General features: G+C 46.4%; 1 protein-coding gene and 1 pseudogene across 1 annotated transcript; one reads left to right on the forward strand and one right to left on the reverse strand.

Moving 5' to 3' along the window:
- Nucleotides 1-15,694: 15,694 nt before the first annotated feature.
- LOC116437390 lies at nt 15,695-21,904 on the reverse strand (annotated as a pseudogene).
- On the forward strand, nt 21,825-43,843 carry LOC116437414 (transcription factor BTF3-like). Its single transcript, XM_032095073.1, has 6 exons — nt 21,825-21,987; nt 22,301-22,369; nt 34,667-34,780; nt 34,989-35,190; nt 41,991-42,050; nt 43,476-43,843. Exons 2-6 carry the CDS (start codon nt 22,301-22,303, stop codon nt 43,520-43,522), a joined length of 492 nt encoding a protein of 163 aa, XP_031950964.1. The 5' UTR covers nt 21,825-21,987; the 3' UTR covers nt 43,523-43,843.
- The last annotated feature ends 27,502 nt before the right edge of the window (nt 43,844-71,345 follow it).

Genomic DNA, 71,345 nt, shown 5'->3' on the forward strand with positions numbered 1-71,345 from the left:
AGTTATTGCTTTTGTTGCTTATGATTATGTCTGGATAAGGGGGTTGATTTTGTGCTTGACACCTTTTACAACTAGGGTGTCGATGATGTGAAATGCCAGTTTCCCTCCAGATTAATTACTTATATTTGACCTGGCTGGCATGCCCCGTATCAGAATGATTCAAACAGGGTATATGATGTGGCACTGATGGAAGTTGTGATTCTCCCCCTTCTCAATACAAATCGCAGGCGAGAATCAGAACATGAGAGTTCCCTGTTTGATACAGTCCCAACCCTTCCTGTTTGAAGTGAGAATATTCTTCTCCATGATGTCCCAGAATTTGTCCAGGGGTCACTGATATAAATTTGGCTTTTACTTCTCAGTTAGGTGTGATTCTTTGCATATCCCTTAGATTATTTAGATTGTTCTAGTTCGTTGCCACCTGGCCTCCGTTTAAGAATCAATTTGGTGTCACCTGGTTTGGATATTACAGTCCACTCTTCAGGTTCTTTTACAGGTCCTTTGATTCTGCTGGCATGGATCCACCCTCGTTCCTTGGTCCGGATTGCGGCCTCAGTCGTCAGCAGTACCTGAAAAGGACCCTCCCATTGTGGAGTCAAAGATTGTTCTTTCCATGTTTTTACCAGTACCCATTCCCCTGGGTGGATATTATGAATTTTGAACTCCAAAGTTGTGGTTTCAGGGATCATTCCTTTCAGCCTCAAATTTTCAAGTGTTCTGGCAATTGTGGTGACATATTTTTTGACACTTGCTTCTCCCACTTCATAAGTGGCTGTTTCATGTTGAGTGGTAAGGAAGGGTAATCCAAACATCATCTCATAAGGAGATACTCTCAGATCTGACCTGGGCTGCGTTCGGACTCTCAACAGAGCCAAAGGTAAGCATTTTACCCATGACATTTGAGTTTCAATCATTAATTTTGTTAAAGTTTTTTTCAAAGTCTGTGTTCCGGTTTGGCCAAATTTAGAAATATATCCTCTGAGAGAAGGCACAACCACCCCTCCCCCCACCAGGTTCAGGAAAAAATAAATTTTCCTCGAAGGAAAGTGAAGAAGATAAAACTATTTATTTAACAAACACACGGGAAAGGAAAATAATGTTAAATGGTAAAATCTTTCACTGTGGAGGAAAAACCTGGGAAAGCGTTAGAGTCCTCCCTTTGGTCTCCTCGGAGCTGGGGCTTGGCCCAGGGCCAGGCCCTCTGTGCTCAGTGGAAAGTCCTCCCGATGTGCTCTGATGTTACAGCAATCAAGCAGTCCAGTAGAAAAGGGAGAAAAAATCCGAAATTCCAGAGAAGGAAAAGTTCAACTCTCAGTCTCTCTCCGGAGAACAAGAAACTGGAAAAAACTGGCCAAAAGCTGACTGGAAAAGCTGCAAGCCGGGTGCTTCCTCGCTCCCCTGCCCCAGCTGGGGAAAAAAAAAAAAACCCTGCTATCTTTTTGTGTCCTTGAACAAGCTGCAAACTGCTTTGAGAAAGTTTTTGCTCAGGTTTTTTTTTTTTCTTCCCCCTCTCAGGCTCAGTTTAGAGGCATAGAAAGGCCCAAAAATTAATTTCTGGGCATAGGCAGCGATATGGGATACACATCATAAGGTCACCCCAAGACCTTCTTTCTACTTGGCCTGAACTTTGTGGGTGCCAGGGGGTATGTAATTCCCATTTTATTCCCAAGGCTTGAGTTATTTGTTGTAAGACTTTGGATGAAAAATGTGTTCCTCTATCTGAGTCTATTTTATTAACCATTCCATATCTGGGAATAATTTGTTCCAGAAGGGTTTTGCATACTACGTTAGCTGTAGCTCTGGTAGCAGGAACTGCTTCTACCCAATGAGTTAGATGGTCTACTATTACCAATAGGAACTTCCATCTCTGTACTTGGGGAAGTTCAGTAAAATCTGCTTGGATACTTTGGAATGGTCGCAGAGCTAACTCGCGGCCTCCTAATGTTGTTTTTCTCATTATTTTCCTATTTACTCTTTGGCAAGTTATACAGTTCCCAGTTATTTGTTTTGCTACCCCAAAGATTCCAATACACCCATAATTTCTCAGAAAATGATCACACAAAGCTTGAGTGCCCCAATGAGTTTTTTGATGCATATCTTCTAATATTCTCTTAGTGAGTGGCTTATTAAGTAACTGTCTCCCATCAGGGAGTTTCCATTTTCCAGATTGATCCTGTTCTCCTCCTATCTTAAATAATTCTTTCTCTTCTTCTTTACTAAATTTGGGGATTTCCAATTCTCCCCTTTCTGGGGTCAGGATTAACATAATTCGTTTAGTCCCATTTTCTGCTGCATCTTTGGCTTCTTGGTCTGCTAGATTATTCCCTCTTATTTCTGGGGTCATCCCTTTTTGGTGTCCTTTGATATGCACTACAGCTATTTCTTCAGGCAATTTTAATGCCTCCAAAACTTCTGAAATCAGGCCTTCATGTATCAGTTCCTTCCCCTTTGAATTTAGTAAACCCCTTTCTTCCCAGATCTTTCCAAAGGTATGTATTACCCCAAAGGCATACTTTGAATCAGTATAGATGGTCCCCTTTTTGTGTGCTAAATGCTCCAGTGCTCTTTTTAGGGCGTATAATTCACAAGATTGCACCGACCAATTTGAAGGTAGTTTTCCTTTTTCGATGGTCTGCATATTTATCCCATCGACTAAGGCATATCCTGACATTCTTTTTCCTTGCAAGCATCTGGATGAACCATCCACATATATTCTTTCCCCTTCTAAGAGGGCTTGTTCTTCTAGATCTTCCCGAACTTTTGTTTGGTATTGAATAATTTCCAAGCAATCATGTGCCAGGTCATCTTTTGGTTCTCCATAGAGGAATTGGGCCAGATTGAGGCTTTTGCTCGTTTCTACAGTTAGATCATTACTGTCAATCAGAATTGCTTCATATTTTAATATCCTGGAGTCTGTTAACCATTTTTCAGCTTTTTGATTTAGCACATTTCGGACCGCATGGGGTGTGTATACAATCAGTTTACTTCCAAAGGTGAGCTTACGGCTCTCCTCCACCAAAATAGCAGTAGCTGCTATGGCTTGAATGCATACTGGCCAGCCACGGCTTACTGGGTCCAATAGTTTAGATAAATAAGCTATTGGTCTTCTCACCCCTCCCCATTCCTGGACTAATACACCATGAGCTACTCCATTTTCTGCATTCACATATAAATGAAAGGGTTTTTCTAGTGAGCGTAAGCTTAGGGCTGGTACCGAGGCTAGTTTCAAGTTCAGTTTTTCTAATTTATTATCATCATCTTTGGTCCATTGTATATTGACTCCCCCTGTTAATTTTTCATATAAAAATTTTACTGCTTGTGTATATCCTTCAATCCATAGTCTGCAATATCCCAGTAGCCCTAGCAGTCTCCTAACCTCTTTCTTTGAAGAGGGAGGAGGGAGGGATAAAATCCCTGTAATTCTTTCAGGACTTAGTTTTTGGCTACCTTTGCTTATCAGGTGGCCAAGATATTTTACTTCTGATTCCACAAACTGTAATTTCCTTTTTACCTGTCATAGGTTAGCAAGCATAGTCCCGGAAGGGACATCCTTGCTAAGGGGTGCTTACAGTTTCCTCTGGGAACTGATAGAGCCTATCAGCTGGCCAGTTTGAATATGGACAATTCTCTAAGCCACTTAAAGTTGTGATCACCTCTGTGATCCACATTTAAGAATAGGCAAACTCCCCCTCCAAGCTCTCTCTCGTTTCCGGCGCTGGGACAGGTGGCTGCGGGCCCCGTGTGGGGGCCAGCGGGCCCGGCCAGGCCCTGCTTGGGCCAGGCCGGGCCGGGCCACGGCCATCCTGGGTCGATGGACCTGTTCCAGCCGTGGAACCCCCCCCCACTGCCTTGCCTTGGGCAGCCGGAGCGGCTCGGCTCTCCCCCCTCTCCACTGCGATAAGAAAAATTCAACATTCCAGCTGAAAAGCTGCAAGGCCGAGGTGAGATTAACCCTTTTATTGCTGTGAAGAGCTGAAAACCTGAGGGAAGAGAGAGAGGAGATGCTTAAAGCTGAAAGTCTGTTGTGAAGCTATGATATATCAGAGTATCCTGTTGTAATTTCATGAAGATATGGGGGGTGGAGTGTTCAACTCGTGAGCAGAAGCACCTGCGCTGAGATAGGCAGATGCTGACACAGCTGTAATTTCATGAGAAGTTTGGACAGGGAGAGATGAACCAGATGAGGACTTTTGCTCCAAATGGGAAAGGAGAAAACCTCAGTCCCTAGAGATGCTCCCAGAGATAGTCCTAAAGATGAAGATGATGAAGACCCTTTGCTCCCAGGGAAGGAGAAGGGCCTCTGTTTTTGTTTCTGAACGGCTCAACCTTAAAATTGTACCCCAAAAAACTTCAAGAGTGGACCCTCGAAAGCAGTTGCGGGAAAAGCTGCAAGTCGGGGGAAAGGACTCACACGCAGGCAGAGAGACTCCTCTTCCTAAATGGACTGAACAATATTTGGAAGTGGGCGGCTGTCTCGTTGTGATAATGTTTTCATAGCATGAGCAAGAAGAGACTTCTCTTTCTAAATGGACTGAACAAGCTTCTTATGGAAGTGGTAAACAGACTGAACATCTTAAGGGTTGTCTTTTCACATTGTCAGTGGGAGAAGGGAGGAAGGTGGGGGGAGGAGGAGAGTTCTGAAGGTGGTATAATTTTTTTTCTTCTTTTAGGTCTGTTAATAAACTTCTTTATATTCTTTCAAGTTTGGTGCCTGTTTTGCATTTCTCCTAATTCTTATCTCACAGCAGATAAACAGTAATGAGTATTTTGGACCAAACCACTACAGATGCCCTTAGTCCCTTTTCCCCAAGAAAATCTAGAAGCTTTATAGTAGCTTCTTTAACTTTAATTTCATCTTCTCCTGATATTAGAAGATCATCTACATATTGGATAATTTGTATTCCTGGGGGAGTGGGGAAGGTTTGTAATATTTCTCCCAAGGCTTGCCCAAATAAATTTGGGGCCTCACAATACCCCTGTGGCAGTTTAGTCCACCTCAATTGGTTCTTTTTCCCTGTGTTTGGATCTTCCCATTCAAAGGCAAAAATATTTCGGCTTTCCTCTGCCAGTGGGCAGGCCCAAAAGGCATCTTTAACATCCACCACACTAAACCACTGATGTTGAGGTGGAATTTTACTTAAAAGAGTGTAGGGATTAGGAACCCTAGGGTAGCAGGCCCGTGTTCTTTTGTTTACTTCTCTTAAATCTTGCACTAATCTATAATTTCCATCAGATTTCTTCACTGGGAGAATAGGGGTATTATGAGGGGATTTACAAGGTTCCAGTGTCCCATCCTTTATTAATTCTTCTATTACTGGTTTTAAGCCTTTTCTCCCTTCTAAAGATATAGGGTACTGACGTACACGAATGGGACATTCTTCTTTTTCAATTGTGACCCTTATGGGGTCAATATCTAGTCCACCCCTATTCCCTTCCCCAGCCCAAACTTCTCTGTTAATTTTTCTTTCATCTTCTTGGCTAAGTTTTAACACTTTGGCCGTCATTCTCCCTTCTTCTGGTATGACTCCAATCCCCAGTTGGATTTGTAAATCCCTTCCTAATAAATTACTGCCAGCCCCAGGAACTAACAAAACATCCCCTATCCCTATTTTTGTTTCCCCTTCAATAACCACATCTTTAATGACAGGGACCTTAAATCCTTCCCCCTTTTCTCCCGTTACTTTTACCATATTATTACTTACATCACACCCTTTTGGAATATTCATCACACAAGTCCTTTCTGCCCCAGTGTCAACTATAAATTCTAATACTTCCTCTTGGGGGCCTACTTTTAAAGTTATCAAAGGCTCCAGATGGTATTTATCCCCCAAAAAATAGAGCCCATGACTTCCTGATTTCTCTTCTGTGTGTGTCTCTTGAAATATTTTCAGATCCCTCCTCAGGTGGGGGCATTCCCTTTTATAATGCCCCTCTTCCTTGCAATAAAAACAGGCATCCCTGGGCTGTTCTTGGGAACTTGACTGTGCTGTAGTTTTATTTTTCTCCTTTCCCCCATTTCTGAATCTTGAACGTTTAGGAGTGTTACCTGAGGGCTTTCGATTTAGATTTTTTTGGAAGGTACTCTCTCGCATAGTGGCTATCATGATCTTTGCTTCCACTTTTGTTGGGGTCCCTTCCCCGCCGTGTAACCCTGGGAGAGGGGCCCTGAGGGGACAGACACGGGGTTTCCCTGCCCCTGCTCAGCCTCGTTCCCATTGGTTAGTTTGTGTTCCCTGCGCGGGCAGAAGGACCCTTGGTCCCGTGACTGGAACAGTTCCTGGGCAGAGCTCCGGCCATGCGGCTGGAGAAATAAACATCTCTGAAACATCTAGCAAGAATCTGTCTGTCCATATATATTTCCTTTCCACGGGACTCCTGGTTTGATATATGCGTGTTGCAGTATCCCCACTGCAACATAATGGTAGAGAATTGTGAGCAGAACGATCCCCGATCCCTAAGCAACTGATTTGTGTGAGTAAACCCTGGAAACTTTGGATTCCTCTTCTTGGTTTTGCTTTGCTATTCCATATCTAAACTATGGAGGAACCGTGGGAAGACTCTTGGCTCTCAGAGCCGCATATGGACATTTATCTTAAACTTAAAACGATTCTTGAACAACGATTTGTAAATTTTAGCTTGATTCAAGCTCAAAAAGAACTGAAAACACTTCCTGGCATGGTTGTTTAAGAACTTTTTCTATGTTTCTTGGGATTTAATTCTTACCAAGGGCTTTTGGAAAACTGTTTGGACATAGTTAATACTGGAGTCAAAATATATGCCGATGGAAGAATATTTTCGTGAATATTATTTAGTTACCGAGACTGTTGAGCAATGTCAGCTGTGTCCTGGCGAAGGGAAGCCTGGCGCAGGGACCGTGCGGCCCAGGCCACGTGCACCGAGCGCTCTGCGAGCAGCAGCGAGGCAGTTCCCGCGTGCGGGCGGAGCCAAGCGAGCCGCAGTGTCGGTGGCGAAGCGAGGCGCGGCGGGAGCAGCGGGACCCGGCGGTGCCCGCCCGGCCACGCGCAGCGCGTGGTGGAGCGAGCCCCGTGAACGCCCGGCCGAGAGGGGCGGCGCGCGGGCGGCGGCTGGCGGCGGTGGCGGTGGAACGGAGCCGCGCCCAGCTGAGACGCGCGCTGGAGCAGGGCGCGGGGGGGTCGTCGCTCGGGGGCCCGGCCGAGACGTGGGTGCAGCGCCCGGCATCGGCAGCGAAGCTGCGACCAGAGGAGGCGACGCACGGAGAACTGAGCGGCGCGGCCCGGCCCGGCCCGCACAGCCCCGAACGCGACCCCGGGAAGAGCGCGCAGGCACCAGCAGCTCCGACAATTCCAACACGGGAGCGACCGAAAGAGAGAGCAAAGACGCAGCGAGACAGAAAACAGCAGCCACTCGGAAAAAGGAAAAGATCATAGAAACTAAGATCTTAGGGATAGTAAAATGGTATAATGTTAAGCAAAATTATGGTTTTATAACAAGGTGTGACAACCAGCAAGACGTATTCGTGCATAGAACTGCTATTAAAAAGAATAACCCTGAAAAATTCATCCCAAGCTTGGGAGATGGAGAGGTGGTGCAATTCAAAATTATACGAGGTAGAAAAGGGTTACAAGCATCGCAGGTCACTGGGCCTGATGGTGTTCCTGTAAAAGGCAGTATATATGCTAAAAATCGTAGTCATGTTAGACAGTATCTCCATTGTAAGCCCCCCCTACAGTCTCCCTTTCCTAATCCCACCTTTCCCTTTTACCCTATGTCCTATTACCCCCAGTGTATTCCCAATCCGTTTTTTCATCCATGGTTTTCCTCACAAAACCATGCTTTTGCCAATTGTTTCCCCTAAAATCCCTTTCCAATGCCGAGTGGGGGATGAAAAGGGGGAGGGAAGAAATTAAACCCTCTCCTGCCTCAGTTTCCCCACAAAGCATGCTCAGAGAGTTCTGTCTCCCTTCTGTCAGCCCTAAGATGTTCCACAGAATCTTTTTGGACATTTAAAGACTCAGGAGGGTGGCTTGTTTTGTCTTGAAACTGTTCTTGTTATGTTTATCCAGTTGTTTTCATTCTCCTTTTATTAAAATAAAACGGGTGAGGTGTTGGGGTCCCTCCCCTGCCGTGTAGCCCTGGGAGAGGGGCCCTGAGGGCACAGACACGGGGCTTCCCTGCCCCTGCTCAGCCTCGTTCCCATTGGTTGGTTTGTGTTCCCTGCGCGGGCAGAAGGACCCTTGGTCCCGTGACTGGAACAGTTCCTGGGCAGAGCTCCGGCCATGCGGCTGGAGAAATAAACATCTCTGAAACATCTAGCAAGAATCTGTCTGTCCATATGTATTTCCTTTCCACGGGACTCCTGGTTTGATGTATGTGTGTTGCAGGATCCCCACTGCAACACACTTTGGCTTTTTCTTCATCCCTCCGGACATATATCTTTTGAGCTTCCCTTACTAGGTCTTGTAATGGCTTCTCATACCAGTCTTCTATTTTTTCCAATTTTTTTCTAATATCTGGCCAGGCATGTGTGACAAAGTTAACTCTTAGCAGAGCTTGCCCTGCTAGGGACTCCGGGTCTATCCCAGAGTATTGTTTCATATTCTTTCGGAGCCTCTCCAGCCACTCAGTCAGGGTTTCTTCCTTCCCTTGCTGCCCCTCAAAGGCCTTTCTGACATTTTGTCCTTGAGGTGCCCCTTCTTTTATTCCCTTGATTATCAAATTACGATAATCATTCATATGTCCCCTCCCAGCTTCATCATTTTGGTTCCAGTTAGGAGGTGTAATGGGCATTTTCTGATCCCCGGGTGGACCTTGTTGGTTTTCTCTTTCCCAAATTTTTATTCCAGCAATTCTAATCATTTCTCTTTCTTCTTGGAAGAATATTATTTTCATTATTGATTGCATTTCTTCCCAAGTGAAAATGTTGGGACCTAGGAACTGGTCCAACTGTTCAGCTGTACCTATGGGGTCTTCTAATAATCCTTTAATTTCCTTTTTGAAATTCCTAACCTCTGTAGAGGTTAGAGGAGCATTCACAAAGCCGGTTCCCCCTCCTCCCATAGGTACTTCTCTTAATGGAAATAAATGAATCTCTCGGCTTCCCTCTGTTTGTTTAGCAATGGAGGGATTGTTGGGCTGCCTCTTAGCCTTAATGGCACCTCTTGTATTCTGGTATGGTGCTCCTTCGTTAAGAAGAGGGTTTATTTGGGAAGAAAGCACCGAACTCCCCTGGGGAGGAGGGGCAGATTCAGAGTCCGGCGCTGAAGCCGAATATGCTGCGGTGCAGAGAGTGGGGGTGGGGTGTGGCAGTGAAGCCAAATACTCCGGAGCACAGGAGGTGGGGACCGGCACTAAAGCCGGGTTTCTCAAGGCAGGAGAGGTGGGGGCTGAAGCCGGGACGTGTGACGTTCCTCTTGATTCAATTGAGGCTGCTGGGATTCCCGAGATTCCCGGGAAGGGTGGGATCCCCGGCATGGGCGGGGGCAGGGCCCCCCCCCCTCGCTCCATTGGGGCGGGAGAGCTGCCGGGGGAGAGGCCCCCGGAGCCGGCGGAGGGGGGGCTGCCGGGGGAAACCCCGGAGCCGGGGGGAGGGGGGCAGCTCCTGATCCTGGCGGCGGGGGAAGCCCCGGAGCCGGGGGGAGGGGGGGGGTGCAACTTCTGGTGCTGGCGGCGGGGGAAGCCCCGGAGCTGGGAGGGGGGGTGCAGCTTCTGGTGCTGGAGGCGGGGGCAATACTTCTAAAGGGTCCCACCCTCTTTTCTCTTCTGTTTGCTTTTCCTCTGGGGTTTCTGATATTTTAAAGACTTTGGTTCCTAGAGGTTTTGTAATTCCTGTCCAGCAAGAAGCATATTCTCTCTCCTCAGGGTGAGATGGCTCTTTTGAATTTACAAATACATTTAGAGCCTGGCAAATCCATGCCTCATCAGACCCATATTTTGGCCAGTACACATGATCAGATCTGATTTCCTTTTTTACCCACTCTTTCATGCAGAATTGAATCATTTTTACTTTATCTTTTCCTTTTGTGGAAGGATCAGTTTCCCAGTTTGCGAGTTTGACCCCAAGGGGACTGTCTTGGGGTATCTCCTCTGGCACCCTTGAACTTATTTTACTAGGTAGTTGTCCCATTTTTCCAGGAGTTCTCTATTCCAACTTACTCAAAATACCAATTTTATCCCTCCCCCTTTGAAATGCTAATTCATTCCTTTAAAACACCAATCTTCACTGCTGTAAAGTACTACCCACCCTTTCACAGTACAAAAAACCAAAAAAAATTTATTACAGCCCACCTCCCCAAAAAAAAGTTAACTTCTAATTACACAGTCTTTCATTCACACATTCACTCCTTTTTAATATTTGTTCACTCACTCATTCTTACTCACAACAGAATAATAAGGTACCTCTTTCAAGTCACTTGTTAGTATCCACCCATGGGTATGAAATAATCCTTAGGATTCTGGGTGCTCTTGGATTTCCCTCAACCCAGTACTGCTAGCATCCAACCCCAACTTCTCTGGGGTACTTTTAGACCCTGGGTGCTCTTGGAGTTTTCCTCAACCCAGCATATGGGGGGGGTAGCTCCCACTTTGCAACCCCTTCCCTGGGACCCCGTCCCAGTCACCCCCGGGAGATTCTTTCACTCCTCTTATCTCTCGCTTCGTCTCCTCGCTGGCCGCTGTTCTCGCGAACAAGACGGAACCGCAGCACTCAGACTGCCACACTCGCTTCGCAGATCTGGGGCAACCAGTCCGCGTCTCATTCACACACACTCATCTCCCATAACCACCCCTTTTTCTTTGGTCAATACTTACCAGTCCTGTTTCTTTTCCAGTGTCTGTGGGATTTTTGTCGAGAGCGCTCTCTTTCATTTGCTTTACTTTTGTGTCTTTCTTGTCCTCCGGGTGTTGCCCTGCTGCCACCAAACCGCGCCAGAGGATGCTAAGCAAGGGTTCTGCCAATTTGGGCAGGAGGCGCCTTACCCTTTGCTTCTTGAATCCTCCCACGCTTTTCAGAGGCGAGGTGTAGATCCCGGGCGAGGCCCCAAGTGTGAAAAACGAGGTTCACTCTCCTGTTAGAATTTAAAGGGTTTAATATAAAGACAATAAGAGACACATAAAATAAAGCAAAGGGATAACGGCCGGGTGCCTTGGCGCTCTGCCAAGAGCACACCTGATGCTCGAGGTGAGTCCTTTTTATACCATTTTTACTGTCTGTTCTCTATTCATATTAAAACTTTTCCAGGAACTGTTCTGCATGGCCACTCCTTGGTTCCGCCTTTTTAGAGCATGCGTAGTCTTCGGCCTTGCGGTTTTATTTCTTTTGATTCTTGGGGTTGGGCCCGCTAGGTAAGAGTCGATGGTGGGGTGGATCTCTTAATTCTCCAGACAGTCAGGGCTGATTGCAGCTTTGGGCCTCTTTGCCCCCCGGGCAGAGCGGTGATAACGGCTCTCGGACCCTCCTGGCCGCCTGTTCTCCGGGCGGAGTAGCCTTTGGGCCCTTTTGTTCTCTGGACAAAGTGTTGATTAGCAGCTTCTCGGGCCTCATCCTCTGCTCGCTTGGAGGTTATCTTACTTGCTCACACTTGCTAACATTCTTGCTAAAACGAGAGAAAACTACATCCACACAGCAAAAAGCATTTCTGTTATAAACATATATTATAGTATTGGCTTCTCGCAAAGTATTAAGGTAGATATTATATAAGCGAGCAGAGGATGAGGCCCTCCTGCATATTTTTCTCTCAGTTCACGAAGTGCTCTTCTCCATCTTGCATCCCATAGCAGGAGTTGTGCATCTGTAAGTATTGTCGAGGCAATACTTCTACAGTCAAAAGGTACCAAATCATAATTGCTAAATGTGCCTCTCAAAAGTTGTTTGAAGTATGGACTTCCCAGTCCATGATCCTTCACTGCATCCATTAAATCTTTGATAACTTGATGATCCATAGGTTGCCATACAGGAGGATTTTGATTTTGTCTGGTATACGTAACCGGCATTACAATACTATCTGTTTCGGCCATATTAAAATCTCTGTCTTTAAGTCCTTTTTTCCTAATACTTGACCAGTCTGTTTTAGCAGACGTATCTCTTGAAACATATCTGTCAGGTGAAACCATGTCCATACCAGCATTTCGTGAACTTGCAGCTTGATTGGACTGCAGGGATGCAGGTTCTTCTTCACCCAAGAATCCATGCATTCTATCTTCTTCTCCCCCTCCTGGATGAGGAATAGGGGAGGGTATTCGCGGTCGTGCACTGTAGGGTAATAAACGAGGAGTGGCTGAACCTGCCATCGCAGGTGGCTTTGATCTGGATACTGAAGGAAAGGGTACAGTGGATCTGGACAGGGTACTGCCACCATGCGGGATGGGTGAGGGCTGGGGACCCAGTGCACCAACCTCTTGAGGTAGATAATCTCTTGCACATTCTCTGAGTCGGAAATAAAGATGACAAACAAAGTCATCCGAAAGCTGAAAGCGATGTTGGAAAAATAAGGGATCGGATGCCTGTTGTTGTGGAATTCGAAGCTTTGAAGAAGGCATACGAGAAGTTGGAGTTGTACTGGTCGTTGTAAAAAAATGAGATGAAGCTTGAGAAGATATAGGAATGCCTTCTGAAGCTGTGATGGTCACCATATCCTCCTCACTGAGGTCCTGAACAGGCACTTGAGGATGAAAAAGTCCCATAAAATCAGCTGAGCGTCCCGGAGAAGTTCCAGGAGAATGTGCATGAAGTGGAATGTCTCGCTCCGAGACTTCACTTTTAATAGGGATAATACGTGCTTGGTCCTGTTGTGATGGAAGAGGTGTCAGTATATATTTGAAAAAGTCCTCTTTCTCTTCTGGAGATAAAATCGATTTTGTCTCGCTGAAACTGTGTGGGAGATGTGGTTTAACATCGTGTGATTGTTGTGATAATTCTCTGAGTGGTGTTGTCAGAGGGATGACAAGGGGTACATGCGATGGTGACACGGTAGTTGCTGAAATGCCTCGGCTGTATGCCCTTGGCCGTGGCTGCGGTGCAGACAGGGGCTGTGTTGACACAGAGCTGGTGGGAGCTGTAGCTGCTGAAGGTGTGTACGATGGAGCTGCAGTAGCCGATGGAATTGCAGTGCTGACTGGAGGTGCAGTGCCTACCGGCCGTGCCGGCGTAGCAGCTGAGGCGTCCGTGTCTGGCAGCCGTGCGGGGCTTGCAGCCGGGATCGGGGGCGGGGCCGGGCTGGTAGTAGAAACGCTGGGGCCGGGGATCGGGGGCGCGGCTTGGCCGGAGCCAGGGGCGTGGCTGATGCCTTGGCCAGGGCTGGGGGCAGGGCTAGGAGTGGCTCGAGTCGCGAGCGGCGTTGCCGGGGTAACCGCGGTATCTGCGGATGGGGGGGTTATGCCGCGCTGCGCAGGCGTGGAAGCGAAGTTTCGCAAACGCGGAAGTAAAGCTGGGTCTGCAGCGGCGGGAGTGATGACGTCAGAAGCAGGCGCCGTCGCCGCCGCGGCGGGCAAGTCAAACGCGGAAGCGGCCGCGAATCCGTGCAGTGTGGGGGTAGTGGGAGGGCGGGATGGAAGCTCCGGGACCGCCCCTGGCCGTGCGCATGGTTCATCTGATGCGAGGACCCCGGGTTCGGGAGGTATGGACCTGCCCCTTACTTGCGCTGTAACGGGTGGTTCGGGCGCGATGGATACCACTCCCTCCGAGGCAGGCTCCGTCCTCAGGGAGATGGTCGGGGACCCCCCCTCTCCCCCCCCGGGCATGCGCGCGTGAAGGGAACTGTAAAATTGCAGTATCATGCTCCTCCGTCGGACCGATCAAAAGTTTTAATTTCGGGTCCGGCAAAAATTCCCGTTCCGCCTCCGGAATGGCCGCACTCCCCCCACCGCCGCCTGCGGTGCATGCAGAAAGGGATAATCTTTTTTACTGAGAACCTCGGGGACTTTCGCACAAACATCGCGTTTTCCGCCCGTCTCTGAGGGTGGGAAGGGTTCGAGCAGGGTTTTAAAATCTCCCGCTGCTTTTACGGGTGTCAGCGAAGTCTCCGCGGGAGTTTTAAACATCTCCTCTTCATCAGAAGCAGGAGGTGCCAGCTCTACAAGCGTTTCATAAGTTACTCTAGCTGGTGGTATTAATTTCTGAGCCGTTTCATCTCTTAGACTCGCATAATGATATAGAATAGAATTAATATTCTCCCAAAAAGATGGTAAATACACATCACCAATTAATGCATCAGGAAACTCTCTTTTTACCCAGGACAGCAAACAACGTATTTCTTTTTTAGATGCTAGTAAGGGATGGTTATAAACTAGGTTTTCAAAACTATATATTTGCCTCCACTTGGGACGGAACTGCACCCATAATTTGTTTCTTGGTCTAGTTTTGGACAGCTTACTGTGTTTTTGATAGATGTTATCGGCTCATGAAATCCCAGTCTGAGTTCCATCCAGCAGTCCACGGCTCCTCCTCCCCCCTGTGCACCGAGGTTAGGAGATCCTGGAGTTTCATGGCCGACCCCGGGGTTTTTTTTCCTTCTGTTTCTGGTCGCCCGCTGCTGTCCAAAACGTTCTGGCTTGCTTTGTTCTGATGAGGCCAAACACGGAGCACCAAATGACAGCGAACCGTGCCATAAATCAAATCCCTCTTAATGGGAGAGAATTTTCTAAAAGTCCTTGCAAGGAGTTTCAAAGATAAACCAAGACTTTTCCTGGAGTTTCAATGCTGCTGGATAGTTGTTTATTAAGTCTTATCAGAGGAACAGAGCCACTAGCATGACCCAGGTACAGCATAGAGCACAGAAAGCAGGAGAGAAGTCTAACTATCAAGATTTACATGGCCTTTTAAAGATAATTTAACCAATAGTTACTAAAAACATATATTATTTTCACTTTCCTACCAATTATTCAGTAACACAGGCAGGAACTGCGGAATTCTCCATCCAATCATTCCAAACTACTTTTACTGCAGAACATGGAGTAGTAGAAGAAGGAGAAGAAGGTTTAGAGAACAACAACAATCCTCCATTTTGATACATTTTATTCTTATCTATTTACTACAAAGAGAAGCCCAAAACCTCTAAATTTTTCACCCTGTGACAATCTTACATAGTAGTCTATCACCTAAGTCACACCACTGTATTTTCTAGTTCTTGTCTGATCGTTGGTAATTTTTTCCAAGGTTGGAGGTTAAAACAGTGTTGTTGAGAGGGGTAAGAACCCTTAAAAACAGGCAGAGAAATATTCTCGGCACTCTGGGTTCCTACATAATACAAAACAAAGGTTAAAATAAGAAATTATAATCTTGACTTTCTTCTGTGTAAACACGTTAAGCTTTTCTTTTATAAAGTACATGAGACAAATGTACTAAAATTAATTGATTTGCTGTGCTCCATCAAGCATTTCATTTTTTTCCTGTACATCACCGTTTTTAAGCACCTAGACCTGAGAATTTCTGAACTTTAATGGTTTAGAGACAGAGGTGTTTTTTGGTTGGTTTTTTTTCTTGCTTGTTTTTTTAAGGAGTAACGAGCAACTTTCCAACACCATGACCGTCTGTCCATGCAGCGTCTTGATCTGGCTTTGCATAAATATAGGTCCTGGGCAGCCTGTTGGCTGCAGAAGATGGCCCCTGAGCCCCGCTGCACAAACCCCTCATCTCCTCTGCTCGCGGCATCTGTCAGGCATCTGAGACGCAAAGAAACGAGATAGCCCAGCTCCTACGTTCTGAAAAACTCCAAAATTCTTAACAGCTAGAGATCTGGGCCATGAAGTTGGGGGTAGCAGGGAGGGCAGTTGTCGGGGACAGGCCGCTGCCAGCGCTCCCCACTGTGTCCGGCTGTGAGGTGCAGCTCCTGCCTGTGCTGGGGCCAGGCCTCCTTACAATGATGCTCTCGATAGAGAAAGGCAAGTGGGCCAGCACCACGCCACTGCTGGGCTTGGCGGCATGCAGTGAGGCTGCCAGCACCAGGCCCAGCAGGTGCATGTTGCAGAAGGGCGTCTGTGCCATTCCGCCGCTGGCAGCAAGGGGCCCAGCAGTGCAGTGACGGCAGGCAGTGCTGATCCAGGGACGCTGCCGGGGGTAGTAAAGGGCTAGCGGGCTGGCAGGGAGGAGTGGTGGAAGGTAAAGAAGGTGGACTGGGGTGGTAGGACTGAAGCTGGAGGCCATAGCCACAGCCGTAGGGTCTGTAGACACAGGGTGGCTGCTGCAGGGGCTGGGGTGGGGGCTGCAGGAGGAAGGCAGCAGCAGGGTTCATGGTGTGCAGCAGAAGCTCGGGTGCTGAGAGCTGCTATTGCTTGAAGTGCTTTTGGCAGCACAGGAAGCTCCTGTTGTCAAACATGTTGACGCACTTGGGGTCAGTAGTTGGCCTTGCCTGGGTTGCTAGGATCCTAAGGAATCTTGACAAAGTAGTCACTGAGGGAGATTGTGGTGGATGCTGTACTGACATGCAGGGAACTTCTCCCAGTAGTAGGGGAAGTGCCTGCTGATGAATTTGCAGATCTTGCTCAGTGTCAGCCACTTCTCAGGGCTCTGCAGGATGGCCATGGTGATGAGAGCGATGTAGGGAGTAGAGTGGCTTCACCAGACTGTTCTTGCCACCCTTGTGCACCCCGCTGCCACTGCCTTCTGTGGGCCATCCTGAAGGGGGGCCGTGAACTGTTGCCCACCCCACTGCCACCACACACGCGCGACTGTAGTAGCAGGGTGTTGTCATGGAGGTCACCCACATTCTCTTTGTCCTCTTCCTCCTCCTCGTCCTCAGCATAGGAGTAGTGGCAGGGGTGGTGGGACTGTGGCTCCTTGTCATCCTCCTCATTGGTCTCCTCAGGCAATATTGACACTTCAGACGTCTCAAAGTTCAGGGTCTTGGCATGATGGCAGGACAGCGCATTGGCAGAGGCTGGTGCGGCAAGTGAGCAGGTGTGTTCCTAGCTGCCACCAGGTACCTGCGCTGCTCCGCAGAGAACTGCCAGTTGCTGCTGCCGTGATGCAAAAGCGCTCTTGCCACCTGCTCAGAGGTAGCAGCTGTTTTGGATTTTATTTTGGGATATTTTTTCTGCTTAAAAAAATTTCTCTCTCTCTCTTCTCCCCTCCTTTTTTTGTCTTTTGCTTTTTTGGGGGTTGGGGAGAAGTACATGGAGGGGCTGTGCCACCATGCCTGGAAGTCTGTTCCCTCTTCTTTCTCCTCACCTCAACCCCCAGACATTAATGGATGTGGGGCAGGAGGGAGAGCGCCTAGTCCTGTGAGGAGGAAGGGGGAGAAGAAGGAGGATGCTGGAGAGGAGGAAGGGTGGAGGCAATGAACAACTGTTCTTAGCCATCCTCTTTCTGCTATTCATGATTTTGTAGATTTTATCACACCTTGCTAGGTCAGCTCTTTTTCAGGATGAAGCATTCTGCTTGAGAATCACTGGATTAGCATGGAAGTAATTCTGTATTGCTGATAATCCTTGCCATCCTTCTCTCTGACTTCTTGTTCAGCTCAGGCTGTAAGTGTTCCCAGGTGTCTATGATTGCAACAAGAGCCACATCTTAAAAATCCTCTAGAAGAGCACAAGATGCCTACATTTGCTTTTCCAGATTTTATTTTATTATTTCTACTCTTTTAAGATAGTGTCTATTCACAATGCTAGTGGAGGGATCTTTGATTTTCAAAATGAAACACTGGCCCTTGTAGCTAATACAGCAGGGTTCTCATCACATGAACAAATGTTAGTTTAGGTTACATTTGATTTCATGTCTCCGCTAGCTATTGAAAACCTTTCTAACATTCTCCACAGACCCAAATTCTTTGTTGTAGACAAGCTCTGGCAAATTAGGAGGGAGATCCCATAATTAATGTCTCAGATGTTTCAGATATTTTCAATTTAATTCTGTGTGGGAGACGGAGTAGAAACTCTTGCAATTAAAGGAGGTTTTGATTTACAACCCTGGAAGAGGCTAGGTCTGGCTTAATTGACAGAGGTTTATAGACCATTAAGCAAGAGGATCACAAGCCTATGTTTCTATAGTTATAAGTAAAAATGTACACTGGGTGTTCTGGTGGAGGGTTTTTAAATATAATAATGTGATTTTATATAGTTTAAGTTAAGAATGTAGATGGTATAATAGAAGTCTGTGTGGATGTGACATGACAAGCTATTGGTTAAGACACAACCACACTGCAGTGAAAAGTAGCACAGGTGATAGGTCATAAATCCAAAACAAAGTGTCATTTTAAGTGCCTATTGGATTAGAAAGTTATAAATTACGATGGAACTCTAAATCTTGTGACTATTAGCCATTATTCGGAGGTATTGTTAATCTTACGCTTTGAGACTGATGCGTTTTGTTATTTTAAGCAATAAATCCGATTAGTCGCATAGTACCATCTCTTGTAATTAATTAATCCAATGAGTGGAGCACGCTATTTCAACAATTCTGTAGCAAGGCAAATAAGCCCTGAAGGAGTATGAACCCATTCATAAATGCAGTGAAGATTGGCAGGTACGCTCTTTGTTCACTTATAAATCTTTCGGGATAAGCTATACTGTGATCAAAGATAGAGGAGATTGATTTTTCATCTAAGGGGGTGGCAGGTTCCTAACAGGGCTTGAGCAGAATGAATTCGTAGCTGCTGCAGAAGGAGGAAGACCCTCACCCCCATCCAACCTCCCCACCTCTGGCCACCTGCACTCATCATTTACCTCCCATCGAACACCAAACTGGATCAGGAGGCCTAGAAAGTCAAAGGCAAAATCCAGAATGAATTTCACACTTGCAGCTACCAAGACATTAGTCAAAAGCAGCATGTTGAAAGGTACACATCTGAAAGTGTAGCAAATTTAGTCCTGGTTCATCCTGGGCTATAAATGTGCCATCCTTGGGTAGGACTATTATGGTTTGGGGTCACATCTGAACAACTTTTTCGACATGCAACTTAGCAGTGGTCAAAACATTTCTGTGATCGTGGCTTAAGCAATCAAGTTTTCTTGGATTCTGGGTATAGGACATCTACAGGAATAATCTATTTGCTTGATCCTGTCATCTGTGCATTAATATAAGGTACCATCTTTTTCACATATAGACAGTGAGGAATACTGTGACTTTTGACTTTTATCTATTGTCTAGCAAGATCTTAATTGTTGCTTTCTACCACGAGAGACTAACATGAAAGCTTTTCTAGGCAAGCCTTTACCAATCTGATTAACATCTACTCTGAAGTATTTGGTAAAGAAGTTAGGGGATTCTCCATGCAGCATTTCTCTAACTATTCTCTAATTGGCCTCTGTGGGGTGTTATAGAGACATCCCATAGCTCATGAAAGGTTTGTGATGTGGCTTGAAGCCCAGGTATTTTGGGTTGCTGAGTTTAAGAGTTACAGGCATGGTGAGAAAAGGAAACTGTTTACTGAGGAGCTCTATCTCTTCCTAGACGCTGAAGTCTATTATTCCATACAACTCACCAGTACATAGTACAACACTAATATATGAGATGAAAATAGCACTGTACTTAAATTTCTTCTTCCTGGGCTCCTATTCAATGTTTATATATTTAGTATCTCTTCAAAAGTTAAGAATTCTTTAGTGAGTCATATGTCCAGACTTTGAGAGATGGTTTCTTTTCCATTCATATCTCTCACAACACCTTTGTTCCTGGACCCCATAATGCTGCTATTTTCCTTCACTAGATTAATAACATATATTCATATTTTTTACAAAAAATTAGCAGTTCCCCCGCAATGTCCTGTAGCATCTACATTAGGAATGAGATCATTATTATTTCCTGTGGTGCATTATTATTTCCTGTGGTGCCTTGTTGATGTGCCATATACTTCTGCTTTCTTGACTGTTGAATACAGCATTCTTTTGAACAAACATTCCCTAAAGAGACTCTGAATATTGGGCAGATTTCCTTCACTGCCTGAAAATACATTGAATATGTGCTCTTTGTGATCATTGGCAATCAGGACAAATATTACTCCCCTTTAGCCCAACCACTTACGTTTATGACCTGTGATTTGTTTCCTGAATATGATACTAACTTAACACCTCTTCTCAACATACTGTATTATTACTTACACAGCACTGGACATGTCTTTCAGGAGAGCTTTCCCACTGGCACTTTAACAGCAACTTTTGTCATTATTCTGCCTGTCACATAATTTGGGAGACAATTTTCATGACTAACTATTTTAATGGTCTTTTTCCATTTCTATGCTGCTTCTGTGCAGCTAATGAACTTTGCTTTAACAATGTATATTCTTTGAGGATTAAGATCCTAAGTTTCATCTTTTTCAGAACTGAAAGGATGCTCGCTGAGCTCACACTGTTTCAGTACTACAGGCTTTGGATCTGTTTCATTTCTCAACAGAAGTTCTTCAGATACAAGTAAAAACAGTTTTAGGTTTATGTTTCCTATGATGCAATTCCACAAAAAGGACTGGAGAAAAGAAGCCAATCGTATTGTAACATTCTAAAATGCTTTTTTTCTGATGCAAAGTTTGCTTTTGGAAGGTCTGCTGTTCATTCCAGGAAATGTAACCAAATCTTACAGACTCCCTTAAACTGTAGTTCTTTAATTGCTTCAATTGATTCCTGATACAACTCAGTGATGTGGTTATCAGCATAATTTGTCTTCAAAACCTCACAGGAGGGAATATGATATTATACCTCCAAGTCAGTGAATCCTAGGCTGACAGCTGGGACTGCACTTTCTACAACTTCTATCTTGGAATAATCTTTCTGTGATTCATTTTCATTTCAGTATTTCAGCCTATTAAAACATTTTTTATGTTTGTAATCATCAATTTGCCTTGTAATTCTGAAATCTTTCTTTTATATTGATGTCAGGCTGTGAATCTGAAGAATTGTATGGGGTTTGCGAGGCCAGGTTTTGGTAGTGGGGGGCTACAGGGGTGGCTTCTGTGAGAAGCTGCTAGAAGCTTCCCCCATGTACGGCAGAGCCAATGCCAGCTGGTTCCACAACAGACCCACCGCTGGCCAAGGCCAAGCCAATCAGAGATGGTAGTAGCACCTCTGGGACAATATATTTAAGAAAGGAAAGAAGTTATTGTGCAAAAGCAATTGCAGCCAGAGAAGAGAGGACTGACAATATGTGGGAGCAACAACCCTGTAGACACCAAAGTCAGTAGAGGAGGGGGCAGAGATGCTCCAGGCACCAGAGCTGAGATTGCCCTGCAGTGCGTGGTGAAGACCATGGTGAAGCAGCTGTCCCCCTGCAGCCCATGGAGGTCTCTGCAGAAGCAGAGATCCACCTGCAGCCTGTGGAAGACCCCAGGCTTAAGTAGGTGGATGCACCCAAATAAGGTTTTGACCCCATGGGAAGCCTATGATGGAGTGGGCTCCTGGCAGGACCTGTGGAGAGGAGGACCCCCACAGTGGAGCAGGTTTGCTGGTAGGACTTGTGACCCTATGGGGGACCCACACTGGAGCAGCTCATGAAGAACTAGATCTAAAAGAAAAACCATAGACACGGGGACAAGGTTTGAATTACATAACCAAGAAAGAAAATACAACATTTAAATATCTTCCAGGCAAAAAAAAAGCCAAACTAAGGACAGATCCATTCATGGAAAAAAACCCCTGCCAGGTGAGGCTGCAAGCAAGAGAAGCTGAGGGAAGCAGGGAGGCAATGGAGATAAGCCACACACACCAAACCAGATCGCAAACAGAAACGAACACGCCCGAAGGGAGAGGGGAAGAAAAGGGGGGGCGGGGAAGAGGCGTGGGCTTTACCTTGCACCCCAGCTCAGCCACACAAATAAACTTACTTAGTGCAGCACTGGAGTCCATTGCTCCCTACAAGTAGAGTAACCTCCACTCGCCATCTCATGCCTCTAACTCCTCCCGCGGTCGTGGCTCCGCCCCTCCAGATTTCACTGCCGCGTAGGGCGCACTCTCCTGGTTTAGGCAGTGGCAGAGCGGCGTGCCTGGCTTCCCTTCCGGCCGCCATCTCGCGTGTTCTGTTCACTCCTCATCCCGCTCCCACAACCCTCATCTCCCCTCGCTCTGGCACCGCTGCTTCCGCTCTAAGAGGTACAAAGGAGACGGTGGGGAGGGACTAGGGTGGAATTTGTTGCGCGACCAGGGGCTGCGGGTTAGTGGGCGGCTGTGGTTGGGGCAAGGCAAGGCAGTTACGGGCAGGGCCTCAGGAGAGCTGAGCTGAGCTTCGGCGGCACTGTGTGGCAGACCGACCTCCGCCCCGTCTTTCCGTCGGGTGTGCGAGTGTGGTGAGGGGTAGCTGCGGAGCCCTTGTGCCCACCTACTTTACTGCCGGGCCCAGGTTGTGGCCTGGGCCGCTGAGTGCTTCCTGACCTGTTTTGCATGGGTGCTCTTGTTGCTTCCACAGATGAAAGAAACAATCATGAACCAAGAAAAGCTTGCCAAGCTCCAGGCCCAAGTGCGCATTGGTGGCAAGGTAGGAATTGTCTCCCATCCCTGCCTTTGGGATTGTGTGTCACTGTCCATACACTGGGCCTCTCATGTGGGATCCTGAAAACTCGGGTAGGGAGCAGCCCTAAAAACTCCTGCCTTGGTTGGACTGTCCTTGGGGGAAGCTGCACTGCTGCAGGGATCTCTAGTGAGTTCAGTAGAAGCAGAATGTAAGAGTTGAACCTCCAGCCTTTTCTGTTTGGATTTGTTATATTATAGCTGACTTGTAGCCTATGTTCTTATATAGGCTATATTAAAAGGCATCTGGGATGGGGCAACCCTGGATGTATGTACAAACCAGGGAACGAAACATTGTAGAGCAGCACTGCAGAAAGGGACCTCGGGGTCCTGGTTAATGGTAAGTTGGATATGAGTCAGCAGTGCCCTGGCAGCCAGGAGGGCCAACCGTGTGATGGGGTGCATCAGGCACAGCATCACCAGCTGATCAAGGGAGGTGATTGTCCTGCTCTGCACTGGTGCAGCCTCACCTCGACTACTGTGTGCAGTTTTGGGCACCACAATATAAGAAAGTGTTATGAATAACTGTTTGAGATACCCTTGCTGCTGATTTTTTAAGCTATAAGTAAAAACCAGATTTAATATTAAGCGACAGCATGACAAAGTTTGTTGGCAAGATTCACTCTACTACTTACTAGACAGTTAAGGCACACCAAGGAGAACAAGCAACAACAAAACCAAACAAAATCCAGGCAATCAAAACAGAAATGAACAGAGAACTATCTAGGGGGGATGTGAGGGGGTGTGTGTGCACGTGTGACAAAAGGATAGCAAGGGCAAGGATAAAAAGGAATATGGCCTAAAAGCTTAACAGCGCTCAAACTTAACAGTACTTCAACTTAACTTATACCTTAACCTTAACAACTTAACAGAGGAATAACAATTAACAGCATTTAACCTAATTTATAACTTTGAAGTTAAACTTAGCAACTTAGCAAAAGAACAACACCTAGCAGCATTTTACTCAGTTTATAACTTATGACTTAACATTACTTACAGGCCTAACCTACTTAGATACCTAAGGTACTTAAACATCTAAGAAAGCAGCATTTCTCCTAGATTTGCTATAGCATATGTGCACGTGTATGCACAGACATAAAGAGTCAGTGCAAGTTACCTGTGAAAAATTCCCCTCAAGGGTAAGTGAAATATTCAGATGACTTTGCATCTCCCCAGCGGGTGAAGGGTCGGGCCTCAAGGAGCGGGGGTATTGTCCCAGGACTCGTCATTGTTTGGCGATCCTCTGAGTATAGCAAACTTGAGAGTTCGCTAGCTCTGAGAGGCCCCACTCAGAGGGAGGTTGCTGGTCACAGCCCGCTGCAGTCCAGAAGAGCTCAAAGGGTCTCATTTTGGAGTGCTGTTTATAGGGTTGCAAGAGAGTGGGCTTTAGTCATAACAGTGTTTCATCCTGGCCACAGTTTGGGTCAGCACTTTCTTTGAAAGTGTGAGAACGGGGATGTTATGCCATTCAGGCAAGGAAAACAGTTTCCAAGGCTGTTCATAAAGAAAACAGGAGCTTGTTAGGCAGCAGCAGTTCCTGGGAGCAGACAGTGTTTCTGATAAGCTCAAGAAGAGCTCAGCCCAGGTGCTGTTTGTCAAGGCTGAGGCCTAACAAGTGTTTCTCAGATCGCAGTGCAGCCTGGAAAAAGGGAGGGGATGCACCACCACAGAAAGATATAAAGCTATTAGAGAGCATCCAAAGGAGGGCTACGAAGATGGTAAAGGGTCTAGAGGGGAAGCCGTATGAGGAGCAGCTGAGGTCACTTGGCTTGTTCAGCCTGGAGAAGAGGAGACTGAGGGGAGACCTCAGTCTACAACTGTAGTTGCCGTCTACAACTTCCTCACGAGGGGAAGCAGAGGGGCAGACACTGATCTCTTCTCTCTGGTGACCAGTGATAGGACCCAAGGAAATGGCATGAAGCTGTGCCAGGGGAGGTTTAGGTTGGATATTAGGAAAAGGTTTTTCACCCAGAGGGTGGTTGGGCACTGGAACAGGCTCCCCAGGGCAGTGGTCACAGCCCCAAGCCCATCTGAGTTTGAGAAACGTTTGGACAACGCTCTCAGGCACATGGTGTGAATCTTGGGGCTGTCCTGTGCAGAGTCAAGAGTTGGACTCTATGATCCTTGTGGGTCCCTTCCAGCTCAGGATATTCTATGATTAGGATTTGAAGTAAGTAGACCTTACAGCAAATTATCTTGGTTATAGTTTTCATAATAGACTAGAGGGCTATGTTCCAAATTCTCATAAAAAATCTTTAAGATGCCTGTGGCTGTTTTCTTGCTTTTTAGAACAAAGCTAGAGTTTCTGTACTTGTCATACTCTTATCATTGTAGAATAACATGCTCGGAAGACCTTTTTATTTTATTATAACATCTGAGTTTATGTAGCTTTGTGATATTTTATAATCTGAAAATAAAAAAGTATGTTTAGTTGTATGCTAGTAAACATGTTAATTACAGTTTCAGTTTTAAGGCAAGAATTTGTTAGCAATTTATTGTTTTTTATACCTGAGAAATGCGCACACAATATTTAGAATACAAGCTATTCTAAAATAAGACAATGGGAGCAGTGGTAAGGGACTCTGGAGTGCAGGTAGTTTTTTCATCAGTCCTCCTGATCAAAAGGAAGGAGTTTGAAAGTGTTAGTCAAATTTGGCAAATCAACAGATGGTTACAGGATTGGTGCCACGGCTGGGGGTTTGGCTACCTAGACTATAGGACTTGGTTTGAGAAAACTGGTCTGCTAGGGGCTGATGGGTCCATCTGTCAGAGAAGGGGAAGACCAACTTCAGTCATAGGCTTGCCAAACTGGTGAAGAGGGCTTTAAACCAAAATTGCTGAGAGAGGGGAAACTCAGTCTATCCCACTCCTACTAGTTAGATGCTGGGGCTAGGGAGAGATGCCCAGAGCCTGGAGAGGGATCGCAGGTCAGCAGGAGAGCATCTGAATAGTAGCACCAAGGAATTCCAGCCATTCCAGCCAGTAAGTCAGCTTCATCAGGGGCCCAACTTAAATGCCTCTATGCAAACACATGCAGCATGGGGAATAAACAGGATGTGCACATGCCTGCAGGGCTATGATCTTATTGGCAACACAGAGACATGGTGGGAGGCTCCTGTGATGAGTATTTGAATACAGGGACACAGGCCCTTTAGGAAGGACAGGCAGGGGAGACAAGGAGGTGGTGTTGCCCTTTATGTCAATGAGCAGCTGGAGTACATGGAGCTCTACCTGGGGATGGATGAGGAGCTGACTGAGAGTTTATGGGTCAGGATTAAAGGGAGGGCAGGGACAGGTGACATTATAGTGCCCAGGGGTTTGTGAAGCTTTTTTGTTCCATCCCTTCCCGGGATCCCAGGGCACCAGTGCCGCCTGCTCCCCGAGCTCGCTCCGAAGCGCCCCCTGCAGCCACGGGGGAACCATCGCACCTGCCCTGCTCACCGGGAGCCGCCAGCGCCCCTGCCGGCTGTGAGCGGAAGTGCACCCAAGGGGAAAGGGCCTGACAGCCGAGAAGGCTGGGACTGGGTTTGTGATTGTTTGCTGTTACTGCCATGGTTATTGTTGTTTGTTTGACTGGTTATATGCATATAGATATATAATAGTAAAGATCTGTTATTCCTATTTCCCACATCTTTGCCTAAAAGCCCCTTGATTTCAAAATTATGATAACTCGGAGGGAAGGGGGGTTGCATCTGCCATTCCAAGGGGGGCTCCTGCCTTCCTTAGCAGACACCTGTCTTTCAAACCAAGACAGATCTTGGATCTGCTACAGGCCACCTGATCAGGAAGACTGAGTGGGTGAGGCCCTCTACAGGCAGATAGGAGCAGCCTCACATTCAGAAGCCCTGGTCCTCATGGGGGACTTCAACCACCCTGATATCTGTTGGAGGGACAACACAGCAGAGCACAAGCAATCCAGGAGGTTCCTGGAATGTGTTGATGACTTCCTTCTCCAAGTGATAGAGGAGCCAATGAGGAGAGGAGCTATGCTGGACCTTATTCTCACCAACAAGGAGGGGCTGGTGGGGAATGTGAAGCTCAAGGGCAGCCTGGGCTGCCCTGACCATGAAATGCTGGAGTTCAAGATCCTTGGGGCAGCAAAGAGTGCACACAGCAATCTCACTGCCCTGGGCTTCGGGAGAGCAGACTTTGGTCAGTTCAAGGATCTGCTTGGTAGAGTGCCATGGGATAGGGCCCTGGAGGAAAGAGGGGCCCAAGAAAGTTGGTTGCTATTCAAGGATCACCTCCTCCAAACTCAGGAGCAATGCATTCCAACAAAGAAAAAGTCAGGCAAAAATGCCAGGAGGCCTGTGTGGATGAACAAGGAGGTCCTTGACAAGCTCAAACAGAAAAAGGAAGCCTACAGAGGGTGTAAGCAAGGACAGGTAGCCTGGGAGGAATACAGAGAGATTGTCTGAGCAGCCAGAGATCAGGTTGGGAAAGCTAAAGCACTGATAGAATTAAATCTGGCCAGGGATGTCAAGGGTAACAAGAAAATCTTCTATAAGTACGTCAGTGATAAAAGGAAGACTAGGGAAAATGTGTGCCCTTTCTGGAAGGATATGGGTGAGCTGGTTACCCAGGTGTTCTGGGGTGACTTTATGATACTGTATTCCCTATCATCTGCCCTATGCCAGACATGAGTTCTGTGCCTTTAAAGCTAGCTCTGGGAGAGGGGGGAGAGCCGGTGGAATTCTTTCGGCGGTTTGTGTTCAAAACAGAGATAGCTTGCTGGCTTCTTCTGCCCAGCTGCAGAAGCGGATGTAGCCCCCCCCAAAAAAAAAAAATTCTGGGTAGATTTCAGAGTCCTTTGTGGGTGTGGCTCTCTCCTCTCTGGAGAACAAGAAGAAGCCAAAGTCCCAGGGCTCCGTATTTTAGCTAACGAACGAGAAGGAGGGACGGCTGAAACCTGCCTTCTTTGGAGGAGATGTTCCTTTCAGAGCATTTCCCTTAATTTGTCTCAAACTGGGACACCAGGACATGGAGAAGGCTGAGGTACTCAATGACTTTTTTGCCTCAGTTTTCACCAGCACACCCCCTGAGTTGTAGAAGGTGAATGCAGGGATTAGGAGAATGAAGAATCACCCACTCTAGGAGAAGACCAGGTTTGAGACCATTTAAGGAACCTGAGGGTGCACAAGTCCCTGTGACCTGATGAGATGTATCCACGGGTCCTGAGGGACCTGGCAGAGGAAGCGGCTAAGCCAGTATCCATATAATATTTGAGAAGTTGTGGCAGTCCAGTGAAGTTCCCACTGACTGCAAAAGGGGAAATATAACCCATGTTTTTAGAAAGGAAAATGAGGAAGACACAGAGCATTACAGGCCCATCAGTCTCACCTATCCAGTGCCCAGCAATATCATGGAACAGATCCTCCTGGTAACTATGCTAAGGCACATGGAAAATAAGGACGTGATTTGTGACAGGCAACATGACCTCACTAAAGGCAAATTGTGCCTGACATTTTGTGGTCTTCTATGATGGGATTACGGTGTTGGTGGATGAGGGAAGAGTGATGTCATCTACTTGGACTTGTGCAAAACATTTGACACTGTCCCACATGACATCCTTGTCTCTAAACTGGAGAGACATGGATTTGACAGATGGACCACTCAGTAGATAAGGAATCAGCTGGATGGTCATACTCAGAGTTGTGGTCAACAGCTCAGTGTCCAAGGGGACATCAGTGATGAGTGGCATCCTCAGGGGTCAGTATTTGGACCAGCACTGTTTAACATCTTTGTTGGTGACATGGTCAGTGGGATTGAGTGCACCCTCAGCAAGTTTGTTGACAACACCAAGCTGTGTGGTGCAGTTGACACACTGGAGGGAAGGGAGGCCATCCAGAGGGACCTGGACAAACTTGAAAAGTGGGCCCCTGAGAACCTCATGAAGTTCAGCAAGGCGAAGTGTGAGGTCCTGCAGCTGAGTCAGGGCAATCCCAAGCATGAGTACAGGCTGGGCAAAGAATGGATTGAGAGTAGCTCTGGGGAGAAAGACTTGGGGGTGATGGTTGATGAGGTCAACATGACTTGGCAATGTGTGCTTGGGTGCCCAGAAAGCCAACGTTGTCCTGAGCCGCATCAAAAAAAGTGTGACAAGCAGGTCGAGGGAGGTGATTCTGCTCCATTCTTGAGAGATCCCACCTGGAGTACTGCATCCAGCTCTGGCGTCCCCAACATAAGAAGGACATGGACCTGTTGGAGTGAGTCCAGAGGAAGCCATGAAGATGCTCTGAGGGCTGGAACACCTCTGCTATGGTGACAGGCTGAGAGAGTTGGAGCTGTTAAACTTGGAGAAGAGAAGGCTTCAGGGAGACCTTAGAGCCCCTTCCAGTGCCTAAAGGGGCTCTAAGAGAACTGGAGAGGGACTTTTTACAGAGGCATGGAGTGATGGGACAAGGGGCAACAGTTTTAAACTGAAAGAAGGTAGATTTAGATTGAACATAAGAAACTTTTCACTATGAGGGTGTTATAATTTGGTTTTAAAGTTATTTAGAAATTCCTCTGCCTGAATTAAGGTGCAAAGGAGACCATATGCCAAAGTCAATAGTATGAGTTTTATTTAATAGTAGATATGAGAGAGAGAGAAAGACAAAAGAAGAGAAAGAAATAGAAAATAGGTGGGGGGACAGAAAGAGAATGACAGAGACAGAATAAAGAAAATATCAACATCCGTGAATCCCAATGATGTTCCCATTGATCCTCTCCAGCTGGTCTTCTTGGTGGTGAAGGCTCCCTCAAAAGCATAGAATCCGATGGATTAATGTAGGCTCAGGCCAGGTGGGAATGCCCAGGTACCTCCCCCTGGGGGGGGAGTCTCTTGCAGCAGACTCTGGATCTGTTTCATCATTTTGCATTACATGCAGTCCTGTGGTGCTAGGCCTCTGTGGAGTGCTTTGGGGGGGTCTTTGATGGATTATGACACCCCCTCAGCTGCCTCTCACATGAATATCCCATGGATGTGGCCTGTGGGGTTGGAGGTTTTACAGCTGGGCTGGATTGTGTAAGGGAGGATGGGTTTTCAGTGTCTCTGACCAGAGGTTACGCCACACACCCAAAACCTCCTCCCCCCCCCCTCGGTTGGGGAGGAGTTTGTGTAAACTTGGCTTCTGTGGGGTGTGGTCTCCCCCACCCCAAACCCAGAGAGAGATGATTCTCAGTGCAGCTGTTGAGTTTGGCTTTCTTGTGAATGCATTCCTTTTCCTCATCCTTGTTTGTTTCTCCTTAGACCTGAGATGATTGAACTATAGTGTCCCCTTTATCTAGGTGGCTTAACTCACAGTCCAAAGCTCTTCAAGGAGGTTTCTGTGGTTGTAGCTTCTTTATACAGTTTTTGCTATAATGGGCAAAATTCTTTTATAACAATGTTTAAGGCATGAATCATTTCAGTCCCTGACAGAGGGTTGTGAGGCACTGGCACACGTTGCCCCAAGAAGTTGTGTTTTCCACATCCCTGGAAGTGCTCAAGGTCAGGTTGGACGGGGCTTGGAGCAACCTGGTCTAGTGGAAGGTGTCCCTGCCCACAGCAGGGGGTTGGAACTAAATGATCTTTGAGATCTCTTCCAACCCAAACTTCTCTGTGATTCTATTCAGCAGAATTCTTGTTGACAGCTTCCAGTAGCTTTTATTCACGTGTTGAAGCTTTTTTCCTTTAAATGGATATTTAGGCAGCCTTAAATCAGGATTAATCCAGTAATTAACTGGCTTGGCAATTTTGTGTATTCTTTATATGGATTACTAGTTAAGCAGAGGACTGCTGTATTATATTGATGATTATGTGCCTGTTACTAGCATGTGTGTATTGCCTATAGAGGGCTTTAACCTTTATCACTACTGTTTTGGGTTTTTTTTCTTCTTTCTTGTGAGAAAAGGTTGCACATTGATGGAAGATTTTCATAACACTGCAGGCCTGCAGATCTTAATAAGAATATAAATATTATATTTAGGTGGAGGGCTATTGTAGTACTTCATTGTGGAGGGCTGGGAGCCCTTGGCACAAGAGCCCTCTGCACTCCCTTGGAGGAGAGAGGCCTGAGGCCAAGACGACCTTCCCCAGAGATAAGCAACCTTCCTCTGGGTCATGTCGAGAAAGTGAACCACCCCCAGCATGCCTTGTTTCTATATGGTAATAGCCTGTACCCAGTTGGCTAATTGGTTTCTACCCCACCCCCTGCCTTTCCCATAAAAAGCTCCTGTTTCTGCCCCTCAGCAGGGAGCTTTGTCCCTTGCCACCCCTTCACAGGGACTGCTGGACAATAAAGGCTACCTCTATGGAACTGCTATACAAGGCTCCTGTCTCTCTGTCCCCGAGTTCGCCTTGGGTGATTTCACAAAGAGCTGAATCACAAGAGCTGGAATCACTTGTAGCTGAGAAATCGCTACACTTGCTGAAATCACTTGCTGCCCAGGGAAGCTGGCCACCGCCCCTGGAAGAGTTGTTCCTTGCAGGACACTCTTTCTAGGAAGGTCATGGCACACCGGGTTGTCCACCCCCGGCCACCTGGAAGCAACACTTCATTATGTGGAATTTGATATTTTTGTGTAGGATGTTGATACAGGTAAATGTCATGTTGATTCTTACAAACCTTTTTCCTGGAGAAATCTAGAGCTCTGTGTCTGTAGGGGAACTTAACCTTTGCTTGTTTTGCTTTCTAAAAAGGAGTGGTCTGGAATATTATGTAGAAGTATTTTTTAAAAAAATATATTTCATAAAATCATTTACATTTGAAAATACCTCTAAGATCATGTCCATAAAATATTTTGGGAAAATATGTGTTCAAATTTTACACAAGTGTGTAAGTCCATCAGATGGAGATGTTGTCATAGGTTAGCAAGCATAGTCCCGGAAGGGATGTCCTTGCTAAGGGGTGCTTACAGTTTCCTCTGGGACCTGATAGAACCTATCAGCTGGCCAGTTTGAATATGGACAATTCTTTAAGCCACTTAAAGTTGTGACCGCCTCTGTGATACACACTTAAGAATAGACGAACTCCCCCCCCCCCCCCCCCCCCTCCAAGCTCTCTCTCGTTTCCGGCGCTGGGACAGGTGGCTGCGGGCCCCGTGTGGGGGCCAGTGGGCCCGGCCAGGCCCTGCTTGGGCCAGGCCGGGCCGGGCCACGGCCATCCTGGAGCCGATGGACCTGTCCCAGCCGTGGAACCTCCCCCACTGCCTTGCTGTGGGCAGCTGGAGCGGCTTGGCTCTCCCCCCTCTCCACTGTGATAAGAAAAATTCAACATTCCAGCTGCAAAGCTGCAAGGCCGAGGTGAGATTAACCCTTTTATTGCTGTGAAGAGCTGAAAACCTGAGGGAAGAGAGAGAGGAGACGCTTAAAGCTGAAATTCTGTTGTGAAGCTATGATATATCAGAGTATCCTGTTGTAATCTCATGAAGATATGGGGGGTGGAGTGTTCAACTCGTAAGCAAAAGCACCTGCGCCGAGATAGGCAGATGCTGACGCAGCTGTAATTTCATGAGAAGTTTGGACAGGGAGAGATGGACCAGATGAGGACTTTTGCTCCAAACGGGAAAGGAGAAAACCTCAGTCCCTAGAGATGCTCCCAGAGGTAGTCCTAACAATGGAGATGAGGAAGACCCTTTGCTCCCAGGGAAGGAGAAGGGCCTCTGTTTTTTTGTTTCTGAACGGCTCAACCTTAAAATTGTACCCCAAAAAACTTCAAGAGTGGACCCTCAAAAGCAGTTGTGGGAAAAGCTGCAAGTCGGGGGAAGGGACTCGCAGGCAGAGAGACTCCTCTTCCTAAATGGACTGAACAATATTTGGAAGTGGGCGGCTGTCTCGTTGTGATAATGTTTTCATAGCATGAGCAAGAAGAGACTTCTCTTTCTAAATGGACTGAACAAGGTTATTATGGAAGTGGTAAACAGACTGAACATCTCAAGGGTTGTCTTTTTACATTGTCAGTGGGAGAAGGGAGGAAGGTGGGGGGAGGAGGAGAGTTCTGAAGGTATGATATAATTTTTTTTCCCCTCTTTTAGGTCTGTTAATAAACTTCTTTATATTCTTTCAAGTTTGGTGCCTGCTTTGCGTTTCTCCTAATTCTTATCTCCCAGAAGATAAACAGTAATGAGTATTTTGGACCAAACCACTACACTAAATTGGTGTTTCTGCCCGGTTACAAACCCAACCCGCGACAGATGTCTATTTGGAATAAAAAATAGTGTTTTAGGTTTTCTAATTTTCATTTGTTAATTATATTTTTGATAGCTTTATGGTCTCTGACTCTTTATTGTCAAAATTTGACTACAACTTAAGAAAGATTGTCAAAGGGAAAATTAATGGGCTTCAGAAATTACTGAAAACGGCTCAGAAGTGTTTCCCCTGTGGCACCAGAGTCAAAAACTGACTTTTTCGGTATCAGAATCAGTTGTTTAACCTTATTCTTATTTGGCTGAGAAACGATGTTGTCCAAACTTCTACTCATGTCATGCACCAATTTTGGATTTTCAAAGCTGTTTTATTATGCCTTAGTCTTACATTGTTCCAGTAACCTTTAAGCAATCTTGAAGCTCATTTCTTTAAACCCTGATGATGCTACATAAGTTGCAGCCTGAAAAGAGCTGTAAACTGTGGCCAGAACTGCTACTTATTTTTCACAACTGTTTCATAATTTCTTGGAACAAAAATGTCAGAAGTAGAGCAACAATGAAAGTTCATTCTAATTCTAGGTAACTTGTTCCACCTAAACAGTTGACATTCACAGCTCTAGGTAATCCCTAACATAAACCAGATGCAACTCCATATTGTTTTGACACTGTAAAGGATAAGGGATAGAAAAAAAGAGAGACTGTTTGTATTTACTGGGATGGTAGACTAAAATCTGTTGTGCATTCTTCAATAGGAAGCTGATGGTTAGGGGCATTCCAGCAAAGTTTTTCCTGACCATTGTGGACCTGATTTCCTTCCCCCCCCCTTTGCAACAATGGTATAAGTTACTGCAGTGCAGACATGGCCTGTCACTACACTGATTGTCATTAGTATTGCTGTAGCAGTTACACTTGCACACACCTCCTGCTGTGCAGTACATATACTTTCAGGAATTACACTGCTCTGTCTGGCAATGAATGTATAACCAGGTGAATTAAGAATTCAGTTACTCAGAACTTTAAAGGTCAAAGATATTGTTAGGGGTTATGTGCCAGTTTGGCCAAATTTAGAAATATATCCTCTGAGAGAAGGCAGGTTACCACCCCTCCCCTACCAGGTTCGGGGAAAATAAATTTTCCTCAAAGGAAAGTGAAAGAGATAAAAACTATTTATTTAACAAACACACAGGGAAAGGAAAATAATGCTAAATAATAAAATCTCTTGCTGTGGAGAAAAAACCTGGGAAAGTGTTAGAGTCCTCCCTTTGGTCTCCTTGGAGCTGGGGCTTGGCCCAGGGCCAAGCTCTCTGTGCTCAGTGGAAAGTTCTCCTGATGTGTTCCAATATTAAAGCAGTCCAGCAGAAAAGGGAGAAAATCTGAAATTCCAGGGAAGGGAAAAAAAAAAATTAAACTCTCAGTCTCTCTCCGGAGAAAAAGAAGCTGAACAACTGGCCAAAAAAAACCCTGACTCGGGGAGCAGCAAGCCGGGTGCTTCCTCCCTCCCCTGCCGCAGCTGGGAGAAAAAAAAGTCGCTATCTCTGTGTGACCTTGAACAAGCTGCAAACTGCTTTGAGAAAGTTTTGCTCAGTTTTTCCTTCCCCCTCTCAGGCTCAGTTTAGAGGCATAGAAAGGCACAAAAATTAATTTCTGGGCATAGGCAGCGATATGGGATACACATCATAAAGTCACCCCAAGACAGGTTAGTCCTAGGAATGACGTCTGAATAGATCTTTCTGTAGTGGTTGATTTGTCACCAAATTAAGCTAGCAACTCTTTAGGCATACAGGACTGTAGAGTATGTCAGTTCAGGAGATGATCAGTTTTCAATTTTATGCCTATGGTAACAGACAAGGATACACTTGAAGTTTTTCTTTCCTAAGCAGGGTGTTGCAGAATCCCCATTAGACTTAGGAAATAAAGCTTCTGTGGTGCATTGCATCCTAAAATCTCACACTTCTCACAAACATGCAAAGCTTGCTTTAGCAAGGGAAAGACTGCTGCAGTGCAGTTGGAGTGGGGTTGTGTGTGCTGTAACACAGAAATAGAACTTTGCATATAAAGTTGATTTGTAGATGGCTGCAGAGTAGTTATATGGCCACAAGAATTAGAGTTTGCAAAGAACTAATTGAATATTAATTCATAACTTTTTTTTTTTGCAAAGGGTACTGCCCGCAGAAAGAAGAAGGTTGTCCATAGAACAGCTACAGCAGATGATAAGAAACTTCAGTTTTCTTTGAAGAAACTGGGTGTCAACAATATTTCTGGAATTGAAGAGGTAATTGCTTGAAAGGGAAAAATGCTTTTCTATATATAAATATAAAATGTATAAAACTTAATTTCATTGTAACATCTTAAACTTGCCTGTAAATTATCTATAGGTGCTTAATTGAGCTTTAGGAACTTCAGCTAGTTTCCTGTTAAATTGAAAAATCATGCTAAACTGCTTGAAATACTGGTTTTGTTTTTGGTTTTTTCCCTTGCAGGTAAATATGTTTACCAACCAAGGAACAGTCATTCACTTCAATAACCCTAAAGTTCAGGCATCCCTGGCTGCTAACACTTTCACTATCACTGGCCATGCTGAGACAAAGCAGCTGACAGAAATGCTTCCTAGCATCTTAAATCAGCTTGGAGCTGACAGCTTGACTAGCCTGAGGAGACTGGCAGAAGCCCTACCCAAGCAATGTAAGTTAAAACTTGAATGCATTTCCTGCTGGCAGCTATGGGGCTTATTTGTATAGCTGCAGTGAAATTCAGTGCACTCTTACTGTCTGCAAGCATATTATAAAATGCTAAAGAAATGAGACAAATCTTATTTATAGCTCAAATCCAACAATGAATATAACAGAATAAAGCAGAGGCACCTGTTTCTCAGCATATCTTGCAGCTGGTCTAGGACTAGAAAGTTGTAGCCAGACAATTTCATGGTAGTTTGCTACTTGCTGTGGCTACCATATTTTGGCATACCTAGTTCATTAAAGCTAGATAGAGTTACGCTGAGAAAGTTAGGTTTTAAAAGAAGGTATGTCTGTTTTGACACTTTTAATGGAAACAAAAAATAGGGAGAGGGACTTGAGGACAGACATATTGCTACTGCTTTGTTCTCTCACAGGTGTGGTGAAGGTATTATTTCTTGCATGGGCTTTTTGATAGCTAAGGGAATTATACACCATTTGAAAGGAAATATAATTTCTGTGTATGTAGAACAGCGTAGAGAACAGGACTAGCATGATCATTAAGCTAGATACACCAACTTTGTATTTTATCCTTAAATTAGTAACAGAACCCAAACACTTTTTCTCCCTAAAACTATGTGAGAAAAGTAGAGGAGGGACTTAAGTATGTGGTGTTTGGAAAAGGTGCTGCTGGTGCTACAGGGTAAGAATTGGGAGCAAAAGACAGGCTTGTTGATACTGGGACCATTTTTCATGTCCTGCATGTAGGGTCTTCCTACTTACTTTCTACTTCTTGTGGCAGTTATGAACTTGATTGTTACGGTTTTTCTTTCTGTGCTTTGTTGCCAGCATAGACTCTATTTCCATTCCTAAAGCTGATGATGCTTCTTGTGCCGGTTTGGCCAAATTTAGAAATGTATCCTCTGAGAGAAGGCAGGTCACCACCCCTCCTCCACCAGGTTCGGGGAAAATAAAGGAAAGTGAAGGAGATAAAAACTATTTATTTACAAACACACGGGAAAAGGAAAATAATGCTAAATAATAAAATCTTTCACTGTGGAGAAAAAAACCTGGGAAAGTGTTAGAGTCCTCCCTTTGGTCTCCTCGGAGCTGGGGCTTGGCCCAGGGCCAGGCCCTCTGTGCTCGGTGGAAAGTCCTCCCGATGTGTTCTGATATTGAGGCAGTCCAACAGAAAAGAGAGAAAATCTGAAATTCCAGGGAAGGAAAAAAAAGTTCAACTCTCAGTCTCTCTTCGGAGAAAAGGAAACTGAAAAACTGGCCAAAAACTGACCAGGCAACAGCAACCTGGGTGCCTCCTCCCTCCCCTGCTGCAGCTGGAAAAAAAGTCGCTATCTCTGTGTGACCTTGAACAAGCTGCAAATTGCTTTGAGAAAGTTTTGCTCAGTTTTTCCTTCCCCCTCTCAGGCTCAGTTTAGAGGCATAGAAAGGCACAAAAATTAATTTCTGGGCATAGGGCAGCGATATGGGATACACATCATAAAGTCACCCCAAGACACTTCTCTTTTCTCAACTTCCCACTGAAAAAAATTCTGCTAGTAGTGTTCAGGAGGTGAGGTAAACTGCTTTCCCAATGAAGCTCAGGTCCCTCCTTCCTAGTGTCAGCTGTGTGGCTTCCTTGTGGTAGAAGTGGGACTTGAAAGAAAGAAAACTTGAAGGATTTAAAATGAACCTGTTAAGATCTCTCTTCTTATAAAAAGGTGAGACAACTATTTATTTAAAGGAGGGGCTTTTTATCAGGGAATGTATAATAGGACAAGGGATAACAGTTTTAAACTGACAGAGGGCAAGTTTAGATTAGATATTAGGAAGAAATTATTTATTCAGATGGTGGTGAGGCACTGACATGGGTTGCCCAGAGAAGCTGTGGCTGCCTCATCCCTGGAAGTGTTCAAGGCGAGGTTGGACAGGGCTTGGAGCAACCTGGTCTAGTGGAAGGTATCCCTGCTCATGTCAGGGGGGTGGAACATGATGGTCTTTAAGGTCCATTCCAAACTAAACTATTCTGTGTTTCTATGATTCATGTTAGTTCCTCCCTGTTGTTTTGGATGCTATCTGTCCCAGGGACAAACGCTTGTAACGGACACCTCAAATCAATGTGCCTGCCACTTTCTGCTACAATTGTCCTTTTTTTTCACTTCATCACATTTTTATATGTGGAATAATACTGTTCCAAATAATAGCTTTGCTATAGTTATGACAAAGTTGTACTTGTGTCTGGGAAAGGGTGGGGCTGTGTCTAACTTGACAAGCATGTTTGTCATGGTGTAAGTCATTGCTGCTGGGAAAGAGTGGAGAAACTTGCTCAAGTCATACAACTCCTGTGGTTTGAATTAAGGCAGCAATCTGATATAAACATGACATAAATATCTCCCAGCTCTTTTATCTCTGAGGGCAGTTTCCCAAGGAATCCCATGCAATAGTGCTCTAAATGGCTGAAAGTTTGCCTCTGAGGTTTAGGGTCCTGACTACTGTTTTACCCATCCAGTACCCCTCAAAATTGAGAATTCTACCCAGGCATGATGGCTGCAGCCCAGGCTGCCTCCAGTCTTGACCTCTCCAATAAGTTAGAGAGACTTTAGAATCATAGAATCATCAAGGTTGGAAGAGACCTTTTAAGATCAAGTCCAACTGTCAACCCAGCACTACCACTGTAACCCCTAAACCACTAAACCATATCACCTAGCACCAGATTCAGACACCTCTTAAACACCTCCAGGGATGGTGGCTCTACCACCTTCCTGGGAAACCTATTCTAATGCCTGACCACCCTAACAGTGAATTTTTTTTTTTCTAATATCTAATCTGAATCTCATGTCTCAGGTTAAGGCCATAAATTCTTCCGCATTAGCGAGCAACAGATCCAGTAGTGCCTCTCCTATGGTTGGGCTCTCCATCACCTGTACTAGGAAGTTGTCCTCAAAGTACTTGTACTGGGTCTGGCTGACACAGAATTAGCTTTCCCCATAGCAGCCCTCACAGTGCTGTGCTGTGTATTGGTAGCTAGAAAGGTGTTGATAACATACCAATGCTTTGGCATTGAGGCTGTATCTCCAACAATACCTCTTCTTTACCCCCTCAAGGGCAGTTGGCTGGTGGTGGGCAAATATCTTTGGAAGGGACATAGCCAGGACAGCTGATCCCAACTGACCAAAGGGATATTAACATCTGCTCAGCAATAAAAGTTAGGAGGAGGAAGGGGGGGGCATTCATTATTAAGGTATTTGTCTCCTGGAGCAACTGCTACACATACTGAAGCCCTTGTCCCAGGAAGTGGTCAGACATTGCATGTTGATGGGAAGTAGAGAATAAATCCTTTGTCTTCCTTTGCTTCCACATGCGGCCTTTGCTTTTGCTTTATTAACCTGCCTTTATCTTGACTCATGAGTTTTGTTCTATCTTATTTTCTCCCCTCTCAGGTCCTGCTGAAGAGGGGAGTGATAGAGCAGCTTGTTGGGCACTTGGTGTCTGCCCAGTCAACTCACTTCAGCACTCCACTAGTTTCCTGGACTGCTTGCAATTCACTGCCATTTTTCCAGCAGATATCTGAGTGGTTAAAGTCCCCTATCAGGATCAGGGCATGTGAGCATGATGCTTCCTGCAGTTGAACCACAAAGTTTCCTTTCTTGACTTGGTCTCTAATTTTCACCCATAAGCTTTCAACCTGTATATTGCTGTTCGCCAAAGATCACTTCATGCAATCAATCCTGGTTTTGGCATAGACAGCAACTCCCCCACCTCTCCTTCCTTGTCTGTCCCTTCTGAATAGTTTATGGCCATCAGTCATAGCACTCTAATCATGCAATTCATCCCACCAAATTTCTGTGATAGCAATCAGGTGGTGGTTTTCCATCTGGGCAGCTGTTTCCAGTTCCTCCTGTTTGTTTCTCATGCTGCATACACAGGTATAGAGGCACTTCAGCTGGGCTATCAGCCACATCCCCTTTTTAGAGGAGCTCACCCTAATTCCCTTGAGGCAATTCACAGGTGTTTTCTGTTTCTTCCTCATGCCTTGGCAGCCCCTGGCTCTTCTCAAGTGCTTAGAAAACCATGTCTTTCCCTCAATAAATCTAGTTTAAAGCTCTGTTTATAAGTCCAGCCGGCTTATTACTCAGGATACTCTTGCCCTGCTTGGTCACTTGAGCCCCGTGAAAATTCATTTATTCCCCTTCTGGCTGCCTTACACCACTTAATGTTAGGCATCAGGAGATGGTGCAGTTCTTTCTGGTTTAGGGAAGTTTCTGAATAGTGTAAAACCATTATAGCTAGCTCATGCAGTCAGGGTTACCCTTAGCATATGTTGGGGGTGGCATTTGGATAAACAATCCCCATGCACATCTGCAGCATTTCATGCTCGCGTAATTCCTACCCAAGAGTGATAGCCTTAAAGATGTTTCATGTGTGTTTTTACTGTTGGTAGAAGCTAGAGTAGCCTACAGGTCCCAGGATTCACTGTCCTCTTCTTCCACCAGCATACAAAATTCAGACTTCCTTAGATGTGACTTTGTGCACATTTACACTGGTGTCTAGGCAGACCTCTGTCAGGAACTGTAGACTAGATGGATTGTCATTCTGCTTTAGTGTGTCAGCCTGCTCACATTTGTAGAATAGACCCTCTACTCCCATTATATTTGCTCCTCATATAAAGCATTTAAATTATTTGTACCTTGTAAATTAAGCATTGATTTGTTTCAAAACATGGAATGGCTTTTACCTTTTCTTTTTCAGTTATGTCCCACTTCTGTAGCTCTCTAGTCCCATTAAGAAATAGAGTATATTTGATAAACTATGTTAGCAGGCTGTAAGTTAAATTCCAAGGGGGACTTGTGGCTTCAAAATATATCTATTCATGCACAAAAATGCACCAGTATATTTTCGAGGAGGATGCACATCTACTTGAAACCTTGTCATTTTATGTGAACAAAAAAACGTAACACTTTTAAACAAAAGCCTTTTTGGATACAGTGGCAATGTTATTATGCCTGTTAATGATAGACATCATACTACAGATGCAGAGTAGCTAGGCAAGCTGCTTTTGTGGTGCATTTTTGGAAGCAACTGTTCTTTGAGCCATTTAGGTTATAATGCTTAAGATAAGCTAAGTGTATCTTAATGGCAACAAATGCAGTTGCAGGGATTTATAGGGTTTAGCCAGAGCTTGTCCATTTTTTCAACTGTGCTAAAAGCCTGGCTAAATGCTGACACATTAACCTTGCCTGTGGATTGCTGTGGTGGGTTAACTTTGGCTGGCTGCCAGGTACCCACCAAGCTGTACTCTCAATCCCATCCATCAACAAGATGGGGAAAAGATACAATAAAAGACTCATGGGTTGAGATAAGGACAGGGGGAGACCACTCACCAATTGCCATCATGGGTAAAACAGACTCGATTTGGGGAAATTATTTTAATGTATTACCAATCAAATTTGAGTAATGAGAAATAAGAACAAATCTTAAAACCTCTTCCCCCCACCCTTCCCTTCTTCCCGGGCTTAACTTCGTTCCCAACTCTTCTACCTTCTACCCCTGAGTGGCATAGGGGAATTGGGGAATGGGGGTTGTGGTCAGTTCCTAATGCTGTGTCTCTACCATTCCTTTCTCCTCACTTCTCCCCTGCTCCAGCATGAGTCCCTTCCATGGGATACATTCCTTCAGGAACAGGCTTCTCCAGCATGGTTCCCTCATGGGGTCACAGGTCCTGCCAGCAAACCTGCTCCAGCACAGGCTTTCCACAGGGTCGCAGCCTCCTTCGGGCATTTACCTGCTTTGGTGTGGGGTCCTCCACAGGCTGCAGGTGGATCTCTGCTTCACCATGGACCTCCATGGGTCACTGACAGTGGTGACCTTGTCCTTAAGCCCTTTCAGAACAAAGTTTATGCATTCATCTATTTTCATTCTCTAGAAATCAGGATACAGCCATTTCAGAAGTCTAGTATAAACCCATCTCTTAGCTCATGCTTTTCTTGAAAAACTGAGAAGGATTAATTAGAATTAAATGGAGGTCATGGGCTAAGCTGTCTCGTATTTTCAAGGTAGTACAGTTAAGAATAGCAGTAAAAGTAGTGGCATTGGCACCCAAGGACTTGAGATATCTATTCTTAGCATTATACCGCTTCAGTTTCACAGATGCTCATTGGTCTACTACAATGGACAGGGTTAAGTCTCACTAGCGCTGGCAAATATAATGGGAATAGTTAAGAAATTACTGAGCCAGTAGAGATGTGGACCAGGACATGTGGTTACCTTAACCACTGAAGTATAAAATTGTGTATCCAGTTCCATATTCCTCTGGCTTTGCCAGGGAACAATATCTTTAATTGCCTCTAGTTATGTGTCTACTTGCAGCTTCACAATTACACTTTAGTTTTCTTGAAGGCCTAGGGTTATAAGATCCTAAGATTTCCTTATAACTTGCTAATGTTGTAAAATATGGAAGCCTCAAGAACCACCGAGTAATCAATAAACCAAGCTGCTTTTAAGAGAAATTGGTAAAATCAGTCTCTGTGCTTTTAGCTGAAAATTATTACCATGCAAGACACTATATATCTAGAACCAAGATGGTGACTAGTAAACTTGTTTAGCATGCATCTTCTCATTTTTCAGCTGGTCTGTTTGAGCATGATTAGTAACATAGAATTAGTTGTAGATTTTTATTTAGCAGGGGAACTAGATAGAGCATTGCAATTTAGCTCAGACTCTGATAATATTTTCAAAAAACAAAGCAAAGCACCTTTGCAATCAAGATGCTTATGGTGAGCTTGACTGATGCTTTTGTACTGCTTGCTCTTGCAGCTATGGATGGAAAAGCACCACTTTCTACTGGTGGCGATGATGATGATGATGAAGTTCCAGGTAAGAACAAGCATGCAGTGGAGGAAAAGGAAGTGAATTTTGCTGAGATAATATATGCAGTATAAGACTGGGCCAAGGACAGTAAGAATATTGATTAGTCATTCCTTTCAGTACCTGAAGGGGGGCTGCAAGGGAGCTGGATAAGGACTTTTTACAAGGGCATGGAGTGACAGGATATGGGGAAATGGCTTTAAACTGAAAGAGAGTAGATATGCATTAGATATTAATTGAATATTGTCCCTCTGTACTTGGCACTGGTGAGGCCGCACCTTGAATATTGTGTCCAGTTTTGGACCCCTCCAAGAAAGACATTGAGGTGCTGGAGTGTGTCCAGAGAAGGGCGATGGAGCTGGGGAAGGGTCTGAAACACGTCTTATGAGGAGTGGCTGAGGGAGCTGGGGGGGCTCAGCCTGGTGAAAAGGAGGCTCAGGGGAGACCTTATCACTCTCTACAACTACCTGAAAGGGGGTTGTAGCAAGGCGAGGGTTGGCATCTTCTCCCAGGTAACAAGTGGCAGGATGAGAGGAAATGGCCTCGAACTGTGCCAAGGGAGGTTCAGGTTGAACATCAGGAAGAATTTCTTCACAGAAAGAGTGGTTAAACATTGAAACGGGCTGCCCAGGGAAGTGGTGGAGTCCCCATCCCTGGAAGTGTTCAAGAAACGACTGGACGTGACAGTGCTCTGGTCTAGTTGACAAGGTGGTATTCAGTCAAAGGTTGGCCCCAATGATCTTGGAAGTCTTTTTCAACCTTAATGATTCTGTAATTCTGTGATTAGGAAGAAATTCTTTACTGTGAGGGTGGTGAGGCACTGGCACAGGTTGCCCAGAGAAGCCATGGCTGCCCTATCCCTGGAAGTGTTCAAGGCCAGGTTGGAAGGGGCTTGGAGTAACTTGGTCTAGTAAAAGGTGTCCCTGCCTGTGTCTGGGTTGGAATGAGATGATCTTTAAGGTCCCTTCCAACTCAGGCCATTCTGTGATTCTTTGATAGAATTTCTGTGGGCATTGTTTTCAGATACCATATAAGACTTAGATGGATCATTGGTTTGAGCTAGCATTTTTGTCTCATGTAGGAATAATAGCTATGGCTAAGATAATTATTTAATAGTCAATAAGAAGAGTGCTAAGAAACTGCCTTTTCAGTATCACAATGCCCTGTTTGTGGGTATGATGAAGTTAAATGCTCTTAGAATTGTGCTTTATAATTCGCTATTTCAAACTTACTTGTTTGAACAAGAAGAACAAACCATGAAACTCTTAAACGTTGTTTGGTTTGTATTTTATAAGCTGATTTGATTTTTTTTTTTGCCATATAACCACTTAATATGACCTGGAACTTTTTTTGGGGGGGGGGGCGGGGGGGTGTAAGGGAATTGGCAAAGCTGAAGTAGGTCAGACTTGAATTTCAACATTTTTCTTTTTCTAGATCTTGTTGAAAACTTTGATGAAGCTTCAAAGAATGAGGCAAACTGAACTAAGTGACACTTTGTGAATAAAATTAAAACTTGAAAAGGTACATGGAGCTGCTATTTTATATTGTGACTGCTTTTATTTTATTTTAATTTCCTGATGTGATCTCAAGATGTGTAATATTTGGAAACTCCTGAACCTGCAGCTCTTCTTCAGTTATTGCTTGTACACAGTATTGTTTTTGTGGCCTAGTTTAACAAGCCTATGCTTTGAAATCAGTCAGATTGCTAATGAATCTCTACCTAGACACAAATTTTGAGCAACTTGTATACAAGTAAAACCCCATCTTTGATGAACTTTGGCATACAATAAAGAATATAAAATGAACTTTCTGGTGTGGCTTTTTGTCAGAAAAGCAAGAAAAATAAATTGACCATAACTATTAAGCAATTATAAAAGGTCTTGCTTTTTTTCAGAGCATCTTCCTTTTTGCTTGGTTAAAAAACTGGCTTCTAAAAAATTTTCAGTGCATAATGGAGCATTTAAGATTTAATTGGTGAATTCCTAGTGTTTGTGGGTCAGAGCACATGCACTGTGTTCCTAAGACACTTTGTAATCTACTGAATTTAAGAAAGAGACCTGTATTCTACAACTACTTTATGGTTGTAGGGGGTTTATGTGGCAAGGTTGGAGGGGCTGCAGGAGTGGCTTCTGTGAGAAGACACCAGAAGCTTCCCTTAGTCTGACAGAGCCAATGCCAGCTGGCTCCAACACAGACCTGGTGCTGGCCAAGGCCGAGCCAATCAGTGATGGTGGTAGCACCTCTGGGACAACAAATTTAAGAAAGGGGGAGGAAGCTGAGCAACACCAGCCGGGAGCGAGGAGTGAGAATATGAGAGAAACAACTCTGCAGACAGCAAGGTCAGGGAAGAAGGAGGGGGAGAAGGTGCTCCAGGCAGTCTACAGAGGTCCATGGGGCAGCAGAGATCCATCTGCAGCCCATGGAGGACCACATCCTAGAACAGGTGCAATTGCCCAAAGGAGGCTGTGACCCCGTGGGAAGCCCCCCACTGGAGCAGGCTTCTGGCAGGACCTGGGGAGAGAGAAGCCCATGCTGAAGCAGGTTTGCTAGCAGGACCTGTGACCCTTTGACTGAAACCTGTCTAGATAGAAATGTGTAGATTTAAAGTTATGTTCCTTAAGAATTGCTTTAAAGATAGCATCTTTACTTCTGTTAATATTTGATTTAAAATCTGTTTATGGTTCTTCACTGTTCTTTGTTGGTTCAGTTTTTATCTCAGCCATTGCCTAGCTGTGAGAAAGCAGAATTTGAGCAATTAGAAAGTGGATGCATAAAGTTTTGTTTTCTCCTTGGTAGAATTATTTCTCATCTATATTACTGCTCTCTATGAATAGAGATGCTCGCTTCTGTAAATTACATTTTGGCCCAAATTTAGAAATATATCCTCTGAGAGAAGGCAGGTCACCACCCCTTCCCCACCAGGTTTGGGAAAAATAAATTTTCCTCGAAGGAAAGTGAAGGAGATAAAAACTATTTATTTAACAAACACACGAGAAAAGGAAAATAATGCTAAATAATAAAATCTTTTGCTGTGGAGAAAAAAACCTGGGAAAGTGTTAGAGTCCTCCCTTTGGTCTCCTCGGAGCTGGGGCTTGGCCCAGGGCCAGGCCCTCTGTGCCTGGTGGAAAGTCCTCCCGATGTGCTCTGATGCTGAAGCAGTCCAGTAGAAAAGGGAGAAAATCCGAAATTCCAGGGAAGGGAAAAAAATAGTTCAACTCTCAGTCTCTCTCTCCAGAGAAAAAAAGAAACTGAACAACTGGCCAAAAGCTGACTGGAAAGCAGCAAGCCGGGTGCTTCCTCGCTTCCTTGCCGCAGCTGAAGGAAAAAAGTCGCTATCTCTGTGCGACCTTGAACAAGCTGCAAACTGCTTTGAGAAAGTTTTGCTCAGTTTTTCCTTCCCCCTCTCAGGCTCAGTTTAAAGGCATAGAAAGGCACAAAAATTAATTCTGGGCATAGGGCAGCGATATGGGATACACATCATAAATTCACCCTAAGACAACCTCCGTGACCAACTGTTGTGGTTTAACCCCAGCCAGCAACTGATCCATGCAGCCACTCCTCCCCAGTGGGATGGGGGAGAAAATCAGAGAGAAAACTTGAGGGTTGAGATAAAGACAGTTTAATAATAAGGAAAAGGAAAAAATAGCAGAGAGAGAAAAATAAAACCCAAGAAAGATAAGTGATGCAAATGAAAACAATTGCTCACCAACTTCCCCATGCCCAGACAGTCCCTGAGCAGCAGTACCCCCACCAACCTCCCCCCTAATTTCATTGCTGAGCACAAGCCATATGGTCTGAAATATCCCTTCTGATCAGTTGGGGTCAGCTGTCCCAACTGTCCCACTCAACTTCTTATGCACCCCCAGCTTACTCACTGGTGAGGCAGAGTTCATGACATCTGTGATCACATGCTGCACAGTCAATTTTGCAAAAATAATTTAGTAAATCAGAAAAAGCAACTTGTTTGCTAAACTCTGAAATACAGTATAGTTTTGTTGAAGAGTAAAAATATTTTATTAACACTCCCATAAGAAATTACATTGGTAAGTGCTATTGTCAAAAGGCTTGGAGAGAAGCAACTTGGAATTAGATTTTGGTTGCAGAATTTTCAAATTCCTCAGGTCCTGTGGCGTGCTGTGGCAAGAAAGCACTGTGCTGCCTTCAGATCCATGGGTGTGGTTCAAAGGTAGCTCCTAGTACTGATGCCATGAAGATTTTTGCCTTTTCTTTTATACCCCTGTTATACCTTTTTACAACTTCTGTATTCCTAGTGCTTTTTCCCTACATTCTTGGACTTGTTTGTCAAGCTAAGAGACTAAACATTTTAGAAGCTTCGTAGCTAGGGATCAGTGTGCCCCAGACCCCAAGGTCCTCTCCAGAACACATTCTATAAACTAAGATAGAACCATCCAGGGGAAGGTTCCTTGGGGAGAGGGGCTCACTTGAGCCTCTCATTGGGGAATCTTTGATAGATATGCTAATTAGTAAAACCTATAATGTTATACCCGATCTTTTGTGGGGGGCATTTTTTGCGGGGTGCATTTCGATGCATATGACCTGGATGTGTGCACCTAAGGATCCTTAAAATAAATATCAAGGTAAAATCCCTTTTCCCCTTCTAACCGTGTATGACTCTTAAGACCAAGAAAAGGCATCAGTTGCTGGCGACCACGAAGGGACCCTAAAGACCTTGAAACTCACAGTCTTGGGTTGGAACACATCTTGCTTTGCCCCTCTCTTTGCCTGCAAATTACAGAGGGGCCGGAGCCACAATCTAAGACTGTGACCAGGACTTTAGGACCCAGCACGGAAAGGCAGAAGCACGGAAAGAGGTGAGTGAAAAGGGGATCAGTACTACTGAGACTGTGCTTGCACTAGGGAAGGAGATCTCCGAGGGGGTTGGAAAGGTTGGGGGCATAGAAGCCCACGAAAGGGGAAAGCTTAAACTTTTCCCCTGCAAACTGTGGAAAGGAGGGGACGCCTTCCGTGGAGTCCACAGGAGCCCAGAGGCTGCACCCTACGCATCTGCAGGAGTGGCTCAGAGGTTGGTTGGTTGGTTGGTTGGGACGTCAGGAGGTTGAGGGTTCGAATCCTGTTGAGACCAGATTTTCACGCACGTGCATTTACTGCTTGCTAAAACTAGTTGCTTCGTAGTATTTTAAAAATGTATTTTGAAGTGTTTGTGTAGTAACCTAGATAAACTGCCCCGGAAATCGGAATTCCGAGACCGGATTGCAGGCTGAATTCTGGAGTTGAGAGCTTCCCTCTGGCAGAGTTTTTCTGTCTGTGAGTAAACATGGGTGATGTTTTTTCAGATGAAAATGAAAAAATCCCTCCTAACAGCCCATTAGAGCTGATAATAAAACATTGGAGATGGCTGACAGGGCGAAAAACTACCCTGGACACCCGAGAATTGATCAGACTGTCCACACGAGTTTGGCCGACTTTAAAATTAAGTCAAGGAAATTGGCCTCGCTATGGGAGTTTGGAAAGTAACATCATTACTGACCTGATGGTAAAACTGCGATCATTACGTAGGTTTGATGAACTAAGATATGCAGAACTTTTTACTATGTATCTGAACAGGGAAGAAGCATATGTAGTAGACAAAAGTAATATGGAAATGACTTTGAGGAGGAGAAAGGGAAAGAAAAAGTCACAACAAGCTAGCTCGTATACTAATACGTACAGAGAAATTGATATGATAGATACAGATATGGTGGGGCGGGATGGGCGGGGGTCTCCCCCCCGTTCAACCGACGGGGCAGCCCGCACAGGTGGGGGTGGGGGACAGAGGAATGGGGCAGCCGGTGGGAGTAGGGGCGGGGGGTGGGGGAGCGGTGGCTCCGCTGCCACCGCCGCCGCTGCCTCCGCTGGCGGGGCAGCCCACACAGGTGGGGGTGGGGGCAGAGAGTGGGGAGGGGGTGGCTCCACCGCCTCTGTCGCCGCCTCCACTGTCTCTGCCGGTGTCCGAGCGGGGGCGAGGGGGGAGCGAGTGGCCGGCTCCAAGCCAGCAGAACGGCGCAGGGCCTCCCCGCCCCCGACCTTGCCAGGGGCGGAGGGCGGGCACGGAGGTGGGAGAGATGTGGGTATGCCACCGACCCCTGACCGCCCTGGAGGTGGAAAAAGTGCAGACTGGCCACCACCCCCTGACTTTTCCAGAGGCAGAGACGGGGAAGGGGGAGGGGTGGGCTGGCCACCTTTCCCCAAGTACCCCGAAAACAGAAGTGAAGGCAGAAATGGACACGGGCAATTGCGGTGGCATTCCCCGGTACGGAGAACCACTGGTTTCCAAGCCAGAGACAGGAGGAGCCGCTCGCTCTCCTCACCCTGGGGCATGGCCAACGTTAAAGCTGAGGGCAGACAGGATGGCCCCGACCCAGGAGCCTCTTGCGGAGCTAGGGATGGGAGAACCTGCTTGCAGCCCCTGCCTCCCTACCCCTCCACTGCTGCAAAAAGCGAGACAGTTCCTGATCAACTTTCGGCTGGAACAATCTTTAAAACCAATGGAGCAATTTCAATTAAAAGTGAATGGGATGATTTTGATACAGATGGTTCTCACGGGGAGGGAGGTAGAAGAAGGGGCAGGATAGCCCGAGAAGCTATGAAAGCAGTCAGTCTGAATCAGGGGGATGGGAAGCAGGAGAATTAGTTTGTTAGGAACAATGCATCCAGCTTGGTCAGCATACCAGAGCAGGAAGAAAAGATAAGAGACCACTGATAAGGGCAGAGGGAGTCTCAGACAGACATCCTGCCTCATCCCAAAACTAGCTCAAACCAGTCTCGAAGCTTAAACCCAGGCCAGGGGTACAAAAGAGCATGCATAGGGAAGAAAGGTGAAAAGTTCAGGATGATGAAGACTCCTGACTTCATCAAAAAGACCCTCAGAAGACCCCTACCAAAGCCACCAAACCACACTGTGCAAGCGCAATGCAGATGTAAATGACTTTTGGGTTCATTATAATACGAAGCGAGGCTGGGCGGGGCTAGGTGATGAATATGTATAGGCGTGTTGGGAAACTTAATGAATATGGAACTTGTAACCCGATAAATACCGAGCTGAATGCAGCTGTCGACACGCATGGCTTTGGAGGAGCGATCCCCCGTGCGTTCCAGCTGGAAATAAACATACCTACTTTACTACTTATTTAGTAGTGGAGTTCTGTCCGCTCTTCAAGTCCCGTCGCTAAACACACAAGGTCCAAAGCAGGTAAAGGGGGGGAGGAAGAACTTGCATTAGAAGCACCTCTGAGACAGGCTGTGGGAAGGCAAGGAGTCATTTATATAAATAAGACATAGTTTTCCCTCACAGAATTACAGCAGTGGAAAAACTCAATTGGGAAGTACAGGGACAACCCAGAGAGAGTAGCCATGCGTGTAGAAATGGCCATAAAATCCCAAAACCCAGATTGGGGTGATCTAAATGTTATGCTAGATGAATTATTGGATAAAACAGAGAGAGAAATGGTCAACAAAGCTGCTATATCTGCTATAGAAACTCAAATTGCAACTGGCAATCTCCAAGGGTCAGTTAATGACATCTCTCCCCTAGCAAACCCTGGCTGGGATCCCAATGTCCCAGAACAGATGGAAAAGCTGAAGGGATACCAGAAATGGGTGGTTGTTGAGTTAATAACATATTCTGTGTTAAATACTTTAAAAGGTAAACTGAGTCACGACACTGTGGATGTGATCAGAGCTACAGGGGTAAGTGAAACAAGGCCTTTTCTCCAACCTTTAAAATTTAAATTGGGAAAACACTGGGTCACTCACCAGTTCCTGTATATGCCAAATTCCCCAATGCCATTATTGGGCAGAGATTTACTGGAAAAATTGGAAGCAGAAATTAAGTTTTCCAAGGAGGAGGGAGTGAAAGTTATAATCCCAGAATCTAAAATTATCAAAGCAGCTGCTATACTTGTACAGGAATGCCATGGAAAAATTCCCAAAGAAGTTGAAGAGGCTGTCATTCAAATAGTGTGGGCCAATGATTCTCCTGGGAGATCCAAAAAAGCTGAACCTGTGAGTATTACACTCAAAGCAGGGGCTACACCAGTAAGGCAAAGACAATATCCTCTGAAATTAGAAGCTCGTAAGGGATTAGTACCTGTGATTGAAAAGTTTCTCAAATTTGGGTTGTTAGTGGAATGTGAATCCAGGTACAACACACCAATCTTGCCAGTAAAGAAAGCTGATGGTAAAAGCTACAGGTTGGTACAGGATTTGAGGGAAATCAACAAGATAACAGAGGACGTACACCCAGTGGTAGTGAATCCTTACACACTTTTGACAACACTAACCAATGAATTAGGGTGGTTCACTGTTTTAGATCTCAAGGATGCCTTTTTCTGCATTCCTGTGCATAAGAATAGCCAAGAACTTTTTTCTTTTGAGTGGGAGAATCCTGAAACAGGGAGAAAGACCCAGCTCACCTGGACAGTTTTACCACAAGGATTCAAAAACAGCCCAACCATATTCGGAAACCAGCTGTCAAAGTAGCTTGAGGACTGGAGGAAACAAGAACCAGAGGGAGCGGTTCTCCAGTATGTTGATGACATCTTGATAGCGGCCAAGACACGAGATGACTGCATGAAGCTCACTGTAAGTCTGTTGAACTTTTTAGGCCAAAGTGGGTATCGGGTCTCGAAAGAGAAGGCACAGGTTGCCAGGGAAACCGTAGCATACCTGGGCCTGGAAATTTTCTGTGGACATCGACAACTCAGCAGAGAACAGAAGGAAGCCATCTGTCGACTTCCAGAGCCCCATACCGTAAGGGAGATGCAGGCCTTCCTGGGGATGGTAGGTTGGTGTCGCCTGTGGATATCAAACTACGGTATACTGGTGAGACCTTTATATGAGGTCCTTAAAGCAGCTGAAAAGGGGACAATCATGTGGACAGAGAATGCCAGGGCTGCATTTAAACAGCTGAAACATTCCTTGATGTCAGCCCCAGCTCTGGGGCTGCTGGACTTGACTAAACCTTTTGAACTCTTTACACATGAGTGACTGAATGTTGCTCTGGGGGTACTGGCACAGCACCTTGGAGACCAGTGAAGAGCTGTGGCCTATTTTTCAAAACAACTAGACAATGTAGCCCAGGGTTGGCCAGGATGCTTGAAAGCTGTGGCAGCAACAGTCCTTCTGATACAGGAGGCCCGTAAATTCATCCTTGGGCAGCACATTGTCGTGTATGTACCCCATGCAGTGATAAATGTGCTGGAGCAAAAAGGGGGACACCAGCTCTCCCCTAGCAGGATGCTCAAATACCAATCTATGTTATTAGAACAGGATGATGTTACTCTAAAGACAACTTCTGTGGTAAACCCTGCGATGTTTTTATCATCTACATTACTTGACAGTGTGCCTGAGCATGATTGTTTGCAGACAATAGAGGAAACTTATTCCAGCAGACCAGACCTGAAAGATGTTCCTTTGAAGGATCCAGACTGGGAATTATACACTGATGGGAGCAGCTTCATGAAAAACGGTAGGAGGATGACTGGTTACGCCGTAAGCATCTCAGATAAAATCATTGAGGCAAAAGCCTTGCCTCCAGATGTATCATCACAGAAAGCTGAACTCATTGCACTAACGAGAGCTCTAGAACTGAGTGAGGGGAAGAAGGTGAACATATGGACTGATTCCAAATATGCCTTCAGTGTTGTTCATGCCCACGGAACTATTTGGAAGGAACGTGGCCTGCTGACTGCTCAAGGTAATGAGGTTAAGCATGCTAAACAGATTCTTGCACTTTTACAGAGCATTTGGAAGCCTACGCAAGTGGCCATCATGCATTGCAAGGGTCATCAAAAAAGGGAAAACAGCCCCTGAACTGGGAAATCGTTTTGCTAACGAAACAGCCAGGGGGATTGCAGAAAAAGGCATTTTTGCAGTGGTACCACAGAAAGAGATAGATTTGTCATCATTTACCCCAAAATACGATCAGAGGGATCACAAATTAATTAAGTTCCTTAAGGCTGAAATCAATGAAGATGGGTTGGCTGTTACCCCGGTAGGACAAGTCGTAGTTCCGCCCCGATCCTTCGGGAAATAGCCCAATGAGAGCATGAAAGTACCCATTGGGGAACAGAAAATCTTTTAAAACATTTGAGGAAAGTAATGATAGGGAGAGGGATATTGTACAATCTGTAACAAGCAAGTGTGAAACCTGCTGTAAAAACAACCCTGACACAAGCAAGAGAGTTGTGTTAGGAGTGACAAAAACAGGAGATCTCCCGGGAGATTATTGGCAAATAGATTTTGCTGAGATGCCACGCAAAGAGGGATGCACGTATATACTGGTACTGGTTCACACCTTCAGTGGATGGCTATTACAGCTGGTGAGGGGTCAGTAGCTCTGACCCAGGAAGAGGTGACCAGTCCGGGGAGATGGTCCCAAAAGGAATCGCCTTCTCGAGGCCCGGTGTCTTCCCTCAGCTGCTGGCAGGAGGGCCCATGCAGAAGCTGTCAGCTCTTTAGTGATATCAGCTCGTGATTTCAGCTCAGCTCTGCAGGGCAGCCTCCAGGCCAGACCAGAGAGAGACGAGAGGCTCATGTAGCTGTTCTGCACGAAGTCGCTTTATTGTTGGTCTGTACTCCTGGTCCGTACTCCGGTGAAGGGGAGGCTAGGGACGAGAGCTCTCCCTCCCGCAGGGGCTGAGGGCTAGCTTTTATAGGGATACAGGGGGTGGGTGCCAGAGGGTAAAGGCCAATGTGTTCAAAGGATCTGCATAGGGTCTCCCAGGGGATTCTGGGTCTGTCTTTTCTCACCGTAACTGAAAAGTTAGCTGCCCTCCCAGGGAGTCCTGCTGGGAGATTGCTCCATCTCCTTATCTCAGCAGACATCCCTCCAGGGCAGTGGCTGGGCATACCCTACAACTCCCCCTTCTGTATTTATTAAAAAGGCATTTCCGGCAGCCTTTCTGCAGCAACGTAGGAGGCAAGAGAACATAAGTAACACAATAATAATTACAATGAATACCCACAAAGTTCCTTTAATCAAAGATGCAATCCATCCCGTTATTCCCCATCGTCCAAAAAGGTCATTGACCCAGTCTCGGCTCTTATCTACTTTTGAGTCTTTTACTAGTTCTTGTAGTTTCTGGATGTTTGCCTGGATGGATGTTGAGTGCGAAGAGAGATTGAAGCAGCACATCCCTTCAAAGTCTTGTCAGCCATGTCCGTGGGCAAGCAGTAGGCAGTCTATTGCTGCTCGATTTTGTAGGGTTGCGTGTCTGGTAGTTTCCTCATCTTTTAAAAGATCACTCAAAGCAGCAGATGTCACATTGGCCTGTTTGCTTAGCCAACACCCTAGGTGATTGATATCCCCAAGGGCTTTGAGTGCAGCTAACCAAGGGGTGAACACGGAAGCTGAGACTTGTCCTGCCTTGTTCCAATTGTAAATGTGGCTGTCACAACTTTTGTCAAAGCAAAGCATCTCTTTTGCCATTGATGTGTCTATCTCCAATTATGTAATAATGTGATATTTGGGGTGAGGGTAGAAAGTTTACCAAGGCTACAGGGGCCTCCTTGGAGGCGTGAGGGGATTCCGGCCCATACTCTGTCACCACACACAAGAAACACTCCCCGGGGTAACACTTTTGGGTGGAGAGTGGACACAGAGAGTACGTGACTGGTGTAATTGCACCAATCCTGACTATTATAGGCTTTGTTAAATGGTGATATGTCTTTTCTGTATGTATTTTTTGCTTGGTCAATCCCTGGCCAGCGTTGGCTTTGCAGTCTAAAATAGAATTTGACACAATATGTTGCTTTGGAGGACCCCAGCAGGTTCAATTCTTGGGGTTCATCTCGAGCATTTGGCAGAATCTTTGTCCACTCATCCCAGGTGTCTACTGGGTTGGGCCTCTTACTTGTGGTGCGGAGGAGCTCTGAGTTAGTGATGGGCCAATCATCTGCTACTAGAGGAATTCCTACCAGACACGTAGAGAGTGGGTTGTCTACACTGCCCATGGACAGGCACAGATTGTCTTGATTGAGTGTCTTTGCTAGGGTCACCCAAACATTATGGCTAGGCTGTGGGACAAGCCAGCTGAAGGCATGTGGTATGGCGAAGAGCATCGAGGCAGCAGTGAGGACGGCATCAACGTAGATAAATTTCATCTTTGGACAGGAATGGGGCTTCTGAGACGAGATATAAGCGAGATTTGTTAGCTTTGTGGTGAGAGGGGAGGTTTTGGGGTTTAAGGAGGTTTGACAAGGGTTGAGGGAAGGGGATATTTTGGGGTAAAAGGGGTGATAACATATAAAGTAAGGACCAGTTTTTTCAGCCTGTGTCTGGCCTACGGCTTGACTTTTGCCATAGCTTCTTGTTCAGCTTTCTGTTTCGTCTGCTGCCTAGTGGTGGGACAATCTTTTTCCTGGTTGGTGGGCATTCGGCGACGTCTTCGTCTCCATGCAGAGCTGGTCTGGTTTTGGGGAGGTCCTGTATTTGACTCAGGAGAGTTCTTGTTGGTGTTTGTGGAAGCAGTGTTTGTAGGGCCTAGATATGGTTTTATATTTTTTCCTGGGAACCACTTTGGGCCAGATGGTAGCTGGACACAGGCGTAGCCTCTCCCCCAGGTAATCAATTGGAAAGGCCCAGAGACCTGGTGTGATTCTGGGTCCTTCACCAGCACTGGTGGTTTCTCTGTGAGCTTAGCTTGGGTTGAATTTGAGAAGTGGTTGTATTGGGGGGTCAGGCTCTGATGAGGTAACATTTAGGAAGTTAATGATGTAGAGAGCCTTACAGAGTCTTTCAACAGGAGACAAAAGTTCTGTTTCTCTCCGTTGCTGATTGAGGACTCTTTTGAGGGTTTGGTGGGTCCTTTCCACGATGGATTGTCCTGTGGGATTGCAAGGTATGCCTGTCTTGTGTTTTATTCCCCATTGGTTGAAGAAATCTTCTAACTTACGAGAGGTGTAGGCAGGCCCATTATCTGTTTTGATTTCTTCAGGGACTCCCAGGGTGGCAAAGGCAAGGAGAAAATGCTTGATGACGTGGACGGCATTTTCCCCTGCATGGGCTGATGCAAACACTGCCCCAGAAAACATGTCGATTGACACGTGCACATATTTGGATCTCCCAAAGGATGGGAAGTGGGTTACATCAGTTTGCCACAATTGGCAGCTGTTCAGACCGCGGGGGTTGACTCCGGTACCAATAGATGGTATTTGGTAGTTCTGGCCGTTTGAGCACGTTGCAATGATAGCTTTTGCTTGATCTTTTGAAAGCTTGAACATTCTGACGAGGGCAGGAAGGTTTTGGCGAAAAAATGCATGTGACAACTTTGCCTGGGCAAAGATGTCTGGGACGTTTGCAGTCTCTGCTGGCAGGGCCAGTGCATCTGCTCTCCTGTTCCCTTCGGCAATGGGACCAGGGAGGTCAGTGTGTGACCTCACATGCATAATGTAGTAAGGTTGTTTTCTGTGGGAGATTAAATGAATTAATGTAGAAACCAATTGGTATAATTTTTGATTGGAGACCTCTTTTAGAAAAGCATGTTCAGCCCTCATAGCTATGCCAGCGACATAAGCCGAATCTGTGACCAAATTAAAAGGTTCATCTTTAAACTTCTCAAAGGTTCTGACAACAGCTGCTAACTCAGCAATCTGTGGAGATCCCTCTACTATTTGGATATCAGATTCCCATTTCTGGGTATTGGGTTGTCTCCATGTCATGACAGACCAATGGGACGAGCCAGACCAATCGGTAAAGACGGTCAGAGCTTTAAGAGGTTTTCTACTTTGGATTAATTTTGGAATCAATTTAAAAGCTGCATCACGGTAGAAAAGTCTATGTTTTGGTATGTGGATGGAAATTTGGCCTGTGTAGCTATCTAGGGCGAACGGGAGGCTCTCATTGGTCTGGAGCAAATGCTTCAGATCTCCAGTGGTCAATGGCAAGTATATGCATGTGAACTCACACCCTGCAAGAGAGCAGAGACGAGTTCTGGCCTTTTTTATTAAATGTGCCATTACTTCTTGGAAGGTGGTTATTGTTTTTGTAGGTTGATTGCTTGTGAAGACCCATTCAAGTATCAGCAAAGGGTCTCTGAGTTGAGGGTCCCATTGGAAGATCAGTCCGTGGAAATGGGGAGCCTTACCCAGAACTGCAAACTGGAGAGGCAGGCTGGGTTTGATGCAATGGACTTGGTGTGAAGACAGGGCTTCCTGGACTTTGGTGATGGTATCTCGGGCTTCAGGCGTGAGGGCGCATGGAGAGTCCAAGTCTCTGCTGCCACGGAAGAGGTTGAAGAGGGGAGTGAGGTCGTCTGTTGTGACTCCCAGTAAGGGGCGTATCCAATTTATGGATCCGCACAGGCTGTGTAAGTCCCTTAGGGTTTTGGGGTCCTCTTTGATGGCGAGTTGTTGGGGTATGATGGTTCTCTCACGGATCTGGAGGCCGAGGTAAGTCCATGGGCTGGAGTGTTGCGCTTTGTCCTCACGGATCTCGAACCCTGCTTCTTCTATGGCTTCAATTGTCTTTTTAAGAGTTCTGTCCAAATAAGTTTATCTGATGCACAGATTAGGATGTCGTCCATATAGTGGTAAATGATTGCTTCTGGGAACAGGCTCCTGATGGGGGACAGAATGTGAGCGACGTACCACTGGCAGATGGTCGGGCTGTTCTTCATGCCTTGTGGGAGGATGAGCCAGTGGTATCTTCTGAGTGAGGCTTGTTCGTTAAGAGAGGGGATGGAGAAGGCGAACCGTGGTGCATCCTGGGGATGGAGCGGGATGTTAAAGAAACAGTCTTTTATGTTGATGATGGCAAGCATCCAGTCTCGGGGCAGCATCGATGGTGATGGCAGGCTGGGTTGGAGGGGGCCCATGTCTTCAATGACCTCATTAATCTTTCGTAGGTCCTGGAGTAGTCTCCATTTGTCTTTGCCGGGCTTTTTCAGTACAAAGACAGGGGAATTCCAGGGGCTCGTGGTTTCGGTTATGTGACCTTTGGCGAGTTGCTCTTGCACCAGGGCTTCCAACATGCTGAGTTTTTCTTCTTCAAGGGGCCACTGCCTTGTCCATTTTGGGTTGTCAGTCTTCCAGGTGAGCAGGGGAGTAGATGGTAGTGCGCGTTTCTCAGTGGCCCCAGTCAGAAATCCTGGCTGGGAATGGTGAGGGTGGCACCCCACCGGGATAGAAGGTCTCTGCCCCATAGGGTGATGGGGGCCCTTACCACGAATGGTTGGGTGGTCGCTATCTTGCCCTCGGGTCCTTCGATGATGACATTTTGTTTGCTTCTCATGGATACTGCAACCCCACCAATCCCGGAGATCATACCTGCCACTGGCTCCAGTTCCCAATTCCCTGGCCACTCGGAGCAGGCGATGATAGTCACGTCTGCTCCGGTGTCACGCATCCCTGGATGGTAGATCCTCTTTCCTTTGCAGAACAAGCTGCACTCGATGGTCGGTTGGTTTGAGCCCACAATCTCTATCCACATTGCTGTAGGATTGAGAGGGAGCTGTTCTGGGAGGTTCTGTGGAAGTAAAAAAGCTTGAGCAATTGGTGTTCCCTGTGGGAGAAAGAAAGGTGTGTCCGTGCAGCAAAGCTGGACAAGAATCTCTTGTCCAGGGTGCACTGTTTGTATCTCAGGTAATACAAAGAGTTGTTCTGGACCATGGATGGTATCGCTTAGGATAAGAATGTCCCATGGGCCGTTCTGCGGTCCGTACTTTCCTGTGGGGATACGATAAAAACGCTTGTCAACAAAGTTAAATGGTAGTGTTGTTACCAGTTGGCGTCTGGTTCCCATCGATAGCGCTCCATGTGTTGGATCCTTCTCGTGTTCTGGGATCGCCTGGGATGATGGTGCCGGGTGAGGTCCAGTTGTCTGCTCTCGGTGGTCCGATGTGGAGTTCGCAGCCGGGGCGGGGTAGTATGGCCTTTGATTTGTTGTCTGAGCGCGGGGCCTTGACACCGCCCTCCGATAGAAGTTATTTGGACGCTGCTGGTGCTGTTGCTGTCTCTGGTGCCTTTGGTAGGTGGCATGACGGTCCTGGGTGGGTGACCTTTGTGGGCAGTCCTTTATAAAGTGTCCAAGTTCGCCACAATAGAAACAGCGGGCATTCTCCTTAGAGACTGCTGCAGCGAATGCACCGGAAACTCCCTCTGTGATGCCCTTTACAACTGCTTGGGTCATTGTGTTTTCTGTGGATGTGTGTCGTGTACAGCTCTCTATCATTTGTTCTATTGTGGGTTCTGTGTCCATGGGTAGGGCCCTCATTCTTACATTGTTCGTTAGCATTTGCCATGGCAAGTTTACCCAAAAGTTCCTTTCGTCTATCCGGACTCTCTATCCGTTTCTCTAAGCTAGCTTTTAAACGATCAACAAACTGAATGAAGCTTTCATTTGCTGACTGTTTGATGCTAGAGAAATATTGTGTAGGAACAGAATCATCAGGAGTAAGGAGCAGCGATGTCTTAGCTGCAATAGCTATGTCTTGTAATGCTACTTCAGGTAAGGTTGTAGCTTGATCTAAGGGTTTTTGGAGGTCACCTTCTCCAGCCAGTTGTTCTATTGTCCAATCTGTCTGATTTACATCTTTAGCATGTGTCAGACAATGTTTTTAAATGTCTTTTCCAATGCCTTTCCCATAACATATATTTGGCAGGGGGAAGGATGCAATTAATAATGTTTTTAATATCATGTGGCACTAATGTATAGGCAGAGAAGGTGGCTTCCAATGTTTCTAAAGAAATGTGACCCTCTCCCATGTTCTTTTGCTGCCTTGCAAAGCTCTTTGACTTCTTTGTATGGGATAGGTTCCCATGTTTTTGTAGTTGGACCACCCCTCCTCCCTTTCCCTATAATGTCTGGAAAGGCTGAGATTTTCTGGGCTAACTCCCAATCTCCCTCCCGGTTCGCTTCCCTGCGTGTCTGTGCCCATCGGTCCTCAGATTCAGAATCAGAGCTGCTGCTACTGTCGTCTGAAAATGAGGGGTTAGCTGTGGCAGGGCGGGGCTGGGCTACAGGGAGTGTAGCACGGCATTTTTGAAATGCCGGCTTTGCTTTAGCCAGGGCAGGAGTAGCAGGGGGTCGGGGGTGTTTTGAGGGATGGGAAGGGGGTCTGTTGTGGCAGCATGGGGGTGGAGAGGTTGTACAGCAGCAGGTCGTTTTGGGGGAGGTCGGGTTGCAGGTGGTGCCGGTTTCGCAATTCCGTGTGGAGTCGGCATAGGAGGGTGTGGGGGGGCGTTGGGATCTAGGGCAGGAGCGGAGATGGGGACTGTGCAAGAACCCGTGGTAGGGGGAGGGGGAGTGCAGGAAGAGAGGGAGTAACAGGGATTGCGCAAGATGCAGCCGGGGGGGAGAGAGAGGGGTTCTGCTGGCATTTGCCAGAGTGGAAGGGTTATTGCCGGTGGGGGGAGGGAGATTCTACTCCATGGGCGGTAGCCTGAGGCGGTGGCGCGGATACCTGCATCGTGCCAGCGGCGAGAGGGGCAGACGCTGGCAGGGGACGTGACGCTTGTTCCGTGCCCCACATCGTATGCGCGGGGCTCTGCGGGACCAGCCCTGTGTTGTACCATGCCTGCTGCGTGGGTGCGGTGGGGGGGGGGAGCAGCGGGGGACTTGCTGAGACGGGGCCGCCGCAGTGGTGCTGGGGTGGGGGGCAACGCTGCGGGGACCAGGGATGCAGCAGGGAGAAGGGAAGTGGCAGGAGCGGGGAGCAGGCACGCGGTGGGGTGGGGGCAGTCAGAGGCACCGGGAGCCAGTGCGAGAGGGGGGAGGGTGGTGTCGTGCGCGAAGGGCTGCGAAATACCAGAGGCACAGAAAGATTGGGCTGGGGGGGGCTCAGAGTTGTCCGTCCCGGGGAGGGGGGATGGGTCTGGGGTGGGTCCCGCGCGCACTGCCTGGGGGTTGGCAGCGGTATTACCGCAGGCCTGGGCCCTAGGGTATATCACCATGTCCCGCAGCCATAGGGAGGAGGAGGAGAGAAGATCCAGCAGGCAGGAATTGTGCAGCAAGATTGATTTATTTAATTATTTTACAAACTCTTTTATAGACTTTTTTCTTCATAGTCTAATTGGACAAAGGATAAGCCACCTCTTGGGGTGATTGGCTAAAATCCTAAAACATCCATTGTCAAAATATTTTTCTACTATACCATAAACAAGACTTTTCAAGGTTGCAGTTGGCTTGGTTGTTTACATACTCTGCTACCTCTTCTGCGTGAGAGAAAAGTCTCTCATGGACTTAGAAATTAGCAAGAAAATCCTTGCTAGCAGCATTTTTGTATCTACAATTCCCCCTTTTTGTTTGATAAGATAACAACTCTACTATTAATCCCAAATAGAAATTTACATCAGTTATTAATTCTAAATATGTCCTTAAGGCTTTAACTATCTGACTCCATAACAAGAAATTTAAAGTTCAGTCTCTGCTCATGGAAGGACCATCCCAGTCTCTGCTTGTAGAAGGACCATCTGCCTGATGGTTGACATCTTGGTCATCATCAGAAGAGTCATTAGGCTGATGATCTACATTCTGGTCGCCATTTGGATGGTTGGCGTTCTGGTCATCATTTGGAGGTTGCCTGTTCTGCCTCTGGTGCCATAGGTCAGGGCGAATGCATTTTGCAGGTAGCCACCGTACCCCAGTATCTGTGGAAACGCAAGCATACCCACAACCCCAAACGATAAGCTCATGAGGGCCTTCCCACTGGTTAGTGAGTAAATTCCATACCCAGGCTTTTGCCCGGGTCAGTTGTGTCTCACCTGAAAACTGCAATGAGAAGAAATGATTCAGAATAACAGGATTATTTGAATTTTGTGGTACTGTAAGGTGATTGATTGTATACAAAGCTTTTGCTAGTCAGCTTCAGTAACCAAATTCAAAGGTTCCTGTGAGAATTATCAAAAAGCCATGGTAACAGCCCTTGATTCAACTAACTGAGCAGGGTCTGACTCGGATTGGTGTGTTAATCAACCACTGCAAAGGCAGTGTAGGATACTGTGCACCCTTGCGCACAGTGACCCCTGCTAAAAATTTGTCCCAATCTGTACGCCCCAAGCTGCCAACACGTCCCGTCCCAAAAGGTTAAGGGAAGTGGTAGCAACATAAGGCCTAATCGTAGCTGTGTGCCCCTCTGAGTCCTTCACCATCACAGGCCGTTTGCTTAAATAGCTCTGTGTGGATCCTCCTAATCCTGCGATGGCCGATCCCACTGGGGCTAAAGGCCATGAGGGAGGCCACGCAGAGAAGGAGATGATAGTTACATCAGCACCCGTATCAATCAAACCTTGAAGCTGAATCTGGGGTGGACGGGCGTTCGGCAGCATCAGGGTACATGTCATCTGTGGCCTTTGGTCAGAAATGTCTGCAGTCCAGAAGAACTGCGGAAGTCCTGTAGATCCACTGCCGTTATCTTCGTGAGTTTGTTGCTCTATCCTGGGGACACAAGACTTAAAAGGTGCTAATTTAGCAAGGCAGGTCTTTTCAGGAATAGTTACAGGGGGGTTTTGCGTGGACACCATAGCAAAATCTGACCTTTAAAGTCAGCGTCAATAACTCCTGAGTGCACTAAGATTCCTTGATGGGCAACATCAGGTTTTCCCACCAGCATTGCACTAGATCCCTGGGCTAAGGGTCCATATGCATCCAAGGGAACCTTATATATACCGCTAGAGTCTAAGATGGCTGCTGCTGCAGTGTGGACATCAAACCCGTCTGATCCCTGGGTACTGTCTCTAGGGTGGCTGGGTCAGCCTGTGCCTGTACCTGTGCCACTCTCTGGGGGAGTGACTGCATCGGAGAGCAATTCCCCCTCCTTGCACCCCGGTGGAAGTTTCCCGACAAAGGCTGACCATCGGCATGAGTCTGGGATCTATAATAGTCCGAGCAATGCCCTGGCCTGCCACACCTCTTGCACTGGGGTATCGGTGTGTTTTCTTTTTGGCTCGGCTTAGGCCGCTTCCGTTTTTTCACCTGTTTTGCTTGCTTTGCTTCATGATCAGAAGATGTGTGAACAGGCTGCAGGAACGCAGCCAAAGAAGACCTTTTCTGGCTCCCAGATCCCACCTTAGCGCAGGCTTCGACCATGTCTGTTACCTCAGGATCCCCTGGCAAAGCATCTATGATTTTTCTGCACTCCTCGTTTGCGTTATCTCTCACTAACTGCCTTAACAACAACTGCCTTAACCCATCATCCTCAACCTGCTTCTCGAGAGAAGCAGCGACTTTCTCTACAAAAGAGAGGAATGACTCTGATTTCCCTTGAACTATTTCAGTATATCGCTTTCTGGGTGCTGACAACTCTATGGTTTTCAACAGGGTGGCCATGCTGACCTGTTGAGCTTGCTGCAGGATGCTAGAGGACAAAGCACCCTGTAGACTGGGATCAGAGAAGGGACCAGTCCCCATCAAAGCATCCACTCCTGCTGTCCGTCTAGGATCGGCAGCAGGGAGCCGCATATTCCCTAATGCAGTCTTGTCGGCCAGCATTCTCCAGGTTTTCTCAAAAACTGTAAATTGTACAGGTTGAAATAGAATTTGACCTAAGTGTCTGATATCAAATGGAGCAAGCAAATCTGTATTTATCACCCTTATTATCTGCATAACCTCAGCAGAACCTAGCCCATGTTGTGTCACCTTGGATTGCAGGTCCTGGGCAACCTTCCAAGCAATCACCTCATGCTTGTCATGCTGGCCTGAATTTGGGAGAGCCTTATACACTGGGAAAGCTTGGATCTCCCCTTTTGGGGAGTCACTACCATCCTGAACTTCTGGCACAGCCTGTGGATGGAGTGTAACAGCTTCTCGATTACCCCCAGAATCCTCAAATCTATTTGGCATTCTAAGTATTTCCAATAACCTCCAGTCACCCTCCTCCAATGCTCGCATTTTAACTAAGAAGCGATTGTAGTGGGTCAGACGCACTGTTACCATGCAGTCCTGAAAGGTCCGGGGCGAGGCCGGCGCAGCCTTTTCCTTCGCCGCGCGGCTACAGCCGCCTTACGACCTGGGGCCAGAACCTCATCTGCCTCACTTCCTGACAAGGAATCATCAGGCAAAGGCAACTCTGAGATGCTGGGAGCGAACAGAGGTGGACGGAGAGGCGCACTTTGTCTAAGTTCGCTAGAGCCAGAACAGACAGCACAGACTGCAGTTGGCTGCGCTGCAGTTTGAACAGCAGCTTCTTTACGGGATGCTGTCTCGGCCAGTCCTGACCGAACCGGTACTGGAGCTGCTGCCGCCATCTCTGGGGCTACAGCCGCGCCCGGCGCCGCGCTCGTCACTTGCTCCCCAGCCGCGTTCGGGATTTCCCACGGCAGCGCTACTTCCGGGTTCGCCGCCGGCCACGCCACTCCTTGATTTGGAGCCGCAGCTCCTGCGGGCGGCGCGGGCGGTGCTGGTGGCGCGGGCCCGGTGGACCCCGCACGGCAGGGTGCCTCTGTTATCTGCAACAGCTGTTTTTGCAGGCTGAGCAATTCTCCCAACTGCCGGGATATGTTCGGTAACTCTGTCAGCAAAGGCAGATGCTGTACTAAAAGGTCGATGGCTCAGTTCTGCAGCGGTGCAGAACAGTCCAGCACCAAGGAGGGCAGCGGACCACACCCAGGCAGTTTCGGAGCAGGCATGCCTGGCGCTACCCCGGTTAAGAAGTTAGATCCAGGCGATTTTGGCTCTGTTGGTGCATACGCAAACGGGCTAGGAGCCGCTCTGGGGGTCCAATTCACTAAGCCGCTAATTCGCGGCCCTGAATAAGCCGTGGCCACTGCCGAGCTGAGCGGCAAAGCGTACTGCGCGACCTCCCTCTGCCCCGACACCCCCGCCTCTGCTGGCGCGGGGTCCCTGGGGGCCGCGGAGTCCTGCGACTGTGCAGGGTGAGGCGGCGCAGGCTCTGCCTGTGGAGCCGAGGGTGTTTTTTTGGATTCACCATCATTTGCCCCCTCGGACATTCCTCCGTCACTCATCACCGAAATAGGCAAGCCAGCTCGGCTGCTACAGTCAAGGTCTGTCAGCAGCATAAATAATGAACGCCAGGTCTGGTATAATTCTAACACTGCTGGGTCCCCAGACGGGAGTTCATGCCGGACAGCACAGCCAAGTTCCTGCCATAAGGAAAAGTCCAGGGCAGTATCTCTGTCCATGGAAATCCCTTTTAAGGTAGCCCAATCTAATAATTCCCAAACTGAGTTCTCAGAAATGGAGGTTTGCAATATGCTAAACACACTTTTCCAGACCATTACCACAGCGTCGGTTTGTGAGCTGCTGTTCGCCATTTCTCAGTCCTGTCAGACCTCCCAGGGGGGAAGGGGAACAGCGTACCTCTAGAAAAATTCGGCTTGACTCGCAGCAGCAGGACACGTTGCAGCATGCAGATCACGTCGGGCAGCACCAAATATTACCGCAGGCCTGGTTCCTACGGTATATCACCATGTCCCGCAGCCATAGGGAGGAGGAGGAGAGAAGATCCAGCAGGCAGGAATTGTGCAGCAAGATTGATTTATTTAATTATTTTACAAACTCTTTTATAGACTTTTTTCTTCATAGTCTAATTGGACAAAGGATCAGCCACCCCTTGGGGGTGATTGGCTAAAATCCTAAAACATCCATTGTCAAAATATTTTTCTACTATACCATAAACAAGACTTTTCAAGGTTGCAGGTGGCTTGGTTGTTTACATACGCTGCTACCATTTCTGTGAGAGAGAAAAGTCTCTCACGGACTTAGAAAATAGCAAGAAAATCCTTGCTAGCAGCATTTTTGTATCTACAGCAGCGGGACCGAGGGGGCGAGTGGGGGGGTTTGGGTATGGGAGAACTGCTGGAAATAGGGGATCGGGGTAGGGAAGTGGGGTGGCCGGCACCCCGGCCGGGCCAAGGCCGGGGCAGCAGGCGGGGTCTGCGCTCTGGCTGGCCGTTGCCGGAGGCAGAGAAGGGGAGTGGGAGGGGGGAAGGGCAGAGAACAGGTTTGGCTGAGGTGGGTTCGTCGCACAGCACGTTTTAAACATTAAATGAAATAAAGGAATGAATTTGGAAACTGAGAGGTTTCCCGTGGCGTGAGAGGAATAGAGTTTCTTCCCCACTTTGTCCCAGAACGGATCAGAAAGGACAGAGTCTGTGGTAGCATCAGGAAAATTTTGAGATATCCAATTAGTGAAAGATTTGAGATTTTTCTTAGAAAGAACACCTTTAGAGAATTTAAAGTCAGATTTTAAGAGAAGGTTTAGAAGAAAGGGGGAGAGGTCTCTCTCAGATTGGGAAAGGCTGGGTTTAGCTTGCCTATTTCCCATTGAAGTTCCTCCCTCAGCAGAAAAAGAGAAAAAAAACCAAAAAGGACTTTAAGTATTGCGTGCGAGAAAAAGAGGAGAGCCCCAAATTTAAACTTACAAATCCCGTTTTCTGGTGAGGCTGGCTCCTGTTGAAGTCCAATAAAGTCTGCTGGGGGGGGATCTGGCAGTTCGATCCTCAGGGACTTCTGTCCTAGATGAGGAGAGAGGGTCTCGAACTGTGCCAGTCCAAAAGGCCCTACTAAAACGTAGGTACTTTTTTCAGAGGATCAGCACACAAACGGCTGGTTCTGTCTTGGCATGGTCAAGACACAGCTCAGGCCAGGAGTCCAAGGTCCGGGGTCCAATGGCTGTTCGGGCGCCAGTTATTACAGCTGGTGAGGGGTCAGTAGCTCTGACCGAGGAAGAGGTGACCAGTCCGGGGAGATGGTCCTGAAAGGAATCGCCTTCCCGAGGCTCGGTGTCTTCCCTCAGCTGCTGGCTAGGAGGGCCTGTGCAGAAGCTGTCAGCTCTTTAGTGATTATCAGCTCGTGATTTCAGCTCGGCTCTGCAGGGCAGCCTCCAGGCCAGACCAGAGAGAGACGAGAGGCTCATGTAGCTGTTCTGCACGAAGTCGCTTTATTGTTGGTCTGTACTCCTGGTCCGTACTCCGGTGAAGGGGAGGCTAGGGACGAGAGCTCTCCCTCCCGCAGGGGCTGAGGGCTAGCTTTTATAGGGATACAGGGGGTGGGTGCCAGAGGGTAAAGGCCAATGTGTTCAAAGGATCTGCATAGGGTCTCCCAGGGGATTCTGGGTCTGTCTTTTCTCACCGTAACTGAAAAGTTAGCTGCCCTCCCAGGGAGTCCTGCTGGGAGATTGCTCCATCTCCTTATCTCAGCAGACATCCCTCCAGGGCATTGGCTGGGTATACCCTACAGATGGCCTGAGGCTTTCCCCTGTCACACCAACACAGCAAAAGAAGTAGTGAAAGCTTTGCTCAATCATATAATACCAAGATTTGGGGTTCCTTTGGGAATGCCATCAGATAGGGGACCACATTTTGTTGCAACAGTGGTTGGGGAAGTTAGCAGGATTTTGGGACTTACCTGGGACCTGCACACACCATACAGTCCCCGGGCAAGTGGCAAAGTTGAACGCATTGAACAGGACCCTCAAAACCCAGATTTGCAAGATTTGTCAAGAGACATCCATGACATGGGTTCAAGCCCTGCCCATAGCCTTGCTGAGAGTCCGCATACAGCCAAGGAGAAGGGACAACATAAGTCCCTATGAAATATATGGCAGGCCATACCAGGTTCCACATATCCCAGGAGAAATTCATATGAGAGGTAAAAATGATTTGCAAAAGTATTTAATGGCTCTGACTTCCACTTTGCAGAAGCTCCAGAGATTCGTCGTGTTATCCAAACCAATAGGATTGGACACACCTGCTCATCCATTCCAGCCTGGAGACTGGGTCTGCATCAAGTGGTGGGACAGCGACCCCTTGCAAGCCAAGTGGAAGGGACCATTCCAAGTTTTGCTGACCACTTTTACAGTGGTCAAGGTTGCTGGCAAGGGACCATGGATTCACTACTCCAGGGTGAAGAAAGCTTCTGCTCCCGAAACCACCAAGAAGACAGAGACTGATACAAATTAGAAAGATGCAATTTAAACTGTTTTTTACATGTTTGCTCTTTGCCCAACTGGTAACCATGGTTCAGGGTTCACCCCATTATTTGCATAAGACTGTGGTCCAAAATGTGTCCAAAATTCTTAATGAGAATAAGAATTGCTGGATCTGTGCTCAGTTACCACCCCTAGATGGGAGGGGTCACTGGCCATTGATTGGCATTTTAATGGAAGAATTAAGAAAGATTTAGATGAAATTCAAAAAAGAACTCAAATTCTACATGAAGTAGCTTTTAGAAATAACACCTTAAAATTTGGTCATTTTTTTGATACCCTCACCTCATGGTTGCCAAACTGGGCCTGGGTAAAAGAAATATTCATAATAGCTGTAATTGTAGTTATTATCTGTGTAATTGCCTGTGGAGCAGCTGGTTGTGTAAACCGGTTCTGCGGGTAAAGAATAGAGTAGAGTAGGGACTAGACAAGATAGAGTTTTGTTAGTCTCTAAAAGGGGAGAAATGATGCCATGAAGACTTTTGCCTTTTCTTTTATACCCCTGTTATACCTTTTACAACTTCTGTATTCCCAGTGCTTTTTTCCTACATTCTTGGACTTGTTTGTCAAGCTAAGAGACTAAACATTTTAGAAGCTTCATAGCTAGGGATCAGTGTGCCCCAGACCCCAAGGTCCTCTCCAGAACACATTCTGTAAACTAAGATAGAACCATCCAGGGGAAGGCTCCTTGGGGAGGGGGGCTCACTTGAGCCTCTCATTGGGGAATCTTTGATAGATATGCTAATTAGTAAGACCTATAATGTTATACCCGATCTTTTGTGGGGGGCATTTTTTGCGGGGTGCATTTCGATGCATATGACCTGGACGTGTGCACCTAAGGATCCTTAAAATAAATACCAAGGTAAAATCCCTTTTCCCCTTCTAACCGTGCATGACTCTTGATTTTAAGACCAAGAAAACGCATCAGTACCTTTATCTTCTCCCTGCCATCAGAGGTTAAGGAAATTGTTCACTCAAACAAAATTAGCAGGCTGACATTTCAGAACATTATGAACCTTGAATGAGGGGCTTTAAAATTTTTATATTTATAAACAAAGAAGTGTGTGATGTGGATTTAGGGTCTTTTAATCCTAGAACTTTTATATTGATAATTATTTATACCCAGAGAAACAAAACTTCTTTGTTGTGTTTGAGAAACACAAAGTATGTGAAGCATGCTGTTAATATTTCATAATCATCAGTTGTCTGTGCTTTATTGATGCTGATTTTTCCAGTGAGTAAAGCTTTCTTTGCAGAGATTTCCCCCACTCTTCCCACCCTCCCCCCCCCCCCCCCCCCCCCCATGCTCACTCTAAATTTTCCACAAGGTGCCTGAATCATAGCTTAAGAAGTACTGCAGGCTGATCCCTGTAGGGCACTGTTATGCCCCTGTCTGCTTGGCAGGTTTAGGGGTAGGTTGATTTACTCTGGGCGGTGCACAGGAGAAACAACAACATTGTCAGGAGGTTCAGTAACAAACTTTTACTTGCAAACTTAAAGGTAGAATAAGGTACTTGGCAAATTTTAAAATGTAACCATTTTGGTTAGAAATGCAATATAAAAGCATAAAAATAACGCTTAAGAAAATGTATAAGGGAAAATAAAGTATAAGAGTAGAAAGATACATAATCACCACCTGTGGATCCAGGGATGAGACTTGATTGTTGCAATTTCGATGTTCATTGGTCAGTGATGGTCACAGTCTTGACCCATTGGGGGTGGGGGAAAGCCCATGAAACACAAAGTCCAGTGGGTTAATATACACTCAGGCTAGGTGGGAACGCCCAGGTACCTCTGATTTACTGAAATATGAATATAGATCTAGTATCGATATCCAACTGAGACGGACAAAGGCTCTAACGGTTTAGAGTTAGAAAGTGCACGCTTATTTGGCGCAAGGTACTGCGTTGGATAGCTCCCTAAGACGCAGAGCCCTGATACAAGCAAACACAAAGCTTTTTATTTACAAAAATTATGAATATCCAAAATACAAATGCATATTCATAAAATTAACACCTCCCATTCTCCGCTTCATATGGAAATGAGCTTAAATGTCATTAAGCATGCATAGTGTGTGCTCTGAATTGAGTCGGTGGTCTCGAATTGGGTCAGTGGTCCCAAATAGATGAAGTAAGCTCCTCTCCCTCATTTTGACCTTTTTTGCCTTTCTGAACTTTAACAATCCTAATCACTTTAGTGACCTCTAAATTTCCTCTTGCGTGACTTTTGAATAGGTTCTCACAGAGGGAGGAAATTGGTAATTGTCCTTGTTCTCTAGACCAACTTATCAATGTTTCTGTTCCTTGTTCTAAGCACAGCTAAACAAACATACAAATGACAGATCATCAATTATTTAGTAATCAATTACTAACATCTTGAAAACCATTTCAGGTCCAGCTCTCTTAACTATTTTAATTAACTCTAGCTGGGCCCGAATTCCATCCTATTCTAACTAATTTCAACACAGCTAGCCTATAACTAAAATCTTTGTTTCTTTTAAATCTGTTTCATCCCTCACTTCTCTTTTAACAGTGAGTAAGTTCTTTTACTCAGTACAAAGATTCCTCTTCATTTATCCAAGCTGCACCGTCAGCCTTTTTTCATTCAAGACTAAACCATACGCTTTGGATAGTGATGTTAGGGCTGCTATTCTCTGCAGCATCCTCCAATACCAAACAAGCATCACAACAGATAAAATCAAACTTACTGAGTAATACAATAAGATGAATCAAGGCATTAAGTATACCAGTTGCTGTTGGTGAGCATCTGAAAAGCACATCTGTTGGGGTTTTAGTTCTCCTCCTGTTTTTCTTTTTCTCTTAAAGGAATTTTCCCCATACATGTTGCCAGGGGAACTAATTGCTGGGTGCTTAAGGAAAACAAAGAACCTGGCCAGAGAGGGAGGGGTGCATCTCTTTCACCTAGGTTTGTGGGCAGTCAGTTCCCAGCGTTTGGACGGAGAGAGAGGCTGCTTCTTTGGCTGCCTTCCTTCTATCGGAGAGACCCCGGGATCCCAAGCCCGCCTTCCCTGCCCCGCTGGGAGCTGGGCTCCGGCTGCCCTGCCCCCGCCATTGCTTCGAGCCTTCGCTATGTTGTAGCCCTGCTGGCCCTGCCTGCACAGCTCCGCAGTTTTGATATATCTCGTCTGCCACCTGGGATTTGTGCTCGTCCCTGCCGTTCCAGCCTGCTGTTCCTGAGGGTCCGGCCGGACATCGGGATCGGCTGCCCAGGGGTTTGTGAAGCTTTTGTTCCATCCCTCCCCGGGATCCCAGGCCACCAGTGCCGCATGCTCCCCGAGCTTGCTCCGGAGCTCCCCCTGCAGTCGCGGGGGAACCATCACACCCGCCCTGCTCACCGGGAGCCGCCAGCGCCCCTGCCGGCTGTGACTGGAACTGCACCCAAGGGGAAAGGGCCTGACAGCCGAGAAGGCTGGGACTGGGTTTGTGATTGTTTGCTGTTACTGCCATAGTTATTGTTGTTTGTTTGAATTGTTATACACATATAGATATATAATAGTAAAGAACTGTTATTCCTATTTCCCATATCTTTGTCTAAAAGCCCCTTGATTTCAAAATTATGATAACTCGGAGGGAAGGGGGGTTGCATCTGCCATTCTAAGGGAGAGTCCTGCCTTCCTTAGCAGACACCTGTCTTTCAAACCAAGACAACATCCCACCAATGATGAGACAAGTGTCCTTCAAATAGTTTAAAAACTGTTTTGATAGTTTCTGTATCATGATGCACTGTGATCAAAGTCTTCTTTCTTCCATCTTTGACGACTTCTAAAATTTGTCTCTGCTCTTGATGTTTTAGCAGCTGAGCCACTAGGGTCAGATTCATTCTTATAGGCACAGGCAAGACTTCCTGAACAGTAATCAGGCTTGCCTTTATATACTGGTGTGATATTACAGGTGCCTGATAAGAAAAATCACATCCTTCAGTTTTCGTAAAATTGCAAATACACAAATTAAACCAGGTCTCATTTACAATTAGATTGTCTATCATTATGGTGGGACACGCTGTTCTGAGGCAGATGCAATCTTTTCCGGTATACACCAGCCTAGTTGTTTGGTTAATGGAATGCACCTCAAAATGGCAAATGCTTTGGTCTGTGTCCAAACAAGTATCTTTATCTTCTTCTAAAATCTCTTCACATATGTACTTTAACTGTTCCCTCATAGAACAGGGCTCTAGGTTAATGGTTTGCCACTGCCCTTTAATTTCTCATGCCCACATTCAGAGGGGTATAATACAGTTCCCTCATGATTTAGTCCTAAAGTGGCTATTGGATGTATCATGCTGATGGAGGCATTGTGTATGGTCAGAACAAAGGCTGTTATCACACTCATTACGGGGTCATAAGTGAAATTGACCAAAATCCACCAAGATTGAAGCTGTCTCT

This window comes from Corvus moneduloides, chromosome W (genome assembly GCF_009650955.1).
Source record: "Corvus moneduloides isolate bCorMon1 chromosome W, bCorMon1.pri, whole genome shotgun sequence".
NCBI lineage: Eukaryota > Metazoa > Chordata > Aves > Passeriformes > Corvidae > Corvus > Corvus moneduloides.

What these genes read in the sequence shown, in the direction of transcription:
- LOC116437414 (XM_032095073.1), top strand. Translation starts at nt 22,301, where the DNA reads ATGAAAGAAACAATCATGAACCAAGAAAAGCTTGCCAAGCTCCAGGCC. An exon ending in AAGTGCGCATTGGTGGCAAG is followed by an intron (nt 22,370 to 34,666) that starts GTAGGAATTGTC and finishes TTTTTTGCAAAG; the next exon opens with GGTACTGCCCGCAGAAAGAA. An exon ending in TGATGATGATGAAGTTCCAG is followed by an intron (nt 42,051 to 43,475) that starts GTAAGAACAAGC and finishes TTCTTTTTCTAG; the next exon opens with ATCTTGTTGAAAACTTTGAT.